This window comes from Rutidosis leptorrhynchoides, chromosome 6, assembly GCF_046630445.1.
Source record: "Rutidosis leptorrhynchoides isolate AG116_Rl617_1_P2 chromosome 6, CSIRO_AGI_Rlap_v1, whole genome shotgun sequence".
In the NCBI taxonomy this organism is placed as follows: Eukaryota; Viridiplantae; Streptophyta; class Magnoliopsida; order Asterales; family Asteraceae; genus Rutidosis; species Rutidosis leptorrhynchoides.
Window position 1 is genome coordinate 106005150 of NC_092338.1, and position 72089 is coordinate 106077238.

The 72089-nt window shown below is 34.2% G+C and overlaps 2 protein-coding genes and 1 long non-coding RNA gene across 3 annotated transcripts; 2 read left to right on the forward strand and 1 right to left on the reverse strand.

Moving 5' to 3' along the window:
- The first annotated feature begins 10516 nt into the window (after positions 1 to 10516).
- LOC139852242 (protein TIFY 10A-like) lies at positions 10517 to 11830 on the forward strand. The gene is made up of 4 exons (XM_071841479.1): positions 10517 to 10763; positions 10962 to 11204; positions 11322 to 11379; positions 11519 to 11830. Exons 1-4 carry the CDS (start codon positions 10613 to 10615, stop codon positions 11601 to 11603), a joined length of 537 nt encoding a protein of 178 aa, XP_071697580.1. The 5' UTR covers positions 10517 to 10612; the 3' UTR covers positions 11604 to 11830.
- A 1500-nt stretch (positions 11831 to 13330) lies between these two features.
- LOC139853942 (uncharacterized) lies at positions 13331 to 14635 on the reverse strand. Its single transcript, XM_071843277.1, has 3 exons — positions 13935 to 14635; positions 13595 to 13844; positions 13331 to 13498 (listed from the first exon to the last, which is right to left on the reverse strand). Exons 1-3 carry the CDS (start codon positions 14633 to 14635, stop codon positions 13331 to 13333), a joined length of 1119 nt encoding a protein of 372 aa, XP_071699378.1.
- A 31311-nt stretch (positions 14636 to 45946) lies between these two features.
- On the forward strand, positions 45947 to 47757 carry LOC139852003 (uncharacterized). The gene is made up of 3 exons (XR_011760862.1): positions 45947 to 46082; positions 47028 to 47086; positions 47609 to 47757. It is a non-coding gene; the product is annotated as an uncharacterized lncRNA (long non-coding RNA).
- Positions 47758 to 72089: the final 24332 nt, after the last annotated feature.

Consider the following 72089-nt stretch of genomic DNA (forward strand, 5'->3'; position numbering starts at 1 on the left):
CATGGCCAACGGACGATCCACACCTACCGCAGCCCAAATCGAAGATATGATCAATGAAAGAGTCACCGCAGCCTTAGCAGAAAGAAACCGCCAAGCTCCACCGCCACCGCCACCGGTTATCCCGCCCATTCGTAATGGGTGTACGTACAAAGAGTTTCAGAGCTGTAAACCCCATAACTTCAGTGGAACAGAGGGGTCGGTTGGTCTCATTAGATGGTTCGAGAAATTAGAATCGGTGTTTCGAGTTAGTAACTGCTCGGAAGTGAATAAAACCAAGTTTGCTTCATGCACTCTGTCTGATGGCGCCCTCACTTGGTGGAACACAATGGCACAAGAAAGGGGTATCGATGAGGCGTTTGCTACGCCATGAGGAGAGTTTAAGTGTGCCATGATTGAGGAATATTGTCCGAGAACCGAGATACAAAAGATGGAGATCGAATTTATGCAGTTAAAGGCTGTTGGGAATGACCTTGATAGTTACAACCGGAGGTTTTTGGAATTAGCCCTGATGTGTCCGACAATGGTCACCCCGAAATTCAAGCGTATGGAAAGGTACTTCTGGGGACTTCCTAAGAGCATTAAGGGAAACGTCACCTCGTCCAAGCCACCTAATGTCCCGGAGGCAATGCGCATGGCGCATACTTTAATGAACTAAATCATCATCGATGAACCAGAGAAGGCTAAGTTTGAAGCGGGGAGTAGCGAGAAGCGCAAATGGGATAACAACAGGGGAAGGACCTATGATCAGAACCCGGCGAAACGACATGAGGGTTTCAAAGGAAACAACAATGGTGGGAACTCAAACCCGAACTACAAAGGAACCTTACCACAATGCAAGCGGTGCTACAAGCACCATACTTGGTATTTTAACGTTGTTTGTGAAAAGTGCCAACGGACTGTACATATCGGTAAAGACTGCAAGGTCACCACCCTGAACGGGAAGCCAAACACCAATGGATCGAAAAAGTGCTACGAATGCGGACAGACGGGCCATTTCAAAAATGCGTGCCCCAACAAAAGAAAAGACGGCGGACCACCGCGAGGTAGAGCTTTCAACGTTAATGCAAGGGATGCACGCGAGAATCCCGACTTGGTGACAGGTATATTCACTATCAACAATCTTTTAGCTTCTGTCCTATTTGATACTAGTGCCGATAGAAGTTATGTATGTAGACATTTTTGCGATAAGATTAATTGGTCATTAGTCCCGTTAAAAGAGAGTATGCTTGTCGAGGTAGCAAATGGAAAGCTTGAGAAAGTTGACCATATTAGTCGAGGAGCTATTATCAACATAGCTGGTGCAGATTTCGAAATTGATTTGATACCTATCAAATTGGGAAGTTTTGACGTTATTATCGGTATGGATTGGTTGACTAAGGTAAGAGCTGACATTATCTGTGGAGACAAAGCTCTTCGTATACCGCAAGGAGATGGTGAGCCACTGATCATTTACGGAGAGAGATGTACCTCGAAGCTGAACCTCATTAGTTGCGTGAAAGCGCAAAAGATCATGAAGAAGGGACGTCTTGCTGTCCTAGCGCATGTGAAAACGGTAGAAACCGAGGTGAAGAGTGTGAATGACGTTCGAATTGTGAACGAATTCTCCGATGTCTTCCCTGAAGAATTGCATGGATTACCGCCGCCGAGAGCAGTAGAGTTTCAGATCGACTTAGTGCCAGGAGCTGCACCTGTAGCTCGCGCACCTTATAGACTCGCACCTTCCGAGATGCAAGAATTACAGAGTCAACAACAAGAGCTGTTAGATCGAGGGTTTATCCAACCAAGTTTCTCGCCTTGGGGCGCACCTGTTTTATTTGTGAAGAAGAAGGATGGATCCTTCCGTATGTGTATCGACTACCGTGAACTCAACAAATTGACGATCAAGAATCGGTATTCTTTTCCACGAATTGATGATCTTTTTGACCAACTACAAGGATCGAGTGTTTACTCTAAGATCGATTTGCGATCCGGTTATCACCAGTTGAGGGTGAAGGAAAGTGACATGATGAAAACTGCATTCAGAACCCGTTATGGTCATTATGAGTTTCTCGTGATGCCATTTAGTTTGACAAATGCACCTGCCGTATTTATGGACCTCATGAATCGTGTCTGCAAGCCATACCTGGATAAGTTTGTTATCGTCTTCATAGATGATATCCTCATCTACTCTAAGAGCGAAGAAGAGCATGAGCAACACCTCCGGCTAGTACTTGAACTCTTGAGACAAGAGCAACTTTACACCAAATTCTCCAAGTGTGAATTTTGGCTGAAGGAAGTCCAATTTCTGGGTCATGTTGTGAGCGACCAGGGTATCAAAGTTGACCCCGCCAAGATTGAAGCTATCAGCAAGTGGGAGACCCCCTACTACTCCTACGCATATCCGCCAATTCCTAGGTCTCGCCGGTTACTACCGAAGGTTTATTGAAGGTTTCTCTCTGATTGCGCGTCCTTTGACCGCGCTGACTCACAAAGGGAAGAAGTTCATTTGGGAACCCGCACACGAATCAGCATTCCAAACATTGAAGAAGAAGTTGACCACCGCACCTATCTTATCTCTTCCTGAAGGCAGTGACGATTTCGTCGTTTATTGCGATGCTTCGAAAAGTGGATTTGGTTGTGTACTGATGCAACAATCAAAGGTTATTGCCTATGCCTCCCGCCAATTAAAGATTCACGAGCAGAACTACACTACTCACGACCTCGAACTTGGAGCCGTTGTCTTTGCGCTCAAATTGTGGAGACACTATTTGTATGGAACTAAGAGCACTATTTTCACCGATCACAAGAGTCGCCAGCACATCTTCGATCAGAAGCAACTGAATATGAGACAGCGTCGATGGATCGAGATGCTCAACGACTACGATTGTGAACTTCGTTATCATCCTGGCAAGGCCAATGTTGTAGCTGACGCTTTAAGCCGAAAGGAGAGGACGACACCTCTTCGTGTTAGGGCTCTGAACATCACCATTCATTCGAACCTCAACATCCAGATCAGAGTAGCCCAAGATGAGGCTCTCAAGGAGGAGAATATATCTCATGAACATTTGAACATACTCATCTCTCGATTCAAGGTTAGGGAGTCTAGACTCCGATGTTATGCCGGAAGAATTTGGGTACCTCTTTATGGAGATCTACGGAACCTTATACTTGATGAAGCACACAAATTGAGATATTTGATTCATCCCGGAGCGGGCAAAATGTACCACGATCTTAAAGAACAGTATTGGTGGCCGAATCTTAAGAAAGACGTTGCAACTTATGTTGGTAAGTGTTTGACTTGCTCGAAGGTTAAAGCCGAGCAGCAGAGATCTTCTGGGTTACTTCAGTAACCGGAAATTCTGCAATGGAAGTGGGAAAGGATAACGATGGATTTCATTACCAAGCAACCAAAGACGGTGGGCGGATACGATACCATCTGGGTTATCGTTGACCATCTTACCAAATCTGCACACTTCTTGGCTATGAAGGAAATGGATACGATGGATAGACTTGCTCAATTATACATCAAAGAGGTTGTATCTCGTCATGGTGTACCGTTATCGATCATCTCAGATTGCGATCCCCATTTTGCTTCTAGATTTTGGCGTTCTTTACAAGAAGCCATGGGAACCCGTCTCGACATGAGTACTGCGTATAACCCACAGACTGGCGGTCAAAGTGAACGAACGATTCAGACCTTGGAAGACATGTTGTGTGCATGCGTTATATATTTCGGAAAGGCCTGGGAAAGGCATTTGCCGCTAGCTGAATTCTCGTACAACAACAGTTATCACTCGAGTATTAATGCCGCACCTTTTGAAGAGTTGTATGGTCGCAAGTGCCGATCTCCTATTTGTTGGGCCGAAGTAGGCGAAAAGCAAATCACCGGACCCGAGGTAGTCCATGAAACGACGGAGAAGATTGCTCAGATTCAAGCTAGACTTAAGACGACTCGTGATCGCCAAAAGAGTTATGCAGACCGTAAACGTAAGGACTTTGAATTCAACGTTGGTGATCGTGTAATGTTGAAGGTTGCACCATGAAAGGGTGTGATTCGTTTTGGAAAATGCGGAAAGTTAAACCCGCGGTACATTGGTCCTTTTGAAATTTTGGAACGTGTTGGACCCGTTGCTTACCGTCTAGACCTTCCGACACAATTGAGCTCAGTTCATCCTACCTTCCATGTATCAAACTTGAAGAAGTGTCTTGCTCCACCAGAACTTATAATACCATTGGAGGAACTTACAATTGATGACAAACTCCACTTTGTGGAAGAACCTGTCGAGATTATGGACTGTGAGGTCAAGGTTTTGAAACACAACAGGATTCCGATCGTCCGAGTTCGATGGAATGCCAAACGAGGACCCGAGTTTACTTGGGAGTGAGAGGATCAAATGATGCAGAAGTATCCTCACCTTTTCCCAGCTCCTTCATCTCCTTCAGCTTAAAATTTCGGGACGAAATTTTCTTTAACAGGTGGGTAATGTAACGACCCTGGATTTTCCAACGTTTATTTATTTATAATTATTATTAATACTTGTGATTAAAAGAATGTATGTTATTACATTTACATGTTGCCATGATTGCCCGTACTTGACTTTAATTGCCCGAAACGTCTTTGTGACACACGAAACTTTCACGAATAATATTTTTTTAGAATATTATTTACATTCATGATTGATTTTATTAATCATTTTAATTAACTAAGGTTATTAGTTAATTACTTGGGCTTTATTTGAATTTAGTTGTCAAAATACTTGGACTTGGGCTTTAATTAATGTTAGTGGACTTAAAGAGCCCACCCTACTCCCTTAGTGGACTTATTAGCCCATTACTACATGTAAGTATTACTTAAAATTAAACTAGATGGGTTAAGTTACACTTGGAATCTAGTTACAACTCATTCCCATAACAATACACCTAATAACCAACTTTTATGACCTTTACTTGCATGAGACTAGTGTGTATTCCTCTTCCTCCCATACATGGCCAAACCGTCGGCCTTTGTAGGCCAAGAGAGGAGTTTTCATTTCATTTTTTGTATTACTTCTACTTGCATCCTCTCACAATTACACACACACTTCAAACTTGCAACCTTCTTTCTCTCATTTCTCTCTCAAATTGTAAGTAACAAAACTAAATGTTCTTCCTTTTCTCCTCTCCAAAACCGTGGCCTAACATAAGCATCATCATCATTCTTTGTTGTTAATTTGTTACTTGTCTTTGATTATTTGTTACTTACTTGTTGTTGATTACTTACTAGTACAAGAATCAAACTCTCTAGTTTAATTCTTCTTTTTTATCTTGTGTTAACAAGAACATACAAGATCATAAACTCTCTAGTTATGTTCTACACTTATTGTTTTTAAAAAAAAGATTAAAGTTCGTGTGTTGAAAGCATACTTGTGTTCATGAAGTAAACTTAAAAGTTTACTTTCTAAAGATCAAGACTTTGGCTTGAATCTTTAAAAGTATGAAACACATGAACTTATTACTTGTTTACATAGTTTATTTCTTTATATTATGTACTTTAATTTCATGTTTGTTGGTTTAAATGGTCAAGTATTACAAGTTAGTCTTGATCTCATACTTTCTTGAACTAAAATTAACTTTAAAAGTTCAAGAACATGTAAGTAAGCTTTCTTTAATTATAACTTGGTACACTTATGTTAGATCTAGACTTTTGGGTCTAGGATCTTCAAGATCTAACTAAGAACTATGTTCTACAACTTAAGATCTTGATTTTATAAGTTTATTTTAAAGTTGTAACTTAATATTAGTTTTAAAGTTCATGTATGTGTTAGATCTAAGACCTTGATGCAAATTTGGTTCATCAAACTTCATACAACTCTTAAGTGAGTTGTGCTACATGTCTTAGACCTACACTTGTGTCATAATAGTCAAAACTTGGTTAATATTACTTTTATAGTTCATGTATGTGTCGGATCTAAGACTTTGATGTAACTTTGGTTCATCGAACTACATACAACACTTAATTGAGTTGTGCTACATGTCTTAGACTTACACAAATGTTACGATAGTGAAACCTTGGTTAATATGATGTAAACACATCAACGAGTTGTACATTTGAAGCTATATGCATCAAGGATGAGAACCGTGATAAGCATCGAACACCAAGAACCCACCGGACCTACTGTTTTACTTTTTCTGTGTCTGACCCGTACGACCTGGGGTACTGTAAATATGATTTTCAAATATCTCTGTTCGAGTAGATAACTTTTCATTTAGGACTCGTCTTAATCCGAGTTACGGGTTAGGATTTATGACTCTCCGATCGTCGCTATGTCCTTTTAACGTTGTGCTGAAAATTCTGACCTACTCGCACTTAGACCGTCGCCACGGTCAAACGAAGAAGAGTTTGCTTCTGGAATTTTTACCACAACTAGAGGACTCATATACGGAGCCATGGCCACTGGTCTCACCTTATTTCAGTAGGTATAGAGGCCGTGGTGACTGATCGAACTCAGCCTTTTTTTTAAACTCTATACTTGAACGAAACTTACTTTACACCTTTTGTTTAATGATGAATGATGATGACCCTTAAGACCTTATTTACATACTTTTAAAATTATTCGGACGATTTACTGACTTAGTACTATTTGACTTAGGTTGAGGACTTTCCGGACCTACGTACTTGCTTATTTCCCGACTCGACTTTACCGCTACTTTATCATTGTGAGTTATAGCATTCACTTTTTACTTTAACTTATTTTGGGAACTGAGAATACATGCGCATTTTACGTTTTACATACTAGGCACGAGTACTTAAACTTATATATGTGTGGGTTATACAACAGCATAAACATTCCCTTTAGCTCGGTAACGTTTAGTCATTGGTTTTTGAACCGGTGAACGCGAATCTTAGATATGGATCCATAGGGTTTGACATCCCCACTAGGGCTAGTAGCGCTAGCATTTAACAAGTGTTTAATACTTCGTAAACATACGCACTTGCCAAGTGTACTTTCAGGGGGTATAAACGTTAAGTTAGTTACCAAGTGCCCACGGTTAAACATATACTTTATCATACTGTTTTGAAACGCTCTTTGTAGCACTGAAATCTCGTGACCTACCTTACATACTGTTATACTTAAACTATAGCTCACCAACCTTTATGTTGACGTTTTTAAGCATGTTTTTCTCAGGTGCTTAAGGTTGCTTCCGCTGTGTACTAGTCTTGCTGTAGACACCCGCTGCTTTAGAGATGTCACTGCATGAACTGTTTATCTTGCATTCATAACTTAATTACTTTTGAAACTATGATTTGTAATGACCTAAGGGTCACGCACTATTATATTTGCTTCTGTTCATTGAAGCATACTTTGGTTGTAAAACATTTGGCGTTGGTTATGACGTCAGCTTTTATCATGAATGCAAGCTTGTTTTGAAAACGCATATAGTGTTTGACCTTGTAATGATCCTGTTATTGATGGTCCGTACATGATGATTTAGTACGGAGCGTCACAAAGTACCTCGCAATGTAATCAATTATAATGTATTCGTCCAGATGGATTAGGACGGGTCGTTAGAATTTTGGTTTGGGAGGTTGTACGAATTGAGAGAAAAATTGGGGAGCCATTCAATATTCTCTTTAAAAATTTGGGAGGTTGAATTCCCATACTTAATACTCCGTAATAATTACTTTACCATATTAATTATTAGACAAAATCCATGAATAGTATTAAGGGCATTTTCGTCCTTTCACCTTTTTCCCACCTTTCTTTTATTTTCCAAAAAAACCCCACACTTTTTTCAAAAATTAAAATCGACCCCCAAACAGGGGGGCAAAGTGTCAAATACCTATTTTCATAAAAAAATCTTAAATAAACTCCACCAAATATTCAACGGATCATATCTTCTCGCTCGCAACGAGTTAATTTTTTCCGGCACCATCGTTAAACTCGAAATAATTTTAGGAACACAATGTCACTAACTATGCGCAAAACGGACGTTTTTTAAAAAACGCTAAATATTTGAGGTACTTTTCATACACGTTGATTTTGCGTTAAATTTTTAAAAGTCGACAATTCCATAGCGAAACGCGGAGTTGCACATGTATTGTTAATTTAAAATAACATTTTTAAAACTTTCACGGATTATACTTTTTAGTTCGACTCGAGTTGCGCTTCAACGACGTCATCGTTAGCCACGAAATAATTTTACAAACTAAACGCAATAAAATACATTGAAAAACGAACCCCGGCGCGAAGCGAGGGTTCGTAAACTAGTTTTTTCTAAACATCTATGTGTCCATAAAATAACTAACGTATGCAAGCTTATTGAACTTGTATTTTCACTTTTCAATGGAAATGGAATGGATGGATGATATATGTATGACCATGCCGAACAAATAATCATCTGCATAATGATTAAGAAGCATTTCCAATACAAGTAAAAAAATGATTAAGATATGAAGGTGATTACTGTAATTAAACAAAATTAATTGAATGGCCGCAATGCCATCAACCGAGCCTTTCAAAAATTATTCGTGATTACTGTTCTTATTTGAGTTTGATGTATTTATTGATTTGATTCTATTAATTAGCATTGTTTATCAATTATTAAACATTGTCATAGATCTCATACTTGATATGTATGTCAATTTAACAAAAACACCACATACATTTTCATTTGCTTTTTAATTTCGTTTAATCAAAATCGATTCATGTCAACCACGTGACTTCTTATTTGATTGTATTGGTTTGACTCTGTCAAATTTAGTTTCCTTATTGGTGCTCAAAAATATTCGTGAAAACCGAATAAACTACTTTAAGTATAAACTTACTGACCGAACATCCCTAAAGAAAGTACGTAATAAAAAACATTACCATATATTTCTAATTTTACTTTAAGTATGCTTCATATGTTAACAAATATCAAATTAACCTTTTTTTCATAAACATAAGATAATGAATACAATAGTTTTAAATTTTTACAAATTAACACACAACTTTACAAATTTTAGAAATTGACACAAAAGTTTTCATTTTCTATAAATCAACCCCAAAACTTTTAACACTTTTTTCAAATCAACCACAAAACTTTTCTCTTACTACCAATCAATCACATAACCTAAATTAACTTTTCACTTTTAATAAATCAACCACAAAACTTTTCATACTTTTTACAAATCAACTACAAATTTTTTTACACTTATTACAAATTAATCACATAACTTTTCACTTATTAAAAATCAACTACATAACTTTTCAAGTTTTAATAACTACTTATTATTATTATTATTATTATTATTATTATTATTATTATTATTATTATTATTATAGCTTTTTCTATGTTATTAAATGGTTGTATCAATCGTCGATCTACGTCACACTTTACTAATGAGGCATTTGAGTCATTTCTTTCGACAAAACAGAAACTAACAAAAAAAATTGATAAATAGTTATTTTGTCGCTTTTTACAAATCTATCACACTAACTTTTTTGTTTATAACAAGTCAACCATAATTATTATTGTTTAGCTTTTTCATTTATGAAATCACTTACATAACTTTTCACTTATTACAAATCAATTATAATAATTATTATTTTTTGTTATTATCAATATAATTGTTACAATTTTGTCTTTTTCTATTATTATTATTATTATTATTTTTGTAAACTTTGAATTTTTTACCCATTTCAATGAATGTCCTTAATTCTATTTTTTTATCAATCGAATGTAGCCAGCGTTCTCCGACATATAGTGAGGGCATCTTAACTCGTACTATCTATTAGACAAAAATAATAAATAGTAACTAGGGGCGTTTTCGTCTTTCCATCATTTTTTTTCTTTTTTTCCCCTAAATTTCATTTCACTTGGAAAGCCCCTCCTACTTTTTTCAAAAAATCAAATCGACCCCACAAACAGGGGGTAAAGTGTCAAATAACCATTTTTATAAAAAATCTTAAATAAACTCCACCCAAATATTCAACTGATCATATCCTCTCGCTCGCAACGAGTTAAATTTTTTCGATACCATCATTAAACTCGAAATAATTTTAGGAACACAATGTCACTAACTATACGCAAAACCGACGCTTTTTAAAAAACGCTAAGTATTTGGGGCACTTTTCATACACGTTGATTTTGCGTTAAATTTTTTAAAAGTCGACAATTCCATAGGAAAACACGGAGATGCACAAATATTGTTAATTTAAAATAACATTTAAATCTTTCACGGGTTATACCTTTTAGTTCGACTCGAGTTGCGCTTCAACGACATCATCGTTAGCCACGAAATAATTCTACAAACTAAACGAAATAAAATACATTAAAAATCGAACCCTCGGCGCGAAACGAGGGTTCGAAAACTAGTTAATACTAATAAAATAAAATAAAAGGTACGTAGTAATAAAGGATAAAGGAAACAATAAAAGGTCCAACATATATAGCACGTGCAAAATAATAAAAGATATTTTATAATTTGTTTTATTAAATGGGGAACATGTTAGGATCCTTGAAGCTGCCTTCAACACGACTCTTGAATCTATATAAGTCACAAGTCTATTAATCCCCCTTTCCCATTTAAGATTTTCATATTCAATCCAACATATTTTCTTCATATTCTTTTTTTTTTTCTTCTTAATTAATTATAATAATATAATATTATATGTCTACTTCATCTGAAATTGTGGATTCCGGTAGGTTTTCCGGTCAACACACGCCGGTTAGAGCACCGGAGAGGTCAAGTTTTTCTCAAACTTGTAATCTTTTTTCTCAATATTTGAAAGAAAACGGCAGTTTCCCGGATCTAACACTCGGTAAGTTTTTTTTTTTTTTTTTTCTCTTTCTTTTTTTGTTATTTTATTAAATTAAATATGAAGTTAGAATGATAAAGATTATAACTTTTTGATTCATTATAATGTTTTATGAACAAAGCTTTGAACTTTAGTACGTGGGTATTGTTTCCTTGAAATCAAGACTGAATTTTTATTTTTATTGTCAATTTATCTTTTTAGGTAGGATGGTACCACCATCAACTGCCACCATGAATTTGTTTCCGATGACTGAAACTTCACGCGCCGTACAAAAAGAGGACCAGCCAAAATCCATGACTATATTTTATAATGGTCAGGTGATGGTTTTTAATGATTTAACTCCTGAGAAAGTTAAGGAAATAATGAAGTTAGCTGAAAGTGGTGGGTCCCCAAAACCCCCAAAACCAGAGGAACCTTTGAAGAACACTTTTGTTTCTGGTTCAGGTAATTAATTAACACAAATTTATTTACAGTATTTATTTTTTAATTGAGACACTTTATTAATTAATAAAATTTTTGGTTGAAATCTAATGAAAATGTGTTTTTTTTTTTTTTTTGCAGATCTTCCAATTGCAAGAAAAGCTTCTCTTGCTAGATTTTTGGAAAAGAGGAAGGATAGGTAATTAATTACAATACTGAGTAATTAATTTTTAGGAATCAAATTATTTACATAATAATAACATGAGCTTAGTTATCGGATTTATTATGTGTAAGATTATTATGAATGAATACTTAATAGTTTTGTGAAATTATAACAGGATTACTGCTCGGGCACCATATCAAACTCAAGATGTTTCAAAGGTAGATGATAGTAAGACATGGTTGGGACTAGGTGCCCACTGATCAATGGATGGATGAACAACATTAAACACGTTTAGATTCTCTTTTTTTAAAATGAAGTTTTTACGGATGGCCGTTTATTTATTATTATTATTATTATATTATTATAGCTACAGAATATAAAATCTAACCCGTTTTTGCATCTTTTTGCTATGAAAGATGTATGTATTGTACAATAGTGTTACATGTGATATGGAATGGATGGTATAATATTATTCTTTATAATTTAATTCTTTTGGCTATGGCTACTATTTGTGCATGATTTTTAGACAAATATTTTTGAGATCATGGAACATATGGGGGGTTATGGATAGTTGAAGTTGGGTGTTTGACCTATATGATTCAGTCGATGTTTTGAAAAGAAATTAAGGAATATAAGGTAATTATGGAAATATAAAGAATATTATTTGGCGTGTTTTCCTAATGTTCAATTTGCTTTTGAATTGTTATCTTATTCTGGAGGATAATATGATATTAGAAGGAAAAAAGTTAGGTATGGACGTATGGTAGACAAGAAGGTGATATACGCGCATGTCAAAAAGCAAATTTCATGATAAGATTATTTTCAAAGTGGTAGAAAATAATACGCCCTCCTTGACGGGTCTCCGTACTCTTTTGATGCGTTCTATTTCAAATGTTTTAAAATTGTGGGTAAAAAATAACTAAGTAAGCATTGGATGAACTACAATATTCACTTTTTTTTTCTTTTTGAAAATTAGCTCAGATACACAATTTTTTAAAATTTTATTACAATATAACTTTTTTTATTTGCCTACATGTATTGCCCGTTCGAACAATATTTTGGTCGAACACCGTTATAGATGTTCAAATTTCTTTTATGCTAACGCGTCTCAATAAAATACACTGTGGTCAAACACCTAACACTATTTTCGAACAATATTTTATTCGAATTCGGTGTTCGAACATAATAAATTATATTCAAACGATAGTTTGTTTGAATTCATATTCATATAAAATAAAAATAAAAAACACTTGAAATTACATTAATACATAGAGATTATGACACAAACACGTAATCACATTACATATTACCAATTACCACATCACATTTACCCTAGGTATGGTATGAGATTTACCATTTTCCGGTAGGTTGAGCTAATTATATAGTTTCGTAAGAAACATTTCAAAAGGTAATGGATACAAAGGCGTTTTCATAGCGTCTTGCATAAATTATATTCGAACGATAGTTTGTTTGATTCATAAATAAATAAAAATAAAAAACACGTGAAATTACATTAATACGTAGAGATTATAACACAAACACGTAATCACATTACATATTACCAGTTACCACATCACATTTACCCTAGGTATGGTATGAGATTTACCATGTTCCAGTAGGTTGAGCTAATTATATAGATCGTAAGCAACATTTCAAAAGGTAATGGATACAAGGGCGTTTTCATAGCATCTTGCATCAGGTTAGAGCACTGGGAGTGGTGACTGATGTCACTTGGCATGTCAGGCCTGACTTGTTGAGTCAGAAAAAGTGGGGAGTGGTGATCTATGTCAGTTGGGCATGTGAGATTATATTTTTATTATTATTTAATGATTTTAAATATAACATATATTGATAAAATTATAAAAATTAACATAAATGGAAACAACTTTCATTAAAAATAAAAAATAAAAGATTACATTTCCTAATAATTAAAAAACATACGATTCCTAAAAATTAAAAAAAATAATAAGTTATCGCGATTAAAAAGTTACAATTCGTTAACTATTTCGTCATCGCGATTATGCCATAGATGCGAAACTAGAGTATGTCGAAGATACTCATGCTCGTCTTTGTCACGCAGCTCTTTTGTCTTCTCGGCATATACATCACACCTTTCGTACCAAGTTGATCCTTGTAGGTTGTTGACAGGCAAGTACTAAGATTTATTTTCAGCGATATTAAAACCATTGTCTTCAATTATCATGTTGTGCAATATGATGCAACCATACATGATTCTTTTGATTTTGTTTACGCTATATGCCCTAGCAGGTTGTCTTAAAATACCCCAACGACCTTGCAAAATTCCAAATGTCCTCTCAACGTCTTTACGAGCTGCAGATTGTTTCTTTGTAAAGTATTTCCTTTTTGCGTCAACAACACTTGAGAATCCCTTAACGAAAGAAGCCCACGAAGGGTAAATCCCATCGACAAGATAGTAGCCTCGATCAAAATCAACGTCCCCAATTTCGTATGGAACTTGAGGAGCCGTGTCAATTAGTAAACTATCAAACAATGGAGATGCATTAAGGACATTCAAGTCATTGTTCTAACCGGCCATTCCAAAATATGCATGCCAAATCCAATTGTCATACGATGCAACGGCTTCCAACATGATTGTCGGGTAACCGTGATCGCCTCGGGTGAAATGCCCTTTCCATGCATTTGGACATTTTCCCCAAGCCCAATGCATACAATCAATGCTTCCAAGCATTCCAGGAAAGCCGTGAAGTTCTTCATGTTTATGATACAACCGACGTATATCGTCCTCGGTCGGTTCTCTCATGTATACATTACCATACAAGTCTATAATACATCTTGTAAAATTTTGCAAAGACTCACGTGATGTTTTCTCTGAAATTTGTAAATAATCGTCAAATAGATCCGGTGAATCACCGTATGCTAGTTGACGAATGGCAGTAGTGACTTTTAAAATAGTAGATACTCCGAGAACACCACGTGCATCGGGACGTTGTTGAAAATAAGTAAACCACTTTGGTGCATCGGGACGAGTAGAGTAAGAAAGTATACCTTCAATTATTTTTTCAAGAAGACTTTGTGACATTCGATAACGCCGTTTGAAATATTCAGGGGGATACTTCGGATCTTGAACAAAATAATCTTTCATCAAACGATTGTGCACTTCTACACGATCACGACGAATGTAGCGACGTTTTCGTCTTGAGCTTTGAGCTTCATTTTGTTCCTCGACCCCTCTACATATTACCACGTTATTTCGATAAGAAAATATACTTTTCATTGCGTTCACCAAACTTTCTTCGTCGGAACTACTCATTTTTAAAGAAATTTTTTTATTTTGATGATAAAATTTGGATTTGATTGTGTGAGTATATGTTGATTAAAATGGATGTAAAATGATATGTGTTTGTGTTTGGGTTTGTATATGTGTTGTGTATATATAGAATTTAAAAAGAAAAAAAACAAAAAATGCCAACGGTAGGAAAAGAGCCGTTGTATGTTTTATTTTTTTTAATTTTTTTTAATTGACCGAACCGAAAGCTCGTCGCCTATGCGACTGACCAGATCGGGACGCAACATCGTAACATGGTTGGGGAGTGGGTCGACTTGTGACGAGGTAGGCGACGTGGTGTGACGCCCCGTACAAAATTAACGTGTACGGATCATCAACAACAGGATCATTACAAGGTCAAACACTATATGCTGTTTTAAAATAAGTTTGCATTCATAAAAAGGGGTAACGTCTTTATCGACGTCAAATGTTTTACAAACGATAGTGTGCTTCTACTAATAGAAAGAAATAACATAAGTACAAGACTCAAAGGTCATTACAAATTCATTGTTCAAAAGTAACATAGTTCGTGAATGCAAAGTAAAAGTTTCATGCAGAGACATCTCTAAACAAAAGCAGCGGGAGTCTACACAGCAAGTCTAACAGCGAGACTAATAAAGCAGAAACATCAAACGTCTAAGCACCTGAGAAATAACATGCTTAAAAGTCAACACGAATGTTGGTGAGCTATAGTTTAATTGTAACAATAATGTAATGTAGGCCACGAGATTTCGTATTCAAAACAGTATGAAAAGTATATGCTTAACCGTGGGCACTTGGTAACTAACTTAACGTAAATATCACCCCCTAAAAGTACATTGGCGAGTGCGTAAGTCTACGAAGTATTAAACACCCGTTAAATGCTAGCGCGACTAGCCCGAGTGGGGATGTCAAACCCTATGGATCCATATCTAAGATTCGCGTTCACCGGTTCAAAAACCAATGACTAAATGTTACCGAGCTAAGGGGAAAGTTTATGCCGCTATATAACCCACACATATAAAAGTTTAAGTTGTGACGACCCGGAAATTTTTGACCAAATTTAAACTTTATCTTTATATGATTCCGACACGATAAGCAAAGTTTGTTAAGATAAATCTCAAGAAGTGTAAACTGTATTCATACATTCATTACCCTTCGACTGTTCTCGACGATTCACGAACCATTAAATGGATATGATTATACATATATATGTATATAATATAACTTGAAAATAATAACAAAGTATTAAACGTATAATACTTTACATGAACGTATTTCTTTCAATATGTTTATCGGTGGAATTAGAAGATAATATCAAATGATTGAATTATCAGATACATTGAATTATGATTACGAGTCTCTGTTGAGAGGTCCACTTTGATTTAGGAAACTTTTCCTTTTAACGGTATTCAGAATAATTGGTAAAGTGAATTGCAAGTAAGAACGAAAGTATCAATTAACGGGAACTAGACAAGAGTTAGTGGAGATTCCTATTTGATTTTCAATTTATGATTTACAACATTTTCCTCGTGATTTTAATAAGATAACTATTTTAAATTTCATCTTAAAGTTGGAACGTGGAATGTAAATAACTTAGACGTTGGATATCGACATTTTACATTAAGATAATTTCATATGTTTATTTAACCTTTGGATTTTATATCACGTTTCATCAACAAACGTTAATTTAAAAACTTGAAACCTATTAAGAGTATATTTAATCTTACTTTTCTAAAACGTTTTACGATATAACAACTTCTTCCATTATAACCTTTTTAGTAAAATGATTCTTAAATATATTTAGTTTTGGAAAACAAAGGTTTCATATTTATTTAATATTGTTTCAAACGTACAAAAACAATTTTTTTTGGTTTAAAAAGAACTTTATTAGTAAAACGTTTTATAAGATAAATTGTTCATAAGTTTTAATGAACTTAATTAAAGCTTTGTATCATAAATTACACACACACACACACACGCACACACACACACACACACACACACACACACACACACACATATATATATATATATATATATATATATATATATATATATATATATATATATATATATATCGTTTCAAAAACGTAAACGTGATACGACATAATATTTTCTATTACTTACATGTTTTGAACTTTGAAATATAATTAGATAGATATTTCAATTATATATAACAACAACAACAACAACACCCAATTCCACTAAAGTGGATTTCAATTATACATAAGATATACAAAATTATATTTTTTTAACCACTTAAAATAAATTTTCGTAATTTTAAGAAATTTAGATAAGAAGTAGAAAAAATTCTAAGTCCTAAAAACTAGAATAGCGAGAAATAAGAGAGAAAAAGAGTTCGTCGCAAAAGGTCGAAAAAGAAAAAATGGTTGAAAAATAAAAGGTGACGGAAAAATAAAAGAAACTTATAAAAACTTAAAAATACTTAACTAACCTAACCTTATTACTACAACTAACTTAAAATTATAATCGCAAATTGAAATTACTAATTGGAATGACAATTGATACATAGTAAAAGGTCTAAAAATATTAAAGCTTACAAGGAAAAACTAAATCCCAAATGGAAATAACTTAAAAAGAAACTAAAACTTAAAAAGGCGTCGCAAAATTCTAAAGCACCTAAATCTTAGTCTAAAGAAAAAGCACTTAAAGAATTCTACGGCAAAGCCTAAAAATCTAGGAGTAAAAATAACTTTAGCAAAAACTAAGTTTAAAATTAAATATGAGCTAAAAATACAAAAGTTATGCTACAACGATTAAAAAGGGACAAAATATAAAAATATACAAAAATTTGTAAAAAGTACAATTTTTATAAAAATATTATTTTTATATTATTTTTTTAATAAAACTACTAATTTTACAATTTAATAAAACTAATTAATACTAAATACATAAATTAAAAAGTAAAAATAAAAATAAAACTAATAATAATAATAATAATAATAATAATAATTAGGTTTAAATAATAATTATAATTAATAATAACCCGTAATTAATGCAGGATTAGGGTTTTTTTGTCGCCTGTCAGAAAGGCTCCGCGAGTTGCGGTAATTAATACATTTAACCCCGCGACTCGCGGGGTTCAGAAATTCAGTTGACAGATTTAAATTCGACGCGTTTTCTTTATTTAATTTTTTTTTTTTTATATTAGCGTTGCGCTTCCGGCTTTTAAGATAATCCCCGGCAGCGGCGCCAAAAATACTTGATGTTATGCGAGGTGTATATAAAATAGTTATTAATTTTAGCAGGAAATACTATTAAATACGATACAATTTTACACAAGATATTTATTTATTTATAGAATGGATATACTTAAACCTTGCTACAACACTTATAGGCAGTGTACCTAATCGTACAGTAGTGTAGTTTTTAGTAAGTCCGGTTCGTTCCACAGGGAAATCTTTAAACAAAGCTCAACGCTATATTAGTTTACTTTTATTAAAAATACAAATATATATATAAGTAATATTATTATTATAAAGGGGGGTTTTTACCGTTTAATGACCGGTTTGTCGATTTTAAGACTTTAGTCGCAGTTAAAACCTAATGTAAAATATAAAATAAATACAAGACTTAAATTAAAGCGTAAAGTAAATAACGATAATGAAATTGCGAATAATAAAAGTGCGATAAAATAAACTTACGATAATTAAAAAGTACGATAATTAAAAGTGCGATTAAATAACAATAAATAAAAGTGCGATAATTAGAAGTGCAATTAAATATAAAATAAAGGAAATTAAATATGAAATAAAAGAATTATGCTTATTTAAACTTCCGTAATCATGATGTTTGACGTGTTGATTTTAGTTTTATGCCCATGGGTTAATTGTCCTTTGTCCTGGATTATTTAATATGTCCGTCTGGTTTTTGTCCATAACAGTCCATCAGTCATAAATATAAAGTGCGAGTGTCCTCATCAAATTATTCTTATACCCGAAGTTAAATATTCCAACTAATTGGGGATTCGAATTGTAACAAGGTTTTAATACTTTGTTTAATGAATACACCAGGTTATCGACTGCGTGTAAACCAAGGTTTTACTACTTTGTTAACAATTACACCAATTACCCTTGAATGTAATTTCACCCCTGTTTTAATTATTCTAGTGGCTATTAATCCATTCCCGTGTCCGGTTAAATGAACGATTATTCGTACATATAAATACCCCGCCCATCGTGTCCGATTGAGTGTATATGGTAATTTATAAGGACGCCCAATTGTAAATCTTTATATTAACATTAACAAACTATCATTTAGTTAAACAAATATAAAGCCCATTAATAGCCCATAGTCTAATTTCCACAAGTGTCGTTCTTTTGTCCAAACTCCAATTATGGTACAAAGCCCAATTACCCAATTTTAGTAATTAGCCCAACATCATGATTACTTCGTTTTAAATAAGCATAATAATAACTTAGCTACGAGACATTAATGTAAAAAGGTTGAACATAACTTACAATGATTAAAAATAGCGTAGCGTTACACGGACAGAATTTCGACTTACACCCTTACAACATTCGCTAACATACCCTTATTATTAGAATTATAATTAAAATTAAAATATAAATTATATATATATATTTTACGTATATATGAGAGAAGAGAGAAATAGAATATGAAAAATGATCAGAATTCGGTTTGCTTTATAGCCAGAGTTGATTTTTGGGGCTCCGCGACTCGCGGTGAATTTTGCCTTCAAACTCCGCAAGTCGCGGAGTTTGAAATTCCAGCTCACATCTTGGAGTTTTTCTCTGCCGACGGTTTTTTATATATAAATATAATATATATATAATTAATATAATTAATTATATATTATATTATATTTATATACATAGTTAACTTGTAATTTTTAGTCCGTTGCGTCGAGCGTTAAGAGTTGACTCTGGTCCCGGTTCCGGATTTTCGAACGTCCTCGCGTACAATTTAATATCTTGTACTTTGCGTTTTGAATCTTGTACTCTTGTAATTTCGAGACGTTTCTTATCAATAATTGGAACCTTTTTTATTGTCTTTTGTACTTTTGAGCTTTTTGGTCGTTTGCGTCTTCAATTCGTCGAATCTGTCTTTTGTCTTCACCTTTTATTATTTAAACGAATATCACTTGTAAATAGAACAAATGCAACTAAAAGCTTGTCTTTCTTGAGGAATAATGCTATGAAATATATGTTCGTTTTTAGCATTATCAAATATTCCCACACTTGAGCGTTGTTTGTCCTCAAGCAATATTGTTTTGAAATACTAGAATCACTTCTTTATTCTTCACACTTTGTACATCAGTGATTTCTATACGGCGGTATAAACAATGGTAGTAACGATATGGTTTACAGTCCCACATGATTATAAAAATTTAGATCCATTAAGGAAATTGGATCTTTATGAAAACATTTGATCTTTTGAAAATTAAATCTAGTTTTTACCCTAGATAAGTTTTCCGGGATAACCCTTTACCGGTGTTTGCAAAATATTTTTGTGGGTTTGGTGGGTTTCAGATTTGAAAATTTTAGCTCAAAACTTGCGGTTTTGTGTCACCCACTTGCTAACCTTGTATTAGGAAAGCAACACGTCCAGTTTACTTGTCCCGTATATTACCTTTCGGTAAACTACCGTCCGGTTGTAAAGGAAAGCGTTGAACAAGCAACTGTTAAGGCAATGTCCCGTGACATGCTTTTGATTATGATCTATAACGTGTCGGACGCAATTACTATCCTTGGTAGGAGCAATAGTAAAGCTCACCCTTATAATTTCGGTATGGCACAAGGTCCTGTCTTTGACCACTATGCAACCACCGTTCTTACGGTTGACACCCGATTTGGTTCAGGTGACCTAATGAATTCCAGGTGAATTCCTAGGATTTTACGTTCAATGGTAATGAACGCATTGAAAATAGGGTTTTCAGAAAACAAATCGGTTTGTAATTTTGATCAAAATATTTTCTCGTTCAAGCTCGAGCTTAGATATCATTGAATTCCATGAGTTTGTAATTCTCAATCTTTAAGGTCAATCTCTAGGATTGAGTAATATCAGTCTTAAAAGCTGATTTTTAATCTTTAAGGAGATTATCCTTTCTGGGGATCTGATTCATTAGTCTTATCCAGCTAATTTGCATGGTGCCCCCCCATTGTACGAGATAAATCCTTCTCATGGTTAGGATAAATCTGACCACTTGGCGACCCTGTTTAATGCTGAGGTCCGTGGATTTCCTGCTGATTTTAGTGATGACTTTTCTAGATTTTTCGTCAACCTACAGCTGGTCTGGATGACAACTTCATGACCTAAATCAAGAAGCGCGTGTCTTTTTCGGAAGACTTTACTTCCTTTTAATGATGGAATTGATTCATCGTGTAGATCCATCTCTTCTTTTCTTTCATCGGGTAAAACAGTTTAGTTTAGTCCAAAGCAAAAGTATTTTCAGTTATTTGTTACAGATATATGTGACATATGTTTAAGATAATTTGGTAAATTTTCCCACACTTGGCTTTTATTTTCCTTTTTAACGTCCTCTATTCCATTTTAAATGAATTTTAACATTTTAGTTTGTTTCTTAATTTATGTCCTTTCCGAGGTAACAATAATTTCGGTGTTAAAACCTAGTTTTATCGTTCATAAATATGTATAAACATGATTTGAATTCATTTAATTGAAAATTTTGAAAAATTTTACTAGAATTGGGTAGTCAGTATATAAGACTAGGGCTGTTCTTTTTTATCAGAGAGCACTAGATTCTAATACAACTACTGCTTTACTAGTATTTTTAATGGTAACCAAGTGTATAAAGTAAAAAATGTTAAAATCCGAAAGAATTTAACCCCTTCCCACACTTAAGATCTTGCAATGCCCTCATTTGCAAGAAATCAGTAACAATTTAAATTATTGAGGGTGATTTGTGTGAAAATGATTAAATTTTTACCAAAGTTTCCAAATATATTGGCGTTTGTTTGCTGAATGATAAATGGTGCACATCATTTGTTCATTCCGTCTTGTTGTTATTTCACATATATTTTGCATCTTGTCGTCAAAATTAGTTGCTTTTGCTGAACTTAATGCCAGTCTTTGAAAATGCGTTGTTTTACCCTGTTGTGTACATAAGATAAACTGCAAACATATATACATATTTTTGAAGTTTGGTATATTACCCCACATTCAAAAATTATTAAAGTCTAAGAATAAAAGTTAGATAATTATAAAAATGATTACAATATTAACAAAAGTATTAAACGTATCAATAATTACAAATTACAAAATAATAAAAAATAATAAGTAAACTAAGGATGATATTGGTACCAATAGGGGTTCCAGGCATAACCATAAGTGCTATAGAATGCTTCGGCAGGGTCATACGTAGGATATGGTGGCTGCATCTCTATCGACCAAGGAGGGAAGATGGGTTTCGGTGTAGGAATATAGTTTCTACCTATATGTTAGCAATGAGCTATGATTTGGTTCTGATGAACTTGTCAATCTTCAAATGCTCTCTGTCTAGCATTTTCGTATTCCTGAGAAGCTATAAACCTATGCATTTCTTGCATCTCATTCCCCCCCCCCTACATTACCTTGTTGCTGGTTTCTCTCCACCTGTGGATGTCTACCATGGTATCGTACTGCGGTGTTATTTCGCCTCTTCAAAACTTTCGCACCATGGTATACATTTAAACCTATAGTATCGCGGGGTTCCGGCTCTTCTAGTAATAATCCCCCCCGACTTATATCCACACCGAGATATTCACCAATCAAAGTAATAAAAATACCACCTCCTATTATGCTATGTGGTCGCATCCCCCGAACCATAGCTGATAAATAATAACCCACACAATATGGTATACTTACAGCGCTTTGTGGGTCTCGAATACACATATGGTAAAACAAATCCTGTTCATTTACTTTTTCTTTGTTCTTACCCCTTTGTGTAATCGAATTAGCTAAAAACCTATGTATCACTCTTAATTCGGCTCTATCTATATCCAAATAAGAGTAATTTCCCCCTTTGAAACGGTGATGGCTTGTCATTTGACTCCACACACCGTGTGTATCAAAATTTTCATCTATCTTTCTACCGTTTAGTATCAATCCTCTACAATCGGCAGACGCTAATTCCTCAGGCGTATATATACGTAAAGCCTGAGCCATGTCCAGTAAAGACATGTGGCGCATCGAACCGCCTAACAAAAATCTAATAAAAGAACGATCGGTTAAACTAGCTACCCGATCATTCAACTCTATACTACATAACAATTCTTCACACCATACTTTATATACAGGTCTGCGTATGGTGAATAAACATATCCAGTCATTAAAAGAAGAATTACCATACCTCTGTACAAGTAATTCCCTAATTGGCCCGGCCAATTCTACAGCTTCTAAGGGTCCCCATTCTATGACCCTCTGTACCTCAACAACCTTAGAATGAAGAGTATGCAAACCCCGTTGATATTTTGGATAATCTATCCAAAGTCTGTCAAATCTCAGGTTCGGGTGCAACTCTTCCAAGTGCATATCGAAAAAGGTCATGACTGGATGAGGTATATCCTGCTTGTAGTAGTTATCCACCTCCTGTTGTTCCAAATTCTCAGCAGGAGCATTGCGGGCTTGGGATGAAGATTCACCCCTTTCATTCTGCAAAACACATCAAACACAATTTTTGTGCATCCAAATATGCATTAGTGTCAGCAAAATCATCAATCAAAATAATTACAATGACATTATCAATTTATATCAAACTTAAGCTCATTTTCACATCTTTATCAAATCTACACTTTTTCATATAAGCATATACGAAAATGTTCGCCAAGTTCATAAGCATTCAACTCAAATAACATGTCAAAATAATCATTACTAGCAATTAAACAAGTCTCAAATGGCATTATCTTTCAAAAATCAAGTTCATGAATTTTAGACTTGAAAAAGTCCACTTTAATTCTCAAAATCATGTTTAGGCTCAAAGTTTGGATCATTTAACTACCTAGACATGTTACACCACTCAATTTAGCAACAATTCATGACAAAAATCGGTCATAACCTGTTTATATCAAAAAGCCCCAAATTGCTCAAGAACACAAACCCTAGATTATTCAAAATTTGAAGTTTAAGGCTTCTAATTATGTTAAACAGCATCAATCTAGGTTATACAAGCATAATACATAAACAATTTAAGTCTAATTACACTAAAAAGCATCAAAATCAAATTGGGGTAAAAATGACTCAAGAACAACAAATTTCGAATTAAATGGTGTTTAGGTGTAGAAATTTACCGTTTTTCTTGAGTAATTCTTAGATAGCATCCTTCTCAACATGATTTTAGCAAAAAAATTGGTGATTAACGGTTAAAAATTGGGATTTTTGGGGGTGTTTTTCGGGTTTTTTCGGAGTATTTCGAGCTGTATTTTTGGGTGTGGAGTGTGAAACTGAGCTGTTGCAGCTCTTATTTTTTTTTCTGTAATCCGGTCCTCCCGCGAGTCGCGGGGATTTACCCTCCAAACTCCGCGACCCGCGGAGTTTTTTTTTTTTTTTTTTTTTTTTTTTTTATAATCATTAATTTTTGAAACAATTAAGTACTTAATTTTAAAATTTTGTTTCCCTTGTTATTTAGGACGAGGTCGTTTCGGATCGATGTCCTAGTCCGTCCTTCGACAAAATTTTAAAATTTGTCTTTTTGTAGCGATTGTTTTAAAAGCTAAGATTTTTGGGTTTTTTAATGTTTTTGGCATACTTTAAATCAATAAGATTAAAAATAATGATAATAAAAGTTCTCGTCCCTTCCTTGGGTAAAACAATTTTGGTTCAAAGACCTAGTCTTCAACTTACGACGAATTTAAAAATCATATTCTTAACTTAATGAGATAAAGTAAATTTTTGTTTTTAAATTCACACAACTTAAATATAAAATTCAAAATTATTATTAAAAATTCACACCAAACTTAAAATTTGAAATGCATAAAATTAAAAATTAATATTTTAAAAATTAAAAATTTACACCAAACTTAATTTAAAAATTTATAAATTCATATTAAACTTATATTAATTTTTCAAATATTTACAATTTTAAATATATTGTTTTTACAAAGTTTACAATATTAATTTAAGATTTAAATATTAATTTTAAAAATATGGTAAAAATAAAATTAAAAATCTTTTTGTCTTTTTATCCCACTTTAATCAATCAAATATTATCAAAAATATGCGCCCCTCTTTTCGGTAAAGTAATTTCGGTTCCAAGACCTAATTTAACTCATGACGAATTTTTGAAATATTTTGGGTTGATTGTTTAAAGATATTTATACCTTATAATAAACGTTAAATTTCGCAGTGATGTAATAAATTTTTGAATGATATCAATAATTTCGGTCGCCAAACCTATTTTATTCAATATCAATTTAATACTTTTTAGGGAACAAATTAGCGTTTATTATCAAAAGGTTAAAAATAAAAATAAAAATAAAAACAAAAACTGTACAGACATACCTGTGGAATAGATTTCTTAGTTATATGATCTATCCCATTCATAAGATAGTCGGTTTAATTGATTTTCCATGGCTACATAGGCGTAACCTCGAGCATTCAGTGTCTTTTCTTCTAAACATATGAACGGTCCGTCTCTGCATAAAGTAACAAATTTGGTATTTGAATAGGTTTGATTATTTGAACATTTACCTCCATGTGACCATTTTCCGCATTTGTGACATCTTTCTAGGTGTCGTGCTCTTCTTTTCGCTGCGGATTTTGATTTTCCTTTACCAAATTGTAACTTATTATCTTCGCATCTGGATTCTTTTCTAACTCCGTCCATTCTTTCTCTGATTACTGATACTATTTCACTCGGTAGTATGTCATTATTTCTTTTAGTGATCAAAGCGTGTAGCATTAGACCATGGTTTAGTTCACAGCCAGTCTTCATTTCGTAAAAACCTAAAAAAAATAAAAATTCAGAATGGGGGGAGAAGACTAGTTCTTTAGGGTCTGCTAGGGAAAGACCATTCGGGTTCCATTTTCGAGAACTACACGAAAATAGACAATCTAACTCTAACAGAAATACATATTATCCTTTAAAGACTTGATTCTCCCCACACTTAGTTAGCTGTGGTGTCGAAATTGTGATTAACTTCGTTGTCGACTTCCATCGGACCATGTATGTAATGTTTAACTCTGTGACCATTAACTTTAAATTCAAACCCATTTGAATTTATCAATTCTATCGTTCCGTATGGGAAAACTCTTTTGACTATGAATGGTCCAGACCATCTTGATTTCAATTTTCCAGGAAATAGCTTGAATCGTGAATTGAAAAGAAGAACTCTGTCTCCTTCTTTAAATTCTTTTGAACTTCTGATTCTTTTATCATGCCATTTCTTCGTTCTTTCTTTATAGATTAACGAATTTTCGTATGCTTCATGTCTTAATTCTTCTAATTCGTTTAGTTGACTTAACCGTAGACGTCCGGCTTCATGTAAATCAAGATTACATGTCTTCAAAGCCCAAAATGCTTTGTGTTCAATTTCTACTGGAAGATGACATGCTTTTCCATAAACAAGTCTAAAAGGTGTGGTTCCAATTGGAGTTTTGTAGGCTGTTCTAAAAGCCCAGAGTGCATCCTCCAATTTAATGGACCATTCCTTCGGATTTGATCCTACGGTTTTCTCTAGAATACGTTTTAAAGCTCGGTTGGTATTTTCAACTTGTCCACTTGTTTGTGGATGATATGCGGTGGAGATTTTATGAGTTACTCCATATCTTTTAAGAACTTTCTCAAGTTGATTATTACAGAAATGAGTACCCCGATCACTTATTAAAGCTTTCGGTGTTCCAAACCTTGCAAAAAGACGTTTTAAAAAATTGACTACAACTCGTGCATCGTTAGTTGGGAGAGCTTGTGCTTCCGCCCATTTAGATACATAATCAATGGCTACGAGTATATATAGATTATTATGAGATTTTGGAAATGGACCCATAAAGTCAATACCCCAAATGTCAAATACTTCACATACTTGGATGACATTTTGTGGCATTTCATCACGTTGACTTATTTTTCCGGCCCTTTGACATGCATCACAGGATTTGCAAAGAAGGTGTGCGTCTTTGTAAATTGTTGGCCAATAGAATCCAGCATCATAAACTTTTCTTGCTGTTAGTTGAGGCCCATAATGCCCTCCTGTTGGTCCTGTGTGACAATGGTTTAAAATTTTACTAGCTTCATCTCCAAATACACATCGGCGTATTATTCCATCGGGACAACTTTTAAACAGATGTGGATCTTCCCAGAAATAGTGTTTTATATCACTGAAGAATTTCTTTCGTCTTTGGTACGATAATCCTTTTTCAAGGAATCCACAAACTAAGTAGTTTGCATAGTCTGCAAACCATGGGATTTCTTTATAATCTATCTTCAATAGATATTCATCAGGAAAGTTGTCTTGTATGGCTGATTCATTTAGAACTTCTAATTCGGGATTTTCAAGACGAGAAAGATGATCAGCGGCGAGATTTTCTGCTCCTTTTTTATCTCGGATTTCAATATCAAACTCTTGTAAGAGTAAGATCCAACGGATTAATCTTGGTTTAGCATCTTGTTTTGAAAATAGGTATCTAAGAGCAGAATGGTCGGTATAGACCACCGTTTTTGCTAGAACGAGATATGATCGAAATTTGTCAAAAGCAAAGACAATAGCAAGGAGTTCTTTTTCAGTAGTTGTATAGTTCGTTTGTGCTCCTTGTAATGTCTTACTAGCATAATATATAGGTTGAAATCGTTTTTCAATCCTTTGTCCTAAAACGGCTCCCATTGCAAAATCACTTGCATCGCACATTAGTTCAAATGGTAGATTCCAATTTGGTGTTATCATGATCGGTGCATTAGTGAGTTTCTCTTTAAGAATATTAAAAGATTTGATACACTCATCTGAAAAGATGAATGGAGCATCCTTTTCTAGGAGTTTATTCATAGGAGTGGCAATTTTTGAAAAATCTTTTATGAAACGTCGGTAAAAACCGGCATGCCCTAGAAAACTCCTAACTCCTCTAACATTGGTGGGATGTGGAAGTTTAGCAATTACATCTACTTTAGCTCTATCCACTTCAATTCCTTCTTTTGAAATTTTATGTCCAAGAACGATGCCTTCTTTAACCATGAAATGGCATTTCTCCCAATTAAGTACTAGATTTGATTTTTCGCATCTAATTAGCATTCGTTCCAGATTAACTAGACATGATTTAAATGTATCACCGAAGACTGAAAAGTCATCCATGAAAACTTCCATGCATTCTTCTATCATGTCATGAAAAATCGCCATCATACACCTTTGAAAGGTTGCAGGGGCGTTACAAAGTCCAAATGGCATGCGTTTGTAAGCAAAAGTACCATAAGGGCACGTGAATGTGGTTTTCTCTTGATCTTCGGGTGCTATTGGAATTTGAAAATATCCGGAAAATCCATCTAGAAAACAATAGTAACTATTTCCGGCTAATCTTTCCAACATTTGATCTATGAAAGGTAAGGGAAAGTGATCTTTTCTGGTGGCGTCATTTAATTTTCTATAATCAATACATACACGCCATCCTGTTACAGTCCTAGTAGGAATAAGTTCATTTTTCTCATTTGTAATGACAGTCATGCCACCCTTCTTAGGCACGCATTGAACTGGGCTTACCCATGGACTATCAGAGATTGGATAAATTAAACCTGCATCTAGCAGTTTAATAATCTCTTTCTTAACTACATCTTGCATATTAGGATTTAGTCTTCGTTGGCGTTGCACATACGTTTTATGACCTTCTTCCATAAGGATTTTATGTGTGCAATACGAAGGACTTATTCCTTTAATATCATGAATCTTCCATGCAATGGCTGGTTTATGAGCTTTCAACACAGAAATGAGTTGTGATTTCTCATTTTCAGTAAGAGAAGACGATATTATTACAGGTAATTCAGATTCACCATGTAAATAAGCATATTCCAAATGGTTTGGAAGTGGCTTTAACTCTAATTTCGGAGGTTCTTCTATCGATGATTTATATCGATATCTGTCTTCTTCTTTTAGCATTTGAATTTCTTCTGTTGTTGGTTTATATCCATTAGCTATAAGTGTAGCTAACATTTCAGCTTCATCAATTGGTTCATTACCTTCTCCTAAAGAACATTCTCCTGTTCCTTGTAATTCTGGAAATTCTTCTAATAATTCTGCATGTGCATCTATAGTTTGAATATAATAACATGTATCATCTCCAGATTGTGGCTGTTGCATTGCTCTATCAACTGAAAAGGTAACACTCTCATCCTCTATACTTAGGGTCAGTTTCTTACCGAATGGTCTTCCTAATATGAGAGGAACTTGAGAATCTTCTTCCATGTCCAAAACAACAAAATCTACTGGAAATACTAAAGTACCAACTTTAACTAGCATGTTCTCCATTATCCCTCTAGGATATTTTATTGATCTATCGGCTAGTTGTATGCTTATTCTGGTTGGTTTTAATTCTCCAAGGTCTAGTTTAGCGTATAGTGAATACGGCATTAGATTTATACTAGCACCTAAGTCTGCCAATGCTTCTATTGAACTAAGACTACCCAGAAAACATGGAATTGTGAAACTTCCTGGATCAGATAGTTTTTCTGGTATCTTATTCAACAGCACTGCTGAACAATTAGCATTCATAGTAACAGCCGAGAGTTCTTCCATTTTCTTTCTATTTGAGATTAGATCTTTCAAGAATTTAGCATATCTAGGCATTCCTGAAATCACATCAATGAAAGGAAGATTTACATTTATCTGTTTAAACATATCCAAGAATTTGGATTGCTCGGCTTCAAGTTTCTCTTTCTTCATTTTACTCGGGTAAGGAAGTGGTGGTTGGTATGGTTTAACATAAGGTTTATCCTTAACTGTATTATTTTCATTAACCTTTTCAACTACCGGTTCTTTTTCCTTATCTTGATCAGGTTGTGGTTCTTGTGGAGTAGGAATGGTTTCATCAGAAGTTACAGGTATTTCAGGTGGTTTAAGTGTTGTACCACTTCTTGTGGTAATAGCTTTAGCTGTTTCATTCCGGGGGTTAGCATTTGTATCACTAGGTAGACTTCCCGGTTTTCTTTCACCTATTAATCTTGCTAGGTTACTTACTTCTTGTTCCAGATTTTGAATAGAAGCTTGTTGATTTCTAAATGCTTGAGCATTTTGTTCATTGGTTTGTTTTTGAGATGTGAAAAACTGCGTTTGAGTTTCAACTAGCTTCGTCATCATATCTTCTAAATTCGGCTTTTTATCATCGGTTTGTTGTGGTGGTTTGTTTTGAAAATTAGGTCTTTGCTGATTGTAAGTATTATTGGATACTTGTTGATTGCTAGGACCTTGTTGGTTGTTGTATGGAATATTTCGGTTATAATTCTGGTTTTGATTGTAAATCGGTCTTGGCGGTTGATAATTATTCTGATAATTATTTCCAGGCCTTTGGTTTATGTATGAAATATTCTCTCTTTGTTCCATTGTTAATTCAATACTGAGACAATCTTTTGTCAAATGTGGTACTCCACACTGCTCACAACTAATTCGTATTGAGTGAATATCCTTAGTCATCTTTTCCATTCGTCTCTCCACAGCATCTATCTTTGCGGAAATGGAATCTAAGTCATGGCTAGAATCGGCTCTAGCTGCTTTAGATGATCTAACGATATCTTTTTCTTGGTGCCACTCATGTGAGTGGGAAGCAGTATTATCAATAATTTTGTAAGCATCAGTTTCGGTTTTCTTCATAATAGAACCACCAGCTGCTATATCTATGTCTTTTCTTGTAGTGATGTCGCATCCTTGGTAGAATATTTGTACTATTTGACAGGTGTCTAAACCATGTTGCGGACATCCTCTTAATAACTTTCCATATCTTGTCCACGCCTCATATAGAGTTTCATTTGGTTTCTGTGTGAACGTAACAATTTCTGCTTGAAGTCTTACGGCTTTAGATGCAGGAAAGAATTGTTTAAGAAATTTGTCAATTAAAACGTCCCATGTATCGATCGCCCCTTCAGGTAACGATTCCAACCAATCTTTGGCTTCTCCCTTTAAAGTCCAGGGAAATAACATGAGATATATCTGTTCATCCTCCACTTCTCGTATTTTAAATAGTGTGCAGATCCTATTAAAGGTACGTAGATGTTCATTTGGATCTTCCTTCGGCGCACCACTAAATTGGCATTGATTAGTCACCATGTGTAGAATTTGTCCTTTGATTTCATAATCTGGCGCATTAATGTCTGGATGAGTAATTGCGTGACCTTGGCCAGTGCGTTTAGCTCTCATTCGGTCTTCCATACTTAAAGGTTCCAGATTCTCCATAATTGAATTTGTTGAATCGGTATCACTAGATGATTCTGATTTAATGGTTCGTTCCTCAACAATCTCTGTTTGAATGATTGGTGGCTCCGGAGGAAAGTTTAATGGTTCAGGATCTACGAACCGTTCCTGAATATTCTCTGGATTCTCAATTGTGAGGTTGGGTTCAAAAAATGGATTATCGGAAATTTGAACTGAAGTACTTGGTCGACTTGATGACGATTCTAAAGAAAAATCAACGGCGGTTATATTTGCTAAATGTCTTGATCTAGTTACAGGTGGTGAACGTACAAAAGGTGGTGAACGTCTTGCTCGGTGCATTCACTGAATATCCTATTAGTTTTTAAAAGGAAAGAAAAATTATAATAAGTTATCCAATCAATAGACTTTTCTGATTTTGCCCACGTTTCGAATAGCCAAAAGATGCAGCAGAGGGGCAGGATTCGTTTGGTCTCAATATAATTGAGGACTGTTTGGCTCCAATAACCCGGTCCACGTACAAATCCAACTATTACTACGAACCAGAAAATTTTGATGTCTATCAATTTAACCACTTAAAATAAATTTTCGTAATTTTAAGAAATTTAGATAAGAAGTAGAAAAAATTCTAAGTCCTAAAAACTAGAATAGCGAGAAATAAGAGAGAAAAAGAGTTCGTCGCAAAAGGTCGAAAAAGAAAAAATGGTTGAAAAATAAAAGGTGACGGAAAAATAAAAGAAACTTATAAAAACTTAAAAATACTTAACTAACCTAACCTTATTACTACAACTAACTTAAAATTATAATCGCAAATTGAAATTACTAATTGGAATGACAATTGATACATAGTAAAAGGTCTAAAAATATTAAAGCTTACAAGGAAAAACTAAATCCCAAATGGAAATAACTTAAAAAGAAACTAAAACTTAAAAAGGCGTAGCAAAATTCTAAAGCACCTAAATCTTAGTCTAAAGAAAAAGCACTTAAGGAATTCTACGGCAAAGCCTAAAAATCTAGGAGTAAAAATAACTATAGCAAAAACTAAGTTTAAAATTAAATATGAGCTAAAAATACAAAAGTTATGCTACAACGATTAAAAAGGGACAAAATATAAAAATATACAAAAAGTTGTAAAAAGTACAATTTTTATAAAAATATTATTTTTATATTATTTTTTTAATAAAACTACTAATTTTACAATTTAATAAAACTAATTAATACTAAATACATAAATTAAAAAGTAAAAATAAAAATAAAACTAATAATAATAATAATAATAATTAGGTTTAAATAATAATTATAATTAATAATAACCCGTAATTAATGCAGGATTAGGGTTTTTTTGTCGCCTGTCAGAAAGGCTCCGCGAGTTGCGGTAATTAATACATTTAACCCCGCGACTCGCGGGGTTCAGAAATTCATTTGACAGATTTAAATTCGACGCGTTTTCTTTATTTTTTTTTTTTTTTTATATTAGCGTTGCGCTTCCGGCTTTTAAGATAATCCCCGGCAGCGGCGCCAAAAATACTTGATGTTATGCGAGGTGTATATAAAATAGTTATTAATTTTAGCAGGAAATACTATTAAATACGATACAATTTTACACAAGATATTTATTTATTTATAGAATGGATATACTTAAACCTTGCTACAACACTTATAGGCAGTGTACCTAATCGTACAGTAGTGTAGTTTTTAGTAAGTCCGGTTCGTTCCACAGGGAAATCTTTAAACAAAGCTCAACGCTATATTAGTTTACTTTTATTAAAAATACAAATATATATATAAGTAATATTATTATTATAAAGGGGGGTTTTTACCGTTTAATGACCGGTTTGTCGATTTTAAGACTTTAGTCGCAGTTAAAACCTAATGTAAAATATAAAATAAATACAAGACTTAAATTAAAGCGTAAAGTAAATAACGATAATGAAATTGCGAATAATAAAAGTGCGATAAAATAAACTTACGATAATTAAAAAGTACGATAATTAAAAGTGCGATTAAATAACAATAAATAAAAGTGCGATAATTAGAAGTGCAATTAAATATAAAATAAAGGAAATTAAATATGAAATAAAAGAATTATGCTTATTTAAACTTCCGTAATCATGATGTTTGACGTGTTGATTTTAGTTTTATGCCCATGGGTTAATTGTCCTTTGTCCTGGATTATTTAATATGTCCGTCTGATTTTTGTCCATAACAGTCCATCAGTCATAAATATAAAGTGCGAGTGTCCTCATCAAATTATTCTTATACCCGAAGTTAAATATTCCAACTAATTGGGGATTCGAATTGTAACAAGGTTTTAATACTTTGTTTAATGAATACACCAGGTTATCGACTGCGTGTAAACCAAGGTTTTACTACTTTGTTAACAATTACACCAATTACCCTTGAATGTAATTTCACCCCTGTTTTAATTATTCTAGTGGCTATTAATCCATTCCCGTGTCCGGTTAAATGAACGATTATTCGTACATATACATACCCCGCCCATCGTGTCCGATTGAGTGTATATGGTAATTTATAAGGACGCCCAATTGTAAATCTTTATATTAACATTAACAAACTATCATTTAGTTAAACAAATATAAAGCCCATTAATAGCCCATAGTCTAATTTCCACAAGTGTCGTTCTTTTGTCCAAACCCCAATTATGGTACATAGCCCAATTACCCAATTTTAGTAATTAGCCCAACATCATGATTACTTCGTTTTAAATAAGCATAATAATAACTTAGCTACGAGACATTAATGTAAAAAGGTTGAACATAACTTACAATGATTAAAAATAGCGTAGCGTTACACGGACAGAATTTCGACTTACACCCTTACAACATTCGCTAACATACCCTTATTATTAGAATTATAATTAAAATTAAAATATAAATTATATATATATATTTTACGTATATATGAGAGAAGAGAGAAATAGAATATGAAAAATGATCAGAATTCGGTTTGCTTTATAGCCAGAGTTGATTTTTGGGGCTCCGCGACTCGCGGTGAATTTTGCCTTCAAACTCCGCAAGTCGCGGAGTTTGAAATTCCAGCTCACATCTTGGAGTTTTTCTCTGCCGACGGTTTTTTATATATAAATATAATATATATATAATTAATATAATTAATTATATATTATATTATATTTATATACATAGTTAACTTGTAATTTTTAGTCCGTTGCGTCGAGCGTTAAGAGTTGACTCTGGTCCCGGTTCCGGATTTTCGAACGTCCTCGCGTACAATTTAATATCTTGTACTTTGTGTTTTGAATCTTGTACTCTTGTAATTTCGAGACGTTTCTTATCAATAATTGGAACCTTTTTTATTGTCTTTTGTACTTTTGAGCTTTTTGGTCGTTTGCGTCTTCAATTCGTCGAATCTGTCTTTTGTCTTCACCTTTTATTATTTAGACGAATATCACTTGTAAATAGAACAAATGCAACTAAAAGCTTGTCTTTCTTGAGGAATAATGCTATGAAATATATGTTCGTTTTTAGAATTATCAGAAAGCTGTCGAAAAATTAATAACTTTTCATTTAGAAAGCGTATGATTTCGATTAACGGATTAAAAGATATCGTCAATTGAATTATCTATAATTTTATGTATTATTGTAAAATGATTATTGTTATCGATATCGTTATCGTTATCGTCGTTATTATCGTTATTATTATTATTATCTAATAATCAATATTATTATTATTATTATTATTATTATTATTATTATTAAAATAATTAATATTTTTTATCAAAACTATCATTTTATTATATTTATCGTCATTATTATTATTAAAAGTATCATTAAATATTAAAACCATCTTTTATTAAAATTATCATTTTGAATAGGATTATTATTCTTGTATAAAATATTATTATTACTACAGTTAATAGTAAAAAGTATCTTTATTATTATAATTATCATGATGGTTAGAAAATGTTATTATAAATCTTAAAATTTATATTTTCATTTAAATTAACATTTTTATTATTATTAGTATTATTAATAACAACAGTATTATTAACATTATTATTATCATTAACATGATTATAATATTTTTATCATTATTAGTAATATCATTATTATGACATTGGTATTATTATAAAAGATTATTATTAATTATCAAAATTATTATTAACACTAGTAAATATAAATATTGTTATTAAAATTAATATTATTATTATCACAAAATAATACAACTTTTACTCATTATCAATATTATTTTATCAAATATGTGATACAAAGATATTGCTATCACACGTAATATAATTACATTAATAATACATACTACTATATTTTATGATATTAAATGAACTTTATAAATTATATTATTTAAGATATATAAAAGTATATTTTTATCATATATAAATTTTAATATAATTTTTTTAATAAATGACTTGTATTATTTTTACTTTAATAAAATCTGATAAATATATTTAAATATATAAATAACGAGTTTTAAGTTATAAAGTAAAAATGTATAGATTTTGTAAATCATCTTGGGTTAATTTGACTTTTGTTGACTTTTGCATATCGATCTCGAGCATTAGGATTGTGATACACTATGACCTGACCTAAATTGTTAGACTGATATTACCAATATATATATATATATATATATATATATATATATATATATATATATATATATATATATATATATATATATATATAGTTCAATGACGTCATATGTATTTTTACTACGAAATACAGTATTGTGAGTTTCATTTGCTCCCTTTTTAAATGCTTTTGCAATATATATTTTTGGGACTGAGAATACAAGCGCTACTTTTATAAATGCTTTACGAAATAGACACAAGTAATCGAAACTACATTCTATGGTTGGATTATCGAATCGAATATCACCCCTTTTAGCTTGGTAGCCTAAGAATTAGGGAACAGACACCCTAATTGACGCGAATCCTAAAGGTAGATCTACGAGCACTAACTCCCCCATACTGGAAAATGGTATGCTTTAGTACTTCGAGTTTATATTATACAGACGAGTTTCTGTTTGACGATATTCTATATGCATTATGTTAATGTCGGTTACCAGGTGTTCAATCCATATGAATGATTTTTAAACACTTGCGAGTGTATGATTATTGAATAAAGGAAATCTTGTGGTCTATTAAAATTATGGAAATGATTGATTACGATAAACTAATGAACTCACCAACCTTTTGGTTGACACTTTAAAGCATGTTTATTCTCAGGTTTGAAAGAAATCTTCCGCTGTGCATTTGCTCATTTAGAGATATTACTTGGAGTCATTCATGACATATTTCAAAAGACGTTGCATTCAAGTCGTTGAGTTCAGTAAAGATTATGATTAAGTAAATGACCGATTAGTTGGATATTATGAGATGGTATGCATGCCTATCAACTTTCGATGTAAATGAAAGTTTGTCTTTTAAAACGAATGCAATGTTTGTAAAATGTATCATATAGAGGTCAAATACCTCGCAATGTAATCATATGTTATTGTATTCGTTCTTATGGATTAGGAAGGGTCTTTACATAAGTACTCGTGACTAGTAAGTAAAACATAAAAAGCGCATGTATTCTCAGTCCCAAAAATAGTTGAAGTAAAAAGGGAAGCTATAACTCACAGTAAATAAGCAGTAAAAGTCGATACGAGATAAGTAAGTAAGTAGTTGGTCCGAAAGGTCCTCAACCTAAGTCAAAAGTTACTAAGTCAGTAAATTGTTCCCAAAGGTTTGAAAGTACGTAAATTAAGTCTTAAGTATCATCATCATTCATCATCAATCAAAAAGAGTAAAGTAGGTTTCAATCAAGAATAGAGATCGAAACAAAGGCTGACTCCGTTCAGCTGCTACGACCTCTATACAAATCGAAAAGACGCGTAGTCAGTGGCCATGGCTCCGTATGTGAGTCCTCCAACCACTGACCAATTTTCAGAACCAAACTCGTCTTCGTTTGACCGTGGCGACGGTTTAAGTGCGAGTAGGTCAGAAATTTTAGCACAACGTTACAAAGACGTAGTGACTTTCGGAAGGCTATAAATCCTAAACCGTATATCGGATTAAGACGAGTCTTAAACGAAAAGTCATATAATCGAACCGAAATATCTGGAAATCAACTTTTCCAGTAGCCCAGGTGACTGATCAGATCTAGAAAACAGTAAACAAGGTGCTCCGGTGGGATTCTTGGTGCTTGATGCTCATCACGGTTCTCATCCTTGATGCTTATAGCTTCAAGTGTACAACTCGTTGATGTGTTTGAATCACTTTTGACCAAGGTTCTACCATCAATACACAACAATCAAGACTAAGAATTAAGACACAACTCATGTGAGAGTTTGAGCAAGGTGATGAACCAAAGTTGCATCACTTTTCTTAGTTTCAACACAAATACAAGTCTTATAAAGCTATAAACTTTGAATCAACTAAATAATTAAGACCTTAAGCTAGAGAGCTTAGATCTTAACTAGATATTAAAGATCTTAGACTAAAAAGTCTAGATCTCATGTTATTGGTGAAACCCTAAGTCAAAACACTTAGACCTTCAACTTTACACAACCATAAGCTATGAAACTTAGATTTTGTAAAGTAAAGTGAACACAAATAAATGAATTCTTGTTTTAACAAGTTAGATGACCATAAGTTATATATCTTAGATCAACATTACATGTGTGAAAGTTGTAAAGTAGTAAGCTTAAACTTTCTTGTTCTTGAACTTTCAAAGTTAGACTTTGGTTACAAGATTTATGAGATCAAAGATTAACAAGTAATCTTTGACCAAGCCACTTAAACAAATCGAAATCCATAAACATAAATGATAGATTTAAAGTCAAAAATAAACAAGTTCAAGTAAGGATTCTTTATATAAAAAGATATCAAGTCATAAACTTGAATCTTCATGAAATGAACTTTAAAGTATTGTAGATTTAAAGTCAAAAATAAACAAGTTCAAGTAAGGATTCTTTATATAAAAAGATATCAAGTCATAAACTTGAATCTTCATGAAATGAACTTTAAAGTTTCAATACTTGAACATGAAGAAGATCATAAAGTAATTTGATCTTAAAAGTTGTTACAAGTTCATGTAGAACCAAAAGCTACAAAGCTTTGATCCTTGTTCTTGCTTCTTTATCATAAAAGGGATCAAAGATTGTAAGATAACATGAGGATTGAAGTTATAAAAACCAAAATCCAAAAATAACAATGATGATGATGATGCTACGGTTTTGAGAAGAAAAAGAAGAGAAAAATAATCAAAACCTTCAAGTTTCTTCAAGAAAAGATGAGAGAAAAGTAGAGAGAAATTTGTGAGAATAAGTGTGTGTGTTTTTGAAATGAGAATGAGATGTTTAAAATGAAGTGGTGATGTTGGTGGTAACCCTTTGGCCGACGGTTAGCATGGGGGGTGGGGGGACCATTTGCTTGCTATTGGATGGTGGTACATGGTGGTGGTTGTACATGTTGGGTGGCATGGAACAAAAGGCTAAAAAGTGTAAGTATATGGTACCAAGCATGCTTAATCTTGTCTAATTAACTAATTGGGTTTTGTCTTATGCTTAATGGGCTAAATTAGTCCATTAACTAGTCCATTAAGTGAGCCCATCAAGTAAGTAGGGTGGGCATTGGAAGTCCACTAAGATAAAGTCCATTAAGGTGACTAGTAAGCCTTAGTAAACACTAAGCTTAATTAAGGGACCATAAAACCAAGTAATTGCCATTGATAATTAACAATTACGTTTACGCAGTCATAATATTCCAATTATGATGAAAGTTTAACGTGTACCAAGTACGTATCTCATTTTAATCCTTAAGTGACACTAACGGTTGTAAATGCAATCAAGGATCACGTTAAGTAATTATGTACTTAAAAGCACGTTGCAAGGCATTAACGAAAGTAATTAACATAATTAATGATCCCAGAATATAATTTATCACAGTACGCACAAATATGTAGTTTCATGAAAGCAACAAGTAAAAACATAAGTCGAAAAAGGTCGAGTCGTTACATTACCCACCTGTTAAAGAAAATTTCATTCCAAAATTTTTAAGCTGAGGTGGATGGAGGAGTCGAGAAAAGGTTAGAATACTTCTGCATCATTTGATCCTCTCGTTCCCAGGTAAACTCAGTTCCTCGTTTTGCATTCCATCGGACTAGGACGATCGAAATCTTGTTACGTTTCAAGGTCTTGACCTCACGGTCCATAATTTCAACGGGTTCTTTCACGAAGTGGAGTTTGTCATCAATCGTAAGTTCTTCTAGTGGTATGATAAGTTCTGGTTTAGCAAGACATTTCTTCATATTTGACACGTGAAAAGTAGGATGAACAGAGCCCAATTGTATCGGAAGATCTAAACGGTAAGCAACGGGTCCAACACGCTCCAAGATTTCAAAGGGACCAATGTATCGCGGATTTAACTTTCTACGCTTTCCGAAATGGATTACACCTTTCCAAGGTGCGACTTTCAACATTACGCGATCACCCACTTTGAATTCAAAATCCTTTCGTTTAAGGCCGGAATAACTCTTTTGACGATCACGGGCCATCTTGAGCCTCGCTTGAATTTAGACAATCTTCTCGGTTGTTTCATGGACTAGCTCGAGTCCGGTGATTTGCTTTTCACCCATTTCGGCATAACAAATAGGAGAACGACACCTGCGGCCATGCAACGCTTCGAAAGGTGCGGCATTAATACTCGAATGATAGCTGTTGTTGTAAGAAAATTCGGCTAGCGGCAAATGCTTTTCCCAAGTTTTTTCGAAATCGATAACACAAGCACGCAACATGTCTTCCAAAGTTTGAATCGTTTGCTCGCTTTGTCCGTCGGTTTGCGGGTGATACGCAGTGCTCATGTCGAGACGAGTCCCCAAGGCTTCTTGCAAAGAACGCCAAAATCTAGAAGCGAAACGGGTATCGCGATCTGAGATAATCGATAAGGGCACACCATGATGGGATACAATTTCCTTTACGTATAGCTGAGCGAGTTTTTCCATCGTATCAGTTTCTTTCATGGCTAAGAAGTGTGCAGATTTGGTAAGACGATCAATAATAACCCAGATGGTATCGTATCCGCCCACCGTCTTTGGTAGTTTCGTAATGAAGTCCATTGTTATCGTTTCCCACTTCCATTGTGGGAATTCTGGTTGCTGAAGTAATCTAGATGGCCTTTGATGTTCGGCCTTAACTTTCGAACAAGTCAAACACTTCCCAACACAAGTAGCAACATCCTTCTTGAGATTAGGCCACCAATACTGCTCCTTGAGATCGTGGTACATCTTACCGGCTCCTGGATGAATCGAATATCTTGACTTGTGGGCTTCGTCTAGAATGAGGCTTCGTAAATCCCCATAATTAGGCACCTAGATTCTTCCGGCAAAGTACCGGAGTCCAGTCTCCTTGACCTCAAATAGAGAAATGATGATGTTCAAATGTTCTTGAGAAATATTCTCCTCTTTGAGAGCCTCATCTTGGGCTACTCGGATCTGGCTATTGAGATTCGAATGGACGGTGATGTTCAAGGCTCGGACACGAAGAGGTACCATTCTTTCCTTTTGGCTCAAAGCATCGGCTACAACATTTGCCTTGCCAGGATGGTAACGAAGTTCACAATCGTAGTCGTTCAGCGTCTCAATCCATCGTCGCTGTCTCATGTTCAATTGTTTCTGATCAAAGATGTGTTGGAGACTCTTATGGTCGGTGATGTGTGCAGCGGTGGTTTACGAAATACTGTTATTGTTTACTACGAAATACGACGAAATATGATACAAATTACACAAGTTTTATTTATTTATTTACGGATGAGATATACCTAAACTCTGCTACAACACTATAGGCAGTGTACCTAATCGTAGAGTAGTGTAGTTTTTAGTAAGTCCGGTTCGTTCCACAGGGAGCTAGTGATTACGTACTATATTTTTATAAAACTATATTTATACAGAAAATATATAATTATATATAGTAATATTATTATTATAAAAGGAGGGTTTTACCGTTTAATGACCGGTTTGTCGATTTTATATTTTTAAGCGTAAAGATAAATGACAATAATTAAAGTGCGTAAAATAAATAACAATATTTAAATGACGATAAATAAAATAACAGAAAATAAAATTGCGATAGAATATGAAATAAAAGAATTATGCTTATTTAAACTTCCGTAATCATGATGTTTGACGTTTTGATTTTAAATTTATTACTCTGGGTTAATTGTCCTTTGTCCTGGTTTATTTGATACGTCTATCTGGTTTTTGTCCATAATAGTCCATCGGTCATAAATATAAAGTGCGAGTGTCCTCGTCAAATTACCCTTATACCCGAAGTCAAATATTCCAACTAATTAAGGATTTAAACTGTGACGCAGTTATCACTTCTGTCAACAATTACACCAGTTATCACTGTATGTAATCCACCTCTGTTTTGATTAGATATGAATATTAATTTACCCACTTGATCAGTTTGAATAATCAATTACCCAACCCGAATAATTAATTAAATGATTATAATAGATTCCGTATGAATGTCACTAAATAGGACAACCATAATCATTATTAATTATTAAGTTAATTAATTTGAAGATAGGTTCGACAGACTCCAATGAGTTGTCACTCAATTAGACAATACCCCCCATCTATTAATAGTCCATATTCAAATGCCCACAAGTGTTGGTCTTTTGTTCAAACATTAATTATGGTACAAAATCCAATAACCCCGTCATAATATTTAGTCCAACATCACGATTACTTCGGCTCAAATAATCATAATAATAACTTAGTTACGATACATCAATTTAAAAAGGAAGAACATAGCTTACAGTGATTATTTATCGCGTAGCGTTACACGGACAGAGTTCCGACTTTAAAACCCGTAAAACATTTCTTACAATAACCCAAATTATTATTAATATTAAATTAAACTTTAATATTATAAATATAAAATATATATATCGTATATAGATAGAGAGATTGAGTGAAAAAGGGATGCAGAATTCGAGCAGAATGCGTGAGCTTTTATAGGCCCACTTTAAACTGTACAGCTCCGCGAGTGTGGTACTTTTGTGCCTTACAGCTCCGCGAGTGCGGAGGTTCGGATTCCAGCTTACCAAATTGAGTTAAACGTGGGCTGCTGAATATTATAATATATAAATTATAATATAATATATAATATATATAATTAATTATATATCATATTATATTCTTGTGTATATTTGACTTGTAATTTTAGCTCCGTTGACTCGCGCGTTGATGCTCGGTTCATGTCTCGATTCCTGATTTTCGGACGTCCTTTCGTACGTGTAGATATCTTGTACTTTGCGTTCCGCGACTTATACTCTTGTAATTTTTAGACGTTTCTTATCAATAAATGGAACCACTTGGATTGTATTTTGTACATTGAGCTTTTTGGTCATTTGCGTCTTCAATTCGTCATTTTCTTCTTTTGTCTTCGCACTTATTTATTTAAACGATTATTACATAAAAATAGAACAATAACAACTAAAAGCTTTACATATTGGAAGGATATTGCGCCTAAATATATGTTCATTTGGAGCACTATCAAATATCCCCACATTTGAACGTTACTTATCCTCAAGCAATACAGAACTTGAAATTAAATCACACTTCACTCGAATCACTTTTTTTATTCTCACACTTTGTACAACAGTGATTCTAATACGGCGGTATAAACAATGATAGTAACGATGTGGTTTATAGTCCCACATGACTTATAAAAATTTATACCCTTTAAGGAAATTGGATCTTTATGAAACCATTTGATCTTTTGAAAATTCAAGCTAGGTTTTACCCTAGACAAGTTTTCCGGAATAACCCTTCACCGGTGTTTGCAAAAATGTTTTTGTGGGTTTCAGATTTTAAAATTTTAGCTCAAAACTCGTGGTTTGTGTCACCCACTTGCTAACCTTGTAAAGGAAAGCAACACGTCCAGTATACTTGCTCCGTATATTACCTTTCGGTAAACTACCGTCCGGTTGTAAAGGAAAGCGTTGAACAAACAACTGTTAAGGCAATGTCTAATGACATGCTTTTGATTATGGTCCACAACGTGTCGGATGCAATTACTATCCTTTGTAGGAGCAATAGCAAAGATCACCCTATAATTTTTCGGTCTGGCACAAGGTCCTGTCTTTGACCATGCTATGCAACCACCGTTCTTACGGTTGACACCCGATTTGGTTCAGGTGACCTAATGAATTTCAGGTGAATTCCTAGGATTTTACGTTCAATGGTAATGAACGCATTGAAAATAGGTTTTCAGAAAAACAAATCGGTTTTAATTTGATCAAAATATTTTCTCATTCAAGCTCGAGTTTAGGTATCATTGAATTCCATGAGTTTGTAATTCTCAATCTTTAAGGTCAATCTCAAGGATTGAGTAATATCAGGCTTAAAAGCTGATTTTTAATCTTTAAGGAGATTATCTTTTCTGGGGGTCTGATTCATTAGTCTTATCAAGCTAATTTGTACGGCGCCCTCCCTATTTTACGAGACAGATCCTCTCATGGTTAGGATAAGTCTGACCACTTGGCGACCCTGTTTGATGCTGAGGTCTGTGGATTTCCTGCTGATTTTAGAGATGACTTTTCTAGATTTTTCGTCAACCTACAGCTGGTCTGGACGACAACTTCCTGACCTAATTCAAGAAACGCTTGTCTTTTTCGGAAGACTTTACTTCCTTTTAATGATGGAATTGATTCATCGTGTAGATCCATCTTTCTGTCAAATATATTACAGTAAATCGGGTAAAACTGATTAGTATTGTCCAACGCAAAAGTACATGCAATAATCTTGTACAAAAATATGTGATATATGTTTTAAAGAACTTAGTAAATTCTTTCTACACTTAGCTTTTATTTATTCTTTTCTTTGCCTTTTTATTCTCCTTTATTCCATTTTAAATGAATTCAAGCGTTTTTGGTTTGTTTCTCAATTTATGTTCTCTCCGAGGTAACAATAATTTCGGTATTCACCCAGTTTTATCGTTCATAAATATGTATAAACATGATTTTGAGTTCATTTAGTTGAAATTTTTTCAAATTTTCACAAAATTTGGCAATTAAACTAAGTGTAAACCCGAGAGAATTTATAACCCTTCCCCACACTTGAGATCTTGCAATGCCCTCATTTGCAAGAAATCAGTAAAAATTTAAATTAATGAGGGTGATTAGCGTAGAAAAATGATTAAAAATACCGATTTTGCAAACATATTGTTTTTATATCACATTTGATATTTTGCTTCTTGTCGTTAAAATTAGTAGCTTTTGCTGAACTTAATGACAGTCTTTGAAAGTGTGATGTTTTACCCTGTTTTGTGCATAAAATAAAATAAAAACATATATATACATATTTTTGAAGTTTGGTATATAACCCCACATTCATATAATATTTTTGGCATACTTTAGATCAATAATATTAAAATAATGATAATAAAGTTTGTCCCCCCGCCCTCGGGTAAAACAATTTCGGTTCTATGACCTAGTGTTTAACTCACGACGAATTTTAGAAATCATTTTTCTTAAACTTAATGAAATAAAGTAAATTTTGTTTTTAAATTCACACAAAACTTAAATTTTAAAAATGCATATTAATTTCATACAAAACCTACAAAACAAAAATTCAAAATGGAGGGAGAAAACTAGTTCTTTAGTGTCTGCTAGCGGAAAAGACCAATCGAATTTCATTCTCGGAACTACAAGAGAACAGAACAACTAACTCTAGACAGCATTTTCTTTTTAGAACTTTTGAAAATCTCCCCACACTTAGGTTGCTGTGGTGTTGAAATTGTGATTAACTTCATCGTCAATTTCTCTTGGACCATAATCAACTTGCATATCTGTGACTTTTGCTTTAAGCCATTGGTCGGATTCCTGTGTAATATCCACAAATTCAACTAGTTTCGCCTTTTCTTTAGGCGATAGATTGGATACTAACCGGTTACATAACTTAAAGTTCCCCTTGGTTCTAGCATCGTGAATCCGTTTAATAAGTTTCTTCATTGAACTATTAATAACGGGGTCATTTAATTTCGTATCAACAACGAGGTTCTTTCTTATCAAGTCATCATTAGGTGTTACTTCATCTTCCCCACACTTAGGCGTTTTATTATTGTTAAGCACTACCGTTGGAGTTGGTAAAACAACATGGTTTTTACCAATCATTTTTATTGGATCAACGGTTTTGGTTGGTGAAGATTTAGACTTTTGAATCATAAAGGTGACCGATTTGTCACCATCACTAAGTATCATTCTACCCTCTCTTACATCAAATAACGCCCCGGTGGACGCTAAGAATGGTCGACCTAAAATTAGAGGAATGTTTGAGTCCTCTTCTATGTCAATGACAATAAATCCGACTAGAAAGGTTAAATTACCTACTTGAACGGGTAGGTTGTCAGCAATTTCAACTGGGTGCTTAATGGTTTGATCAAGGAGTCGAACACTCATTTTCGTTGGACTTAGCTCACCTACTCCTAATCTCTTATATTATGAAAGAGGCACAACACTCACATTCGCACCTAAATCTGCTAGTGCATCATACATGACACAATCACTAAGTAGACAAGGAACAATAAATTCACACGGATCACCCAACCTTGGTGGAAGTTGTAACACCCTAGTTATGGGCCTAGATGAAATGGGTAAATATGTTATTTTTATTATTATAATTTAAATATGATATTTAAATTATGAGTAATTCATATGATTTAATTATAAGGAGTGAAATAATAAATTATGAGTTGATAATTTATTATGTGACTAAACTAATGTGCTCGTGACGATGGTCACAGAAAATAATTGTTTGTGTGATTTGGACCTCGTTAGGACTGCTTAACGAGATACGTTGCGCTACAGATCACGGATAATATACCTGTTAAAATAAGTGTATTAAGTAGTGGGACTAAAGACTTGGACTCGTGGCCTTATATACTTAATTCACTTGATGACTCACGACCTCATTCTCATTTTCATTTGATATCATTTCCTAAATTTTGTAACAATAAACACACACATACACAAATGCATACGTAAAGTACACCCTTTGTGCTTTAACCTTCTAAGGTTATAATTCTTGAAATTAAACAAGTGAAATTGTGATGTTGGTTGGCGATTGCGATCCACAACAGAACCATCAAACAAGGTTTGATTTCATGATTTAACACTTAATTTATTATATGATTTTACTTATAGTATTTTTTTTATAAGTTTTAATAAGTTATGATAATTATTAGTAGTAATGAGTAAATCTTGCTATATGTTAAAATTAGTTGTTGTTATAGCTTGATTATGATTATATATGATGCATGTATGCATGATTCATGTTAAGATTGCAAAATGGTGAATTTAGGGTTTTGGTTAAGATTTGGGTATTATTTATATTATGATCAAATCTTGTATAACACATGTGTGTTAGTGTTGTTTAGACTTGTGTGATGATGGAAATATGTTCTATATATTTTTGGTGACTTTCGTGTTTAAGCAAATAGACCAAAACAAGCAGAAATAAAGTTTTTGGGTTTAAAACCCATATGAACTGTTGTTTGCTGTTACTGCTGTTCTTCAGGTTCCACACGAGTGACTTGTCACTCGTGCGGTTGAGCTCGGAAAAATGGTACGAGTGAGACCCACTCGTGCGAGTGAGGTCCCACGTCATGCGAGTGAACTAGTCCATTATTGATGACTCTTTTGTACGGCTGACCCTCACTCGTGCGAGTGAGCTGGTCAACCATGTATATCTTATTGTTACCTGTACGAGTGAATGTTGCAATGTGTTAATGCTTAATTGGTAATCACTCGTGCGAGTGAAGTGACTCACTCGTGCGAGTGATGGTCACTCATGTAGTTGATTTGGCAAATTTTTGTGGTGTTATAATATTTGTCAAATGAATGACCATTCGTGCGATTCAACTATTACTTGTACGGTGTAGGTGGGTCACACACGCGTGTGATTCCACTTGTGCGGTTAACTTGTGCATTGTATGGAATTGTTGTGATACTGATTAGCTGAACAGTTTGTTGGTTTAGTTGTTTAGCTTGATAAAAATGACTGGAATATGTATACTGACTTGGTATGTATTATTCTCAGGTGATAAAGTGGATGTGAAGACTCAGTAATATAAGACAACTGAGTACTTGTGCTTCCTGGTGAGTGGGACTATCCTTTCGGATATTGTTATATAGTGCTAAGACAGTGTAGTGTCTTGTGCTATGATTAGTGATATGCTCCCAATGACCAATGATATGTATGATTAGATTGTGCCTTTAGTCAGTGACCAGTGATTGTGATATTATGTGATTATGTGTACACTCAGTGATCCCGTCGAGGTGTTGTATGCGACGAAAGAGGTCAACCATTCCTAGCGGGGTGTCTTGTACGATAGAAATTGGGTTGGGTTCTTGTGTTACTGATGTGGTGGTATAGTGTGAATGACGAGTGCTTCACGTCTGGAAGACTATACCATTGTTTCAGTATTAAGGACTATCGGTATACTCTAGCCCGATCAGCTAGTAGTTAATGGCCCGGCCAGGCCGCCGGTCCTCTTGTGATCATTTCTGTGCTAGTGACCTAGTAGCATGTGACTTGTGACCTTAAGCTGTGCTTAGAGCTTATAGTGATATCCTATTTGATATTTTCATTCACTTAGCGGTGCGCTAATTCCCCCATAGTGTCCTTTCCCTGCAGGTGACGTACAACATATTTTGGGATGGGTGTGGCAAGGATTGAAGTGATGTTTGACACACTTGATAACTCTGATGTTTCACATAAACTGTTTTATATTATAGTTTGTAATTAAGTAACACCAGAGATTTTGTGGAATATAACTATATGTGTAATTAATAGTAAATAATTGACTTCCGCTGTGTATTTCAAAAAAAAAAAAAAAAAATTCAAGGTGTTAAAACTTGGTATCAGAGCGTAGGTTTGGCAGCATGTACACGTGAGTGTCATGTTCCCAAACCCTCAGTTGTTTCAAACATACCAGTGGGGGAAATGGATAAGTGAATGTAGGTGCCATGTGATTAGATAATTGTGGTTAGTTATATGTACTAACGGATTATCTACTAAGTTTTTGTGTGAGTGTTGTGATAAGACAGGTATGGCAATTGATCAAACCCTGCGGATGCCCCATTGACCCTCGGCATTGTCTGAGCTCCTTTAGATGATTTCAGAATTGAGTGTGACCAGTCAAAAATATACGAGATGGAATGGTGACAATCGGAACAAATTTCGATGACGGTTGCTTCAGTGATGAGCTACTAGTGTTGAGGCGGGGTCAGGGGTGCATGTGAGATTGATGTGTTGATAGATAAGAAGATGTCTTCTTATTTAAAAAGGTACGTCCTTGTTACATTATTGTAATTATTAGTGTACCTTTTGATTGTGAATAAATGTCTATCTATGTTTGTTATATATTGTGCTTAACTGAGACCAGTTGTGACGTGATTGTTTCTTCCTAATAAGGTTGAAGTAGCCAGTGGTTTGACGGCTTTAGTCACAACAACTGTGTCTGAAGCTATTAGTGACATTATTGGGATTTATTCCCCTTGATTGGCTGTCATGCTTTTTGTGATTGCCATGTTCTGTGAAACTAATCAGATGTGATGCGTTAGATATGCTTGCCATGATTAGTGAGATTTATTGGTTTTGTATTGCATATGATACCGCATGTTTGTTATGCTCGATTAAATAAAGTGATATGCATAGTCTGATAAGAATGTGTTAGAACTTATCTGAATTGACTACCATGTTCTCCGTGACTTGTCAGAAATGATGCATGTGACATGGTTGCTATGCTCTTTGTGATTTATTAGTTATATAAATTGCATGTGACTTGCCTATTGTGTCAGACTTGATATAGTGATATGCATGATCCTATAAGACTATGTAGGGCTTATATAAGATATATTCCCTTTGCTTGATTGACGGAACAAATGTAGTGGCCTGTAGGGATTAGGGTTGGATACTAGTTCACATGTGTATTATGATGATGGACTTGAACCCTGTGCTCTGTTGAGATATTATATGTGATTTGCATGTATGTAGATCATGACTGAACTTTCAAGTGTGATAATTGCTCTACTATTTTGATATGCTTGATTGGACTAGTAGTGTAAGATTTATAGTGGTTCCTTAAGGAATTATTTTATTTCTGGACCCTCGTGACTTTTTGGTGACCAGTAGAAAGGAATTGTCAGTAGTGCTCCCTGTGTTTTCTTTAAAAGATAGGGAAACCTTTGACCTGAGTAGTGATTGATATCGAGTATATGTTTTGACTTGAAGATAGAGTCGAGTTAGTGTTTGGAATTGTGACTAGTGTGTCATTAAGATAGAATGATATGACTTAATAATTCCTATGCTTGGATGGCCATGTGACATCTTCACTTGATGGTTGTAATCTTCGGAAATTGGACTGGAAATGCCCAGACTATTATTGACTTGCAAGTGACGTGACATCGGTAAACTGGATTTAGACTAATGTGATATGTTGTCCGTGATAACTAAATAAGACTTAGTTAGATAACCATGTGCGAAGAATTCATGATGGTTGATAGCATGTGACTAATGAGACTAATTTACAAGTGATAAAATATATTTTTCCTATTACCGATGCTTAACAGGAAATTGTGTGCCATGAAAAGTGTAAACCATATAGGATTTTCCTTATCGAGTAACTCAGAATAAGGGTATGATTTAGAAGAATATACTCGCGTCTGGCCAACGAAAGTATATTGTGGTAAATCATACAAGAATTCTGGGAAACTGAAGGGAATTTAGATGACTTGAATCATACTTGGAACATGAACTGATAAACAGATAATGAAATGACTAGATTGGACAATTTTGGTGAATTAGATACGTATTTTGTGGACACAAGTACATGATTTAGTGAAATAAATGGAATTCAGTTGCCTTTGCTTAGAAATTTGAGGGAATTTAACTGTGTAAAGAGTTAAATCTGATAACGAATACGTGAAATTGATGGTACCAAATGACATCGTGACAAGATTTTGGACCTTGACTGATGAATTGACTGTGAAAATTGTGGACACCAGTGTTTGGTTGAAAGACTTTCGGGGTAAATGTCATTGTACTGGACGATGTGTTGTCATGAAAATATATTATCCTTTGCATTATTGTCGGGAAAAGTGTTTGGTTTCGAATGACAAAGGGTTAGATTTGACTGTTGGTCTTGATAAGTAAGATTGTGAAAACTGTAAATTGAAACTTGTGGACCGTGATTTAACTAATTATGTAAGTTAGAGTAAATGAGTTTTACCATTTGGACTCGAACTTGAACTAGAAAATAGAGGTTGTGATGAGAACCTGTTAATTTAGTGATAGTGACTAACCAAATAAACTCCTTTATTCGAGCGTGACCAGATTTCGAGGACGAAATCTTTTTAAGGGGGGTAGATTTGTAACACCCTAGTTATGGGCCTAGATGAAATGGGTAAATATGTTATTTTTATTATTATAATTTAAATATGATATTTAAATTATGAGTAATTCATATGATTTAATTATAAGGAGTGAAATAATAAATTATGAGTTGATAATTTATTATGTGACTAAACTAATGTGCTCGTGACGATGGTCATAGAAAATAATTATTTGTGTGATTTGAACCTCGTTAGGACTGCTTAACGAGATGCGTTGCGCTACAGATCACAGATAATATACCTGTTAAAATAAGTGTATTAAAGTAGTGGGACGGCGGACTTGGACTCGTGGCCTTATATCCTTAATTCACTTGATGACTCACGACCTCATTCTCATTTTCATTTGATATCATTTCCTAAATTTTGTAACAATAAACACACACATACACAAATGCATACGTAAAGTACACCCTTTGTGCTTTAACCTTCTAAGGTTATAATTCTTGAAATTAAACAAGTGAAATTGTGATGTTGGTTGGCGATTGCGATCCACAACAGAACCATCAAACAAGGTTTGATTTCATGATTTAAAACTTAATTTATTATATGATTTTACTTATAGTATTTTTTTTATAAGTTTTAATAAGTTATGATAATTATTAGGAGTAATGAGTAAATCTTGCTATATGTTAAAATTAGTTGTTGTTATAGCTTGATTATGATTATATATGATGTATGTATGCATGATTCATGTTAAGATTGCAAAATGGTGAATTTAGGGTTTTGGTTAAGATTTGGGTATTATTTATATTATGATCAAATCTTGTATAACACATGTGTGTTAGTGTTGTTTAGACTTGTGTGATGATGGAAATATGTTCTATATATTTTTTGTGACTTTCGTGTTTCAGCAAATAGACCAAAACAAGCAGAAATAGAGTTTTTGGGTTTAAAACCCATATGAACTGCTGTTTGCTGTTACTGCTGTTCTTCAGGTTCCACACGAGTGACTTGTCACTCGTGCGGTTGAGCTCGAAAAATGGTACGAGTGAGACCCACTCGTGCGAGTGAGGTCCCACGTCATGCGAGTGAACTAGTCCATTATTGATGACTCTTTTGTACGGCTGACCCTCACTCGTGCGAGTGAGCTGGTCAACCATGTATATCTTATTGTTACCTGTACGAGTGAATGTTGCAATGTGTTAATGCTTAATTGGTAATCACTCGTGCGAGTGAAGTGACCCACTCGTGCGAGTGATGGTCACTCGTGTAGTTGATTTGGCAAATTTTTGTGGTGTTATAATATTTTTCAAATGAATGACCATTCGTGCGATTCAACTATTACTTGTACGGTGTAGGTGGGTCACACACGCGTGTGAGTCCACTTGTGCGGTTAACTTGTGCATTGTATGGAATTGTTGTGATACTGATTAGCTGAACAGTTTGTTGGTTTAGTTGTTTAGCTTGATAAAAATGACTGGAATATGTATACTGACTTGGTATGTATTATTCTCAAGTGATAAAGTGGATGTGAAGACTCAGTAATATAAGACAACTGAGTACTTGTGCTTCCTGGTGAGTGGGACTATCCTTTCAGATATTGTTATATAGTTCTAAGACAGTGTAGTGTCTTGTGCTATGATTAGTGATATGCTCCCAATGACCAATGATATGTATGATTAGATTGTGCCTTTAGTCAGTGACCAGTGATTGTGATATTATGTGATTATGTGTATACTCAGTGATCCCGTCGAGGTGTTGTATGCGACGGAAGAGGTCAACCATTCCTAGCGGGGTGTCTTGTACGATAGGAATTGGGCTGGGTTCTTGTGTTACTGATGTGGTTGTATAGTGTGAATGACGAGTGCGTCACGTCTGGAAGACTATACCAGTGTTTCAGTATTAAGGACTATCGGTAAACTCTAGCCCGATCAGCTAGTAGTTAATGGCCCGGCCAGGCCGCCGGTCCTCTTGTGATCATTTCTGTGCTAGTGACCTAGTAGCATGTGACTTGTGACCTTAAGCTGTGCTTAGAGCTTATAGTGATATCCTATTTGATATTTCCATTCACTTAGCGGTGCGCTAATTCTCCCATAGTGTCCTTTCCCTGCAGGTGACGTACAACATATTTTGGGATGGGTGTGGCAAGGATTGAAGTGATGTTTGACACACTTGATAACTCTGATGTTTCACATAAACTGTTTTATATTATAGTTTGTAATTAAGTAACACCAGAGATTTTGTGGAATATAACTATATTTGTAATTAATAGTAAATAATTGACTTCCGCTGTGTATTTAAAAAAAAAAAAAAAATTCAGGGTGTTAAAGAAGTTTTGGTGGAACTGTCTTCACCGGGTTTACTTCTACGGTTTTTGTTTCTTGCACTTTCTTATTCTTCTTCTTCTTCTTTCCAAAGGTATCACAAACTTTATTACCTATCACTTGTTCATACTCAACTCCTTTTCTTGGAAATGGGATGTGTGGTCTGTATGGTGCCACCACTGGCTTTACATACTCGGGTGGTGGTGGTGGCGTAACTTCTTCATTGTTACTCACATCTAAAACCTTCCCATCTTCTGATGCTGGTTTTTCAGAATTCGTTGATACCATATTAACATTCTCATTCTAAGGATTTACTTCAGTATTACTCGGCAGATTTCCTTATTCCCTCTCACTCATCATGCTAGCAAGAGTACCTACGTGTTTTTCTAGATTCAAAATGGAAGCTTGTTGAATTCTTAATGACTGATCAAACCTCTCATTTGTTTGGGTTTGAGATGTAATAAATTGTGTTTGAGATTCCATTAGCTTTGCCATCATTTCTTCTAGATTTGGCTTTTTCTCTTCGGTTTGTTGTGGTGGTTTATACAAGCTAGGTCTTTGTTAATTGAAATTGTTTTTTTGAGTTGGTTGGTTATTCGGACCTTGTTGGTTGTACAAGTTATTGTTGGGTCCATTTGGAGTGTAAAGAAAGTTTTGATTTCGATTAAAGTTCGGCCTTGGCGGTTTTATGATGCATTTTATGTAAGTCCCTAGACATCTTGCCTACGTTTGTGATTAATACTTCAGTTTATGGGATACCATGATCGCTCGTTATTATCCTATCTGTGTTTGTATGTGGTTACAGGTACTGCAGGAACGCGATACGGATATTTGACTATGATAGACTTAGTCAGACGTACGAGTGAAGCATCACTCGTACGGCTGACAGGCTCATACGCATGGTTGATGCTGAGCTAAGTGATAATTATAACCTGAATGAGAAGACACGAGTGAGTGATCACCCGTACGGCTGATTAAGCCAACTCGTACGTGTGATGGATGACTCGTACGGGTGAGTCAACAGCAGGTGTATATAAAGTCTTATGTTCTTCATTTTAGGTTAAGCCTCTCTCACACACAATCACTCAGATTTGGTTCACCTGATCCGATTCTCTCTCAACCCAAATCACTCCAGGTAGTGAATAATAGCTCTAGGCATTAATCTAATCACAATCCTTGTTGTGGTTTGACTAATTTAATTCCAAAAAGCTACCCATATTCACTTTGATTGGTTTGATTCACTAATTCCGCCTTTGTGTGAATTAAACCTGTTGATCTCGAAGTTCCTAGTCATGGGTTAACAAGGTAATTAGTTGCTAAAGGTTATCAGCAAGATCCTGAATTTGATTACGATGAAGTTTTCGCTCCTGTTGCCAGATTGGAAGCGATTCGCATTTTCTTGACTTTCGCGTCTTTTATGAAGTTTAAAGTTTATCAAATGGATGTTAAGAGTGCATTTCTTTATGGCAAGCTAAATGAAAGAGTATATGTCAGTCAACCTCCGGGTTTTGAAGATCATCTTCATCCTGACAAAGTTTACCGATTACGTCGAGCCCTTTATGGTTTACATCAAGCTCCAAGAGCTTGGTACGGACGGTTATCGAGTTATCTGATTGAAAAAGGATATCAAATGGGCACGGTAGACTGTACTCCGTTCACAAAAGTTCAAGATGACGACATTATTTTAGTCCAGATTTATGTTGACGATATTATCTTCGGTGCTACTAAGCAGGAACTCATTGATGAGTTCGAACAGGTGATGAAGGACGAGTTCGAAATGAGTAAATTGGGTCTCTTACACTACTTTCTTGGTTTACAAGTCGAACAGACTAGTAATGGTATCTTTCTTCATCAAGCAAAGTATGTAAATGATATACTCGAACGTTTCGGTATGACTCAAGAACGTCCTGTGTCAACTCCGCTAGCTGTTAATCATGGTATTTCGCTAGAGTGCGAAGGAGAACCTGTTGATCCTACATACTATCGAGCAATCATCGGATCACTTATGTATCTCACTGCGTCTAGGCCGGATATTATGTTCGCAACATGTCTTTGTGCTCGTTATCAAGTTAATCCGAATACAGTTCATCTTACAGCTGCCAAAAGAATCCTACGTTATCTGTTGCATTCGCCAAATCTCGGCATCTGGTATTCGAACGATGAGAAGTTTGATCTTGTAGCTTACAACGATTCAGATTATGCTGATTGCAAAATCAACAACAAGTCTACATCAGGAGGATGTCAATTTCTAGGTGAAAGGCTGGTGACCTGGCAATGCAAGAAACAAACTGCAGTTGCTTTTTCCACGTGTGAAGCTGAATATATAGCTGCTGCTAGTTGTTGTTCGCAAGTTGTTTGGATCCAACAACAACTTCGCGATTACGGGCTAAGAATCTCTTTCTCTCCTCTTTATATTGATAATACTGCTGCTATAGCAATTACTAAGAATCCTGTGCAACATTCTAAGACTAAACACATAGGTGTTAAATATCATTTTCTTAGGCATTGCCATGAGAAAAAGATTATTGAGGTTAAGAGAATAGGTACTAAGGACCAAAGGGCTGACCTATTCACTAAGGCTTTTGATAAACCTAGGTTCTTACTCCTACTAGAGATGAATGGCATTGTTGATCGAGACAAAGTAATTACGGATGTTGTGTGTGTGGGTTAGTCAAGCTTTTAGACTTTGCATGTAGGATGCATGACATGTAGATTTTTGGTTGTTAATTATATGTATTGCATATTTTTGCTTTCTGTCTGCATTCCTTTGCATGATTTATCTCATGTTTACATGCTAGTCTGTAGATATTTTCTGTTTGGTTAAAATCCTAAAACACAAAAAGATTTTATATTTCAGCATTTTAGGGGGAGTATATGTTATCAGCAGAAAATACCTAAAAAGTGAAAAATGCCTCACCAGAAAATCTTAAAAAGTTGAAAAATCCGAAAATGAGCTTGTTTTGATTAATATGTTGGACATGAAGAAATTAATGTACTGAGAATTGATATATTTGATTAGTAAGGACTGATTTGAACGTTTATGTTTATCTGTTGTGTGATGTACTGATAGATGTGACTTATGAATTCTTGACATTAGACAATCATAATAAGAATAACGATCATCTAAGATTCAGAAGTCATGGACGATCTGTAGCGTTTGAATATAATCACCTAATTATCTCTGAAACTTTATGAAATGATAGTTGTTGAGGAACTCAATAGTCGGTTGAGGGTATCCCCTATCATAATTGATAATCGTTAGAGAAAGTTGGTGTTGGATGTCCCCAAGCAATATTCAACGTTGCTCTACCAATTCAGCTTCACAGCTATGAATGGGACATTCAATAGATCATTTAAGGGGTTGAGGATTATCTGTTTGGCTGGTGCATACCACGTTGTCACGGGCCTGAGACTTAATAATCGAAATTAAACCCTAAAAATACAGAGAAAATTAGTTTATGTCAAAAGTAAGTGTCCCTTCTCGCTTAAGGTCGAAAAGTATAATTCCTTATTGCGGACCGTTCAAGCATTTAAGGGAGAACACCTTCGAGTGATCTGAGTACACAATAAAGAAAATGAGTTCATGCATAAAAATGGAAAATCCATTCATGATTGCGTTCAAAATCAATATATCAAAAGACAGTGATATGCTGAAAAATAAAATATCAAAAGAAAATCAATGTCAATAAAATTGGCGTATCAAGATGGCAAAGTCCTGAAAGTATGAAGAATGCTGATTCATGATGTGCTCATAAAGAACTCATATCATTCTTAGTGTGACGCCCCCGCGCAGCTTGAATTGTTTAATCACGACATTCACACTGAACTATCAAGATTCTTGTCGTCTGCAATTTAGAGTTATATCCATTAAGACTATAAGTTGGAAAGATACTTACCTAGATATACTCTAATACATATTTATGAAAGTTTAACTTTCGATTCCGTTTTCCATGACAACTTGAACATAAAGAAGTTAAGGGCCTCGAGATTTATTTCGTGTGACGACTGGTCATCAGGCAAGTCTGCTTTAACTGTAGACCAATCCCCGCGGTAAATAGTGCGCCTATTCGGATAATCCAATATACTCTGAGATCAGCCGAGCCAACTAGATTGAAGATTGTCAACACATTGGTAGAAGCCAAAGGCTGACAGGGTTATTCAAAATGTCGTGAGAACCATACTGTTCAATTTGAATGAAGTACATGGAAAGAGATAAAGGAAAGTTACGTGTAATGAATTGACAACCTAATAAAAACGCACAATCATAAGTGATGGAAGAATCAAGGATTAATGAACTTAGCATGATCTCAAAAATCATTGCTTTATATTGTTCAAGTAATTAATGCCAACATGATTGTCGATATGTCCGGAATGAATATGTTCATGTTTAATGAGGATTGATATCAGTAATTACATGATAATAGACACAGACTGGATAATTAGGAATGAACAACAGAAATTGATTCAATATGTCAGTTCTGATCCATTTTTAAAATAGTTAATCATCTTGCTCACAAAAAGAATGTGGATTTGTATGACTTATATATATCTGTACTGTTAATTTGTTTGCATTGAAAACTATAAAACAACAAAAATATTTTGGTTTACATGTTATTGCATTTCATGATAGAATGTCTTTCATTTGCATAATTTTAGTTGCATGACATTTTACATCAGAAAATTCATAAAGATTCTATCATTTCCTTGTTTTTCTGATTATCCTCTGAGTGCATAACGACATCTGAAAGAACTTTGTTGAGATCAAGATATTGGGCCACCAAATCCATGAGATAGAAGTTTGTAGAGCTTGTGACTGTTTGAAGGACATTGATGATTTAGATTGCTAATGAACTTAAGTTGACATTACACTGTAGGATTTACTCTTGGAACACAGAATGATTAGAGTAATAACCTTGTTTAGGTTAGGATTTTTTATCTGCCTAAGTGTTAATGGTCATTTCTTGAAGGTTTAGTGATTTTCGACTCAAGTTGAAAGTGCTTGTTAGATCTAAGATTGCCAAACGAGTCGAAATCCTAAGGTTGTAAAATTTTGAAGTTTTGAAATTGCCTAAGTGCTCACACGCACGCTTGATGTGTGAACCGTACGATTTACCATACGTTTGAGGTTAACCGTATGGATGACCCTGATTAAACTTGTCCTAAGACAAGTGGGTCACACGCACGTGTGATTTAGGTGAGACGCGCATTTGATGGTGGATCGTGTGATCAACCACACGGTTGATCACGAGAGTATAAATTGGGATGATGAGCTCAGCAGCTCACACTTGTGCACCCAACTCTTTTTCTCTCTCTAAATTCGATCATCACCGATCAAGTATTCCTTTGCAACGAATGTTAAGCATCTTTATACGAATCCAGCGCCACCTATTAGGTATGATTTCATCGAGTTTAGATACCTTAATTTGTTGTTTTAATGAGTCAAAACCCTAAGGGTATATAACTCGAATTTTGTGAAAGTGAAGGTTGTTTTGATGTGTATCTGTAATTGTTTTGTGTTTAACGGAACCTTATGATGCTATCGTGATGTAAATCGGTCCATAAAATGCACAATTATGTGATTTTGATGATTTGAAAAAGGCATTTAATACGGGTTTCATCAGACATGCACGAGTGACGTCACTCGCACGCGTGAGACATGACTCGCTCGAGTCAGTGCACGGTTGATCATCAACCGTGTAGACCTTTGAGCTCACTTGTTTGTCTTGAATTTATTGATCACTCGTTTGCAAGAGCTGACACGTGTGATTACACGCACGAGTCACCACACGGTTGATTCACTCGCTTATGTTTTAATGCATCAGTCGTGTACCCTGTCTGAAACCATACTACTGCTCAAACGTGTCAACAGTGACACGAGTGACTATATCACTCGCACGGTTGATCTCTCAGCCGCACGTGTGACACTGTCACTCGCACGTTTCATCCTGTTTAACATGTTTATGACACTTTGATGCAAATGCTTTAATGCTTTATGTTGATTGATTTATATATCTAACATCTCTGTTAACGTTTCAGTTTCTGTTTAGATATCATCAGATGGCAGAACAACAAGTAAACGTTCCGGTTGTTAACATTGAAGGACAGGGGGAGCAACAAGTTAATCCACAAGCTAATCCTCAAGCTAATCCTATCAATCCACCTGATCAACAAGAGATTCCGTTAGAAATGGGCAAACTGAATAATCAAGTCGCTCTTTATGATACTACTCTTGAAAGAGGTTCTCACTTTAAGGAGATTATCGAGTTTCTTAAGAGATCAAGGATACACACTGCTATTTCTACTGAATGCACTGCATACTACAGTCATCAGAGAGAGTTCTGGAGAAATGCTGTGTTGGATGTTGATGAAGATAAGCTTGTTAGTAAGATTCAAGGTCATGATATTACTGTTTCTAAGGATGTGATTAGAAGGATTTTGGATTTCAATGACGAGAAATGCTCCCATATGACTATCAGTAGAGAACGAATCCATGGTTGTTTCAGAAGATATGCTTATTCTGGTTACATTGTCGGCAAATCTGAACTGGTGAAGACTTGTCTACCACCACAGTTTAGATATCTTGCTCATGTGATCATGCATTGTTTGAGTGGACGCAAATAGGCTTTTGATAAGCTGAACAAGAAAGTGCAGAGTATGTTTGTGGCACTTGTTCTCAAGGCTCCATACGATTTTTCGGGTTTTGTTTTCTACTATTTCAAGGCAAACCACTTCAGTTCTTCCCAGAGATATCTGATATACGCCCATTTTCTACAATTGATCATTAATGATGCTGCACCTGATTTACCCAAGCTTGAAGAGGATATTATCCACCTTAAGCCGGTGAATCTGATTGCTTTCCGCAGAATGGAAGAGACAAGGATTGCGGATTTAAAGCCTGACTTTAATAGAAAGCTCATTTGTCATCTTATCAAGGAGAACTATCGATGCCCAGCAGGTAATGCTTGGAGGAATGAAGATTCAGACTTTAACTACGAAGTTACTAATGAGGAAGGTCAAGGTGATAATCAGAAAGCTTCTGGTAATGTTCAAGGAGGAGATAAGGTTGATGACGAGGTTATCGAGGGTGATGATGAAGCAACTGAGGAGGATACCCGTTTGATTCAAAGGAAGAGGAAAGGAAAAGATCCTATGACATCAGAACAACTCAAGAAGAAGGAGAAAAGAACAAAGTATTCCTATGATTCACCTCAGAGATCATCACAAGGAGGCTCGAAACAACAAGCTCAGAGAAAGCCATCCAGTTTCATGAAGGATACAAGGGCTACTGTTACCTCACCAAAACCTACCACCACAACACCTCAGGTCACGTCAGATGAATACAAGACACAGCAAAATTTGTTGATGTCATTGATCACAAAAATAACCAATTTGGAGAATCAAGCTACTGAGGAAAAGAAGATCAGTAATGCTATGATTGATTCGTTGGTGGAAGAGAACAAGAGGTTATCTGATAGACTGGACCGTCAGAAGGAAAGAACAGATAAATTAAAGAAGAAGTTTTTCAGTGATTAAGAGTGAGAACAGGGAGAAGATGAAGAAGTTGAATGAAAGAATCGAACAGCTTACCACGGGTAAAACCAAGTTGATAACGGAGAAAGGAGAAGAGTATTCTTCTGATTTGGGAGGAGGTGATGAAAGAGATGACGAAGAAGATGCTGGAACTGGAGGACCCTCTTTTGATATACCGTTAGTGATACCTATTTGAAGTTTTAATGAATACGGTGAGGTCTTTACTGCTGAATATTATATGAATTATTCAAATGTTTTTAATGATGCAGAAAAGGGGGACGTTCCACCAAGTGAGTTTCCTTTGGAACAGCTTGCTGCTCTGGCATATGACAGCGAAAATGATACGGAGAATGCAGAGTCAGTTGAAGCTGAAAATAAGGCTCTACAAGAAGAGTCATTGTCAAGTATCCCTCCCGAATCAATCCAAAATATCAACTTAAGTGATTTCGATAATTTGTTTGCTGATGAGAAGAGTGAAGATTCTGTTGGTAAGGAAAGTGTTAAAGAGGATGTGATTATTGAATCCGAGGATGAATTTGTAACAGAATCTGATGATGAAGAAGACCAAGAAGAAGAAGTTGAGATTGTTATGCCTTCGCTTGAGTCATACTCGCATCCGTCACTCAACACCTTAAGTGAATTCTTCAATCTGAGCTGTGAAGAGAAAAGAAAGAACTTAATTGAGTTAGAAAAGGTGAGGAAGGTATACAAAGAACAAGTGAAAGAAGTGGATGTTATGTTAGAAAGGAACAAGAAGATCTGACATGAGAAACTCCTCGTTGAGAAAGAAAGAAAAGAAACTGAATTGAAAGATAAGAAACTGAATTGAAAGATAAGAAACTCTGAGCCAAACAAGCTAAAGCCGAGACATGGAATGAGATTAATGAATGGTTCAAACGTGATAGGGTTAAAGTGAATAGAAACGTTAAGGAAGACGAAGATCGTCAAAGTTGGTGGAGACAGAACGTCGTTAACCCTGATCAGTTGAATAAGCCAGAACTCGAGCCGAAGTTTGTTAGTTTCTATGAGAAAGGAAAGAGAACCAAGAAGTATTCCAAGGGTAAAATACTAAGCTGGGGTTACTTCAAGGAGATTAATTTCTTTGCTATCAAGAGGGAAGGAGGAGTAGATTATATGGCACTTCCAAATCACTTCAAAACTCTACCGTACTTCGAGATTATGCAACTTGCGAAGCTGAAGATGTTGAACGCTGAAGATTGTGACCTTTCCAGGTGGTTTCAAAGAAAACTCAGATATGAGTATAAGACAGGGAAATGGGACATCTTTAAGTCAACGGCCGCTAGGTTTTCCATACACCCGACAAAGAAAAATTCTAAGGGAGGACCTATTCGTGTTGTTAAGTTTCGTCCAGCTAAGTACATGAAGCAATCTCCTTTGATGCCCTTACCCAAGGATATTTGTAAGAACTTCAGATGGTGGTTCTATGATGAATTGTCAGAGGAAGCAGTGATCTTGACTGCAATTGAGAAGGATGATGGAAGCATACAGTTCGACAATGTGAAGATTCTAGATCATATGTGGCTGAGGAATTTGTCGAGATTTGATGTGGAGACTCTTCACCGCCATCACATTACATTCAGAGACGATCGAAAGGAGGAAGCTATGAGATATCAACGTGTGATCGATGTCCTCTATGCATACCTCAACAGAGAAAGTGATGCTCAAAGCTCAAACCAAGTTCAAGCCAGATGATGTGTGTCGAATACTGTGATGTTAGTTTGTAATTTTATTTGTTTTTATTTTTGATGATGATGTATTTTGGAGAGAGAGAATCTGGATATGTACTTGATGTTAAACTGATGTTACTTTTGGACTTATATGTATTTCATGGACGTTTACTTTATTGTAATTGATGGTCTAGGTCCTAGGGGGAGTTGTTGATGCATTTTATGTAAGTCCCTAGACATCTTGCCTACGTTTGTGATTAGTACTTCAGTTTATGGGATACCATGATCGCTCGTTATTATCCTATCTGTGTTTGTATGTGGTTACAGGTACTGCAAGAACGCGATACGGATGTTTGACTATGATAGACTTAGTCAGACGTACGAGTGAAGCATCACTTGTACGGCTGACAGGCTCATACGCACGGTTGATGCTAAGCTAAGTCATAATTTTAACCTGAATGAGAAGACACGAGTGAGTGATCACCCGTACGGTTGATGAAGCCAACTCGTACGTGTGATGGATGACTCGTACGGGTGAGTCAACAGCAGGGGTATATAAAGTTTGATGTTCTTCATTTTAGGTTAAGCCTCTCTCACACACAATCACTCAGATCTGGTTCACCTGATCCGATTCTCTCTCAACCCAAATCACTCCAGGTAGTGAATAATAGCTCTAGGCATTAATCTAATCACAATCCTTGTTGTGGTTTGACTAATTTAATCCCAAAAAGCTACCCATATTCACTTTGATTGGTTTGATTCACTAATTCCGCCTTTGTGTGAATTAAACCTGTTGATCTCGAAGTTCCTAGTCATGTTTCATCACGGTTGATAATTATTTTGATAATTATTTCCCGACCTTTGGTTCATGTAGGAAACATTCTCACGTTCTTCCATCGTTTGCTCAATGTGACAATCTTTCGTTAAGTGTGGTCCACCGCATTGCTCACAACTGATTCGTGTTGCGTGAATATTTTTAGTCATCTTTTCCATTCGTCTTTCAAAAGCATCTATTTTTGCAGAAACGGAATCAAAGTCATGGCTAGAATCGGCTTTAGCCGCTTTAGATGAACGAAAAATATCTTTTTCCTGATGCCACTTATGCGAGTGGGAGGCTGTATTATCAATAATTTTGTGAGCTTCAGTTGCGGTTTTCTTCATGATGGAACCACCAGCTACTGTGTCGATGTCTTTTCGTGTAGCAACGTCGACACCTTGGTAGAATATTTGTATTATTTGATAAGTGTCTTAACCGTGCTGAGGACATCCTCTCAACAAATTTCCGAATCTTGTCCACGCCTCATATAATGTTTCATTTGGCTTTTGCGCGAACGTAACAATTTCTCCTTGAAGTCTCACGGCTTTAGATGCCGGAAAGAATCTTTTAAGAAATTTCTCAACTAAAACATCCCATGTGTCAATCGCTCCTTCATGTAACTATTCTAACCAATCTTTTGCTTCTCCTTTTAAAGTCCAGGGAAACAACATGAGATAGATCTGTTCATCCTCAACTTCTCTGATTTTGAATAGAGTACAAATCCTATTAAAGGTTCGAAGATGTTCGTTTGGATCTTCTTTTGGCGTACCACTATATTGGCATTGATTAGTTACCATATGTTGGATTTGTCCTTTGATTTCATAATCTGGCGCATTAACATCTGGCTTAATAATGGCGTGACCTTGGCCTGTACGTGTGGCTCTCATTCGGTCTTCCATACTTTGAGGTTCCGTTTCTGCCATATCTGAATTTGTTGAATTCGAATCACTAGAAGATTCTGATTTACCGGTTTGTGGTTCAGGAGGAATGATTAGTGGTTCAGGATCTTGGAATTGTCCTTGAATATCTTCAGGGTTCTCAATTGTGAAGTCGGGTTCAAAAAATGGATTATCGGAATTTTGAATTGGAAAACTTGTTCTACTAGATGATGATTCTAAAGAAAAATCAATGGCGATTAGATTGGCTAGATGTCTTGATCGGGTTACAGGTGGTGAACGTATGAAAGGTGGTGAACGTTTTGCTCGGTGCATTCACTGAATATCCTATTAGTTATAAAAATAAAAATTATATAAGTTATCAAATTAATAGACTTTTCTGATTTTGCTCCCATTTCGAATAGCCAATAGATGCAGCAGGTAGCCAGGACTCTTTAAATCAGAAGCCCACAACTCGCCACTAACAAATCCAACTATTACTACGAACCAGAAAATTTTTAATGCCTATCAATTTAACCGCTTAAAATAATTTTTCGTCGAAATTTAAAGAAGATAAAAATCTATGTCCTAAAAACAAGAGCGTAGAAATTTGAAAGAAAAAGCGCGTCAAAAAATAAGAGGTCAAAAAACAAACGTCGAAAAATAATAAAAAGAAAGAAAAACGTCTAAATTTAAAAGTCTAAAAACTAAATCTAAAAAGTTGCGCCTAAAGGTATTAAAACTTAAAAGGAATTCTATATCCAAAACGGCAATAACTTAAAAGGCACTATGATATATATACGGCGTCGCAAAATTCTAAAGCGCCTAAATCTTAATCTAAAGAAAAAGCACTTAGGATTTTACGGCAAAACTTAAAAATCTAGAAATATAAAATACTACGGCAAAAACTAAATTTAAAACTAATTACGAACGAAAAATATACAAATTACGATTAAACGATAAAAATATAAATTATAACTAAAATGATAAAAATACAAATTTTATAAAAATATTATTTTTATATTATATTTTATAAAAGTACTAAAATTATATAATTGATAAAACTAATTAAAACTTAAAATACAAAATTAATTAAAACTAAAACTAATTATTATTAAATTAAACCCTAATTAGGTTAAATAATAATAATAATTATTAATAAACTACTCCGTATTAAGTGCTGTACTAGGTTTCAGCCTGTCAGAGAACTCCGCGACTGTGGTGCTTACTGCCCAAGTGGCTCCGTGACTGCGGTTTAATGCAGGTTTAGAATAAATTGCAGGTTCAAACTGGGCAGCTTCCGATTTTTTTTTTTAAAGAAAAAAGAAAAGATAGATAATTTAATAAAAATAAATTTATATCTTAAAAATCTAAATAAAAATACATTTTAAAGACAATCTTAATATATATATATATATATATATATATATATATATATATATATATATATATATATATATATATATATATATATATATATATATATATATATATATATATTAAACTTATTACAAAAACAATATATTTTTACAAAATAAGAAATTATATATTTTTACAAAAATATAGTAATAATAAATATATCGTTTTTCACCGGGTCCCCGGCAGCGGCGCCAAAAACTTGATGTGTGCAGCGGTGGTTTACGAAATACTATTATTGTTTACTACGAAATACGACGAAATATGATATAAATTACACAAGTTTTATTTATTTATTTACGGATGAGATATACCTAAACTCTGCTACAACACTATAGGCAGTGTACCTAATCGTAGAGTAGTGTAGTTTTTAGTAAGTCTGGTTCGTTCCACAGGGAGCTAGTGATTACGTACTATATTTTTATAAAACTATATTTATACAAAAAATATATAATTATATATAGTAATATTATTATTATAAAAGAAGGGTTTTACCGTTTAATGACCGGTTTGTCGATTTTATATTTTTAAGCGTAAAGATAAATGACAATAATTAAAGTGCGTAAAATAAATAACAATATTTAAATGACGATAAATAAAATAACAGTAAATAAAATTGTGATAGAATATGAAATAAAAGAATTATGCTTATTTAAACTTCCGTAATCATGATGTTTGACGTTTTGATTTTAATTTATTATTCTGGGTTAATTGTCCTTTGTCCTGGTTTATTCGATACGTCTATCTGGTTTTGTCCATAATAGTCCATCGGTCATAAATATAAAGTGCGAGTGTCCTCGTCAAATTACCCTTATACCCGAAGTCAAATATTCCAACTAATTAAGGATTTAAACTGTGACGCAGTTATCACTTCTGTCAACAATTACACCATTTATCACTGTATGTAATCCACCTCTGTTTTGATTAGATATGAATATTAATTTACCCACTTGATCAGTTTGAATAATCAATTACCCAACCCGAATAATTAATTAAATGATTATAATAGATTCCGTATGAATGTCACTAAATAGGATAACCATAATCATTATTAATTATTAAGTTAATTAATTTGAAGATAGGTTCGACAGACTCCAATGAGTTGTCACTCAATTAGACAATACCCCCCATCTATTAATAGTCCATAGTCAAATGCCCACATGTGTCGGTCTTTTGTTCAAACATTAATTATGGTACAAAATCCAATAACCCCGTCATAATATTTAGTCCAACATCACGATTACTTCAGCTCAAATAAGCATAATAATAACTTAGTTACGATACATTAATTTAAAAAGGAAGAACATAGCTTACAGTGATTATCTATCGCGTAGCGTTACACGGACAGAGTTCCGACTTTAAAACCCGTAAAATATTTCTTACAATAACCCAAATTATTATCAATATTAAATTAAACTTTAATATTATAAATATAAATATATATATATATATATATATATATATATCGTATATCGATAGAGAGATTGAGTGAAAAAGGGATGCAGAATTCGAGCAGAATGCGTGAGCTTTTATAGGCCCACTTTGAACTATACAGCTCCGCGAGTGCGGTACTTTTGTGCCTTACAGCTCCGCGAGTGCGGAGCTTCGGATTCCAGCTCACCAAATTGAGTTAAACATGGGCTGCTGAATATTATAATATATAAGTTATAATATATTATATAATATATATAATTAATTATATATTATATTATATTCTTGTGCATAGTTGACTTGTAATTTTAGCTCCGTTGACTCGCGCGTTGATGCTCGGTTCATGTCTCGGTTCCGGATTTTCGAACATCCTTTCGTACGCGTAGATATCTTGTACTTTGCGTTCCGTGACTTGTACTCTTGTAATTTTTAGACGTTTCTTATCAATAAATGGAACCACTTGGATTGTATTTTGTACATTTGAGCTTTTTAGTCATTTGCGTCTTCAATTCGTCATTTTCTTCTTTTGTCTTCGCACTTATTTATTTAAACGATAATTACATAAAAATAGAACAATAGCAACTAAAAACTTTACATATTGGAAGGATATTGTGCCTAAATATATGTTCATTTGGAGCACTATGAAATATCCCCACACTTGAACGTTGCTTGTCCTCAAGCAATACAGAACTTGAAATTAAATCACACTTCACTCGAATCACTTTTTTTATTCTCACACTTTGTACAACCGTGATTTTAATACGGCGGTATAAACAATGATAGTAACGATGTAGTTTACAGTCCCACATGACTTATAAAAATTTAGATCCTTTAAGGAAATTGGATCTTTATGAAAACATTTGATCTTTTGAAAATTCAAGCTAGATTTTACCCTAGACAAGTTTTCCGGAATAACCCTTCACCGGTGTTTGCAAAAATGTTTTTGTGGGTTTTGTGGGTTTCAGATTTTAAAATTTTAGCTCAAAACTCGTGGTTTTGTGTCACCCACTTGCTAACCTTGTATTAGGAAAGCAACACGTCCAGTATACTTGCTCCGTATATTACCTTTCGATAAACTACCGTTCGCTTGTAAAGGAAAGCGTTGAACAAGCAACTGTTAAGGCAATGTCTAATGACATGCTTTTGATTATGGTCCACAACGTGTCAGATGCAATTACTATCCTTTGTAGGAGCAATAGCAAAGATCACCTTATAATTTTTCGGTCTGGCACAAGGTCCTGTCTTCGACCATGCTATGCAACCACCATTCTTACGGTTGACACCCGATTTGGTTCAGGTGACCTAATGAATTCCAGGTGAATTCCTAGGATTTTACGTTCAATGGTAATGAACGCATTGAAAATAGGTTTTCAGAAAAACAAATCGGTTTTAATTTGATCAAAATATTTTCTCGTTCAAGCTCGAGTTTAGATATCATTGAATTCCATGAGTTTGCAATTCTCAATTGATAATGCTAAAAACGAACATATATTTCATAGCATTATTCCTCAAGAAAGACAAGCTTTTAGTTGCAATTGTTCTATTTACAAGTGATATTCGTTTAAATAATAAAAGGTGAAGACAAAAGACAGATTCGACGATTTGAAGACGCAAACGACCAAAAAGCTCAAAAGAACAAAAGACAATCAAAAAGGTTCCAATTATTGATAAGAAACGTCTCGAAATCACAAGAGTACAAGATTCAAAACGCAAAGTACAAGATATTAAATTGTACGCGAGGACGTTCGAAAATCCGGAACCGGGACCAGAGTCAACTCTTAACGCTCGACGCAACGGACTAAAAATTACAAGTTAACTATGTATATAAATATAATATAATATATAATTAATTATATTAATTATATATATATTATATATATATATTATTAAAACCGTCGGCAGCCAGAAACTCTAAGGGTGTGAAATGAAAATACCTCTCCGCGACTCGCGGAGTTTGAAGGGCTTTTTGCCGCGAGTCGCGGAGCCCCAAAAATCATTTCTGGCTATAAAGCCAACCGAATTCTGATCGAATTTTACACATTATTTTCATCTCTCTCTCAATATATACGAGTAATATATATTTATATTTATAATTTATATTTTAATTTTAATTATAATTCTAATAATAAGGGTATGTTAGCGAATGTTGTAAGGGTGTAAGTCGAAATTCTGTCCGTGTAACGCTACGCTATTTTTAATCATTGTAAGTTATGTTCAACCTTTTTATATTAATGTCTCGTAGCTAAGTTATTATTATGCTTATTTAAAACGAAGTAATCATGATGTTGGGCTAATTACTAAAATTGGGTAATTGGGCTTTGTACCATAATTGGGGTTTGGACAAAAGAACGACACTTGTGGAAACTAGACTATGGGCTAATAATGGGCTTTATATTTGTTTAACTAAATGAAAGTTTGTTAATGTTAATATAAAGATTTACAATTGGGCGTCCCTATAAATTACCATATACACTCGATCGGACACGATGGGCGGGGTATTTATATGTACGAATAATCGTTCATTTAACCGGACACGGGAATGGATTAATAGCCACTAGAATAATTAAAACAGGGGTGAAATTACATTCAAGGGTAATTGGTGTAATTGTTAACAAAGTAGTAAAACCTTGGTTTACACGCAGTCGATAACCTGGTGTATTCATTAAACAAAGTATTAAAACCTTGTTACAATTCGAATCCCCAATTAGTTGGAATATTTATCTTCGGGTATAATAATAATTTGACAAGGACACTTGCAATTTATATTTATGACTGATGGACTGTTATGGACAAAAACCAGACGGACATATTGAATAATCCAGGACAAAGGACAATTAACCCAAGGGCATAAAACTAAAATCAACACGTCAAACATCATGATTACGGAAGTTTAAATAAGCATAATTCTTTTATTTCATATTTAATTTCCTTTATTTTATATTTAATTGCACTTCTAATTATCGCACTTTTATTTATTGTTATTTCATTTTATCGCACTTTTAATTATCGTACTTTTTAATTATCGCAATTTAATTTTTATCGCATTTTTATTATTCGCAATTTCATTATCGTTATTTACTTTACGCTTTAATTTAAAGTCTTGTATTTATTTTATATTTTACATTAGGTTTTAACTGCGACTAAAGTTTTAAAATCGACAAACCGGTCATTAAACGGTAAAAACCCCCCTTTATAATAATAATATTACCTATATATATATTTGTATTTTTATAAAAGTAAACTAATATAGCGTTGAGCTTTGCTTAAAGATCTCCCTGTGGAACGAACCGGACTTACTAAAAACTACACTACTGTACGATTAGATACACTGCCTATAAGTGTTGTAGCAAGGTTTAAGTATATCCATTCTATAAATAAATAAATATCTTGTGTAAAATTGTATCGTATTTAATAGTATTTTCCTAGTAAAATAATAACTATTTTATATACACCTCGTTCGACATCAAGTATTTTTGGCGCCGCTGCCGGGGATCCATCTTAAAAGCCGGAAGCGCAACGCTAATAAAAAAAAAAAAAAAAAAAATTTTAGTTACTTTTATTAAAAATTCGCTTTTGTAAAAATACGTTTTAAATATTCAAAAATATAAAAAGAAAAACAAAAATATTAGTATTTTTAGGATTTTGTTAAATATTTAAGTTTTATAAGTTTCTTTATCTTTATTTTAATTTATAAAAATATAGATTTTATTAAAAATCGTTTATTTAAATTAAAAACAGAAAACATAATAAAAAAAAAAAAAAAATAAAGAAAAACGCGTAAAAAACAAAACCTGTCAACTGAATTCCTGAACCCCGCGACTCGCGGGGTTTTCCTCTTTATTCACCGCAACTCGCGGAGGTCTTCTGACACACGGACAAAACCCTAATCACGGGTTTTAATTTATTATTATTATTATTAATTACTTAATTATTATTATTATTATTAATTTTAGTTTTATTTTTACTTTTTACTTTATATTTATGTATTTTGTTTAATTAGTTTTATTAAAATTGTAAAATTAGTAGTTTTTATTAAATAAATAATATAAAAATAATATTTTTATAAAAATTGTACTTTTTACAACTTTTTGTATATTTTTATATTTTGTACCTTTTTAATCGTTGTAGCGTAACTTTTGTATTTTTAGCTCATATTTAATTTTAAACTTAGTTTTTGCTATAGTTATTTTTACTCCTAGATTTTTAGGCTTTGCCGTAGAATTCCTTAAGTGCTTTTTCTTTAGACTAAGATTTAGGTGCTTTAGAATTTTGCGACGCCTTTTTAAGTTTTAGTTTCTTTTTAAGTTATTTTCATTTGGGATTTAGTTTTTCTTGTAAGCTTTAATATTTTTAGACCTTTTACTATGTATCAATTATCATTTCAATTAGTAATTTCAATTTGCGATTATAATTTTAAGTTAGTTGTAGTAATAAGGTTAAATTAGTTAAGTATTTTTAAGTTTTGATAAGTTTCTTTTATTTTTCCGTCACCTTTTATTTTTCAACCATTTTTCTTTTTCGACCTTTTGCGACGAACTCTTTGTCTTTCTTATTTCTCGCCATTCTAGTTTTTAGGACTTAGAATTTTTTTTTCTACTTCTTATCTAAATTTCTTAAAATTACGAAAATTTATTTTAAGTGGTTAAATTAATAGACATCAAAATTTTCTGGTTCGTAGTAATAGTTGGATTTGTATGTGGACCGGGTTATTGGAGCCAAACAGTCCTCAATTATATTGAGACCAAACGAATCCTGCCCCTCTGCTGCATCTTTTGGCTATTCGAAACGTGGGCAAAATCAGAAAAGTCTATTGATTGGATAACTTATTATAATTTTTCTTTCCTTTTTAAAAACTAATAGGATATTCTGTGAATGCACCGAGCAAGACGTTCACCACCTGTAACTCGATCAAGACATCGTTTAACAAATATAACCGCCGTTGATTTTTCTTTAGAATCGTCATCCAGTCGACCAAGTACTTCAGTTCAAATTTCCGATAATCCAGTTTTTGAAACAAACCTCACAATTGATAATCCAGAAAATATTCAGGAACGGTTCATAGATCCTGAACCATTAAACTTTCCTCCGGAACCACCAATCATTCAAACAGAGATTGTTGAGGAACGAACTATTAAATCAGAATCATCTAGTGATACCGATTCAACAAATTCAATTATGGAGAATCTGGAACCTTTAAGTATGGAAGACCGAATGAGAGCTAAACGCACTGGCCAAGGTCACGCAATTACTCATCCAGACATTAATGCGCCAGATTATGAAATCAAAGGACAAATTCTACACATGGTGACTAATCAATGCCAATTTAGTGGTGCGCCGAAGGAAGATCCAAATGAACATCTACGTACCTTTAATAGGATCTGCACACTATTTAAAATCCGAGAAGTGGAGGATGAACAGATATATCTCATGTTATTTCCCTGGACTTTAAAGGGAGAAGCCAAAGATTGGTTGGAATCGTTACCCGAAGGGGCGATTGATACATGGGATGTTTTAATTGACAAATTTCTTAAACAATTTTTTCCTGCATCTAAAGCCGTAAGACTTCAAGCAGAAATTGTTACGTTCACACAGAAACCAAATGAAACTCTATATGAGGCATGGACAAGATATGGAAAGTTATTAAGAGGATGTCCGCAACATGGTTTAGACACCTGTCAAATAGTA

Coding starts and splice junctions, on each gene's coding strand:
- LOC139852242 (XM_071841479.1), top strand. CDS start 10,613: ATGTCTACTTCATCTGAAATTGTGGATTCCGGTAGGTTTTCCGGTCAA. Junction 10,764..10,961: donor TTTCCCGGATCTAACACTCG/GTAAGTTTTTTT, acceptor TTATCTTTTTAG/GTAGGATGGTACCACCATCA. Junction 11,380..11,518: donor TTGGAAAAGAGGAAGGATAG/GTAATTAATTAC, acceptor AAATTATAACAG/GATTACTGCTCGGGCACCAT.
- LOC139853942 (XM_071843277.1), bottom strand. CDS start 14,635: ATGAGTAGTTCCGACGAAGAAAGTTTGGTGAACGCAATGAAAAGTATA. Junction 13,845..13,934: donor ATGTTGGAAGCCGTTGCATC/GTATGACAATTG, acceptor ATTGTTTGATAG/TTTACTAATTGACACGGCTC. Junction 13,499..13,594: donor AACCTGCTAGGGCATATAGC/GTAAACAAAATC, acceptor AATAAATCTTAG/TACTTGCCTGTCAACAACCT.